The following is a 72,089-nucleotide window of genomic DNA, read 5'->3' as shown; positions in this document are numbered from 1 at the left end:
GAGATCTGAGCCTGAGCCAGAGGAGAGAGCATGAGAAGATCAGAAGAGAAGCAGGTGAGTCAAAGCCTGCGGGACAAAGTGGGCTATGGGGAGAGTTTTGTTGTATTTTCAGTGCCATGTAATGACATGTAATAGGTCCATAATAATCATCAAAACTTACTTCCAAGAAAGGATTTGGAATGTTTTCTGTTGAACTGAATTCACTGGTGGGAGTTATTATTTTGGGGGTGGTGGATTTTTATTTTAAAAGGAATCAAAACTTTTAATTAAAGGACTAAATTAACCATGGCAAAATGAAATGAATCAGCAGAACTCATGGAGACTGGAATAGGAGGACCCTATTATCTCTGAAATGATCTATCTGGGTAAAAAAGGTCTATGTTAGAAAATCATTTGGCACAGGGTTAAACTCAAACTGTGAAAAATGAATGAGCTTTAAAATATGATTAGGCTGTATTTACTGCTTACACCAGCACCCCAACTTGTTCAGAGGTCATTTGTCTGGAAACTTCAACTAGACTAATTACCACTGGGAATGAAGAAGTAAAGAAAATGGTTCTCAGCAGCTAAAACAAATGTCACAAAACCCACATATTAAGCTCATACTCCTCAAGTCATGTCCCAGAAATGCTCCCCCCGCCTCTCAAGAACACTTGATTCCAATCAGAAAAAAACATAATATGTACGTATTTATGTATGTGCGCATAAGTGTGTATGTATTTATACATACTTATTTACATGTATTTTATTATTTATATATCCCAGAATTCTAACAAGCCTGGTTATCTAGAAGCAGCCATCCCAGAGGTTTGAAAATCAGGTATTTTGACAGTGAACAATAATGACAGCTGACAGTCTTACAACAAGAAAGAAATCAAAGTATTAAAAAGTAGTGGCAGGAGTATGGAAGGTGTATCAACTGGGGCCATTTGGTGAGGGAAAGCTTCACGAGGCTCATAGCACCTGAGGAGGTCAGTGTTTGCACAGCTGTGCCTTAGTTATTTAATTTTCATAGTGAAAACCCTGATGCATGGAGGTTAACGCCAAGTCACTCTCTAGAGAGTCTGTTTCAGAGACTGGGAAAGAGTGAAAAACATTATAGAAGGGTTTCTTTCTGGAATGTTTATATAATAAAATCAGGAGCTTAAGTGGCAGGCTTCATTAATTCAACCAGCACATATGCAGGACTGCTTCCTATATGTTCCAGAAGCAGAAAGACAAAATCGCACCCTCACGGAGCTCACATAGCCAGATGAGATGAAACCACCAAGCATTGGATCTGAATGTATGTGGAATATACATTCCCAGCTGATGCTGAGCGGGCAGGAGGGACATCATTAAATTGCCTATATTTGCATCCTAAGGAGAAAGTTTGTACATGAGGCAAGATGCTCCTTAGTCATAACAACTAAGTGGCAAATGTCTCACCTGCTTATTCTGGTTTTATCCCCTCAAATGAAACTCTTTTAATTAGTAGAACCATGATGTCAAGCCTTATAATCTGTGTCTTTTTATAAACAACTTCATCTTATTTCCAGACTTTTTTGTAGTTTGTCTAGAATAAAAGTCACCTATTGGTCACTCTGTTTCGTTATGACAGCACCTAATTACTGAGAATGAGGCTTACATGAACAATTTTTTTAATGCACAATTTCTCTTCTATAAAAAATAACTTTCCACTTGTTCATCTTTACAGAAGTTGGAGACAGCGTTGCCCTGCAGCTGAGTCAGGACAGAGCCTAGTTGAGGACATGCTGCAGGATGGGCTGCCTGAGACCCTGATCATATTTCAGTCATTCAGGTTCTGGGGTTGACTTTCTTGCTATATCATTGCATTATTATTTAACATATATTATCATCATATGCCTGTATTATTATTTTTTAATATCTTTATTTCAGTTGACTCATTTTATAGCCAAAATTCATTTAGAAAGGACAATTTATATATCACAAATGGAAAGTTAGCATAAATTGTCATGAATAGAAGATCCTAAGAAAGTAAATACTCTGTTGCTTGCCATAGCCCCTGAACCAAATGCCTGCTTTCACTTTATTAGCAAAAGTTTTAAAAAACATACTAGCACTAAGTTAAGCCATTCTTGTTGATGGTTATAGGAAGGATAGAAAAGGGAATACATCTCTCTTTGCGATTCAATATTACTTAATTCAGGGGTCAGTGAACCACCTAAAACCATTTCAGTTGCCACTGATAAAACACTTAAGGAGTAGAGGAAGTTTTCAAAGAAACAATGTCTGTTTAGTGTACCAAGAAGGCTAGATATTCCATTGTTTTATGTGTCCCATTAGGCTCAGCACAGAGCTGGGATCAGGGCAAACACCCCATAATTGCCAACTTGATGTGTGCAACTACAGCTGCAACCCTGCCTCTGCCAGACATTCACAAATAGTTTCTTTTGGTTACAACAATTTGGGCACGGTAGGATGGCTGAACTCCTGGACAGTAAAATTACAGTGCTGGGTCTGTTGACAGTAAATCAATCACCAACATCTCTTTTGTGTTATAATGACATGAAAGTAGCAAGGTAGCATTTTTAAAGGGGATTAACTTTAGACCCATGTTCCAATAAACGCTTAGGAACTCACTAGTTTTAGACCTTGGCCAGGTTTTTTAATCTCTCTGGCTTTGTTTCCTAGTCTGTAATATGGGTCTGATAATACCTTTCCCATAGAGATGTTATCAGGATAAATTAAGTAGTATATATATGGTGGCTGTCACATAGTACGGTCACAATAATTTGGAGCTATTTTTTAGGATGCCAGACAGATACACTACAATAGCTCCAAGGTCTTATATAATAGCTGAGAAAGAAAAAATTGTATTTGGAGAATTAGGCAAAGTTCTGGGAGAATCTCCCCAGAAGAATGACATGGATGGATTAGTTGATGCTTTTAAACATAACAAGAGATTTAGACAAATGGGTGAAAATTTAGCAAGGAATTGGTGATGAACCCATAGAAAACTAAGCAAAGAACACACATGACAAAGCGTTTAAGATGGGGGAAGTAATCATAGTAGACAATATGCCTCTGAAGACACTTTACACAGTCTAATCATGTCAACAGTGAATATGGGTTTAAGTAGGACTGTGATATAACTGCATGGCTGGAATGCAATGGTGGTTAAAGAGAACTAGATGCTTTTAGGCTAGATAATGCTTAATGAAAAAAATCAAGAAAAAGGAAAATAATATAATCTGGAGATACAAAAATAAACTGAAGGTAAGATATCGAAAGTTAAGAAAGCAGAAAGGGTTGTCTTGGAGGAGTCGGAAATGGGACAGACTGAGGAGGGCAGAGGACTCCTCATTTCACAATGAGCCCAGCAGCAATAGTTGATCTAACTATGTGTCTAACTTGGTACAAACAAAATGCCAGATTTTTTTTTTATAATTATTTTGGGGTTTTCTGGTGGGGGGAGGTAATTAGGTTTGTTTGTTTGTTTGTTTGTAGTACTGGGGATTGAATCCAGGAGCTCATGTGTGCTAGGCATGCACTCACCACTAAGCTTTACCCTCTCCCGATCAAAATGCCAGATACTTTTAAAGGTACTGTTTTTCATCACAGTTTATCCAGAAGTCAAGGTCTAGGGAATGGTTGCATTTTAAAATGGCATATGATCCAATCAAGCAGCAAATAGAAATGCTTTTGGAGGTTTTTGCTGGCCTACTTTTTTTGATCAATGATATGATCTGTGTCCCTGTGTCTTTGACCAGAGTCCTTTCTCAGGTGAACATGACAACCTGGGCAAGCTCTGGATATTTAGAGTGTCTGTGTTGATCTCCCCAAAAGGGACTCAACACACTAAGAACTTTGAGAATCTAAGCACTGTCAGAAATGCATTCAAACATTCACAGCTTGTTCTGATCTGAAAAGGCAGCGAGCAGCAGAAACATCTATAGTTTCAAGGATTCATGTAAAGACATCACAGTTAATAAAGGGCAGGGAAACTGTTTACAAGCACTGTGCTTGGCACTTGGTGAAAGCACCATAAACATATGTTGAAGTAATGAATGAAAGAAAGAAATAGAGCAAGTTCTTTTTGGATAGCTGATAGGATGGTCTGCATATGCCAGAGTCAAACATTTGGTTACTTATTTCACTTCTCCTGTAAATCCAACAAGGCAAGAACTTAAAAGCCCAAAGGACATAATTAGAAACATTTTATGCACACACTTTCTATTTCCTATTCCATTTGGAATTAAACCTAAGCCTCTAAGATTTATAACCTACATACCTATTAGTACATTCTCTGGCTCTATGGATTAAGGAGTATCAATTATCTACTGTGTCCTAAATGTCCACCGACAGATGACTGGATAAAGAAGTTGTGGTTTATGTACACAACGGAAAACTACTCAGCCATAAAAAAGAATAAAATAATGCCATTTGCAGCAACATGGGTGGACCTGGAGATGGTCATTCTATGTAAAGTAAGCCAGAAAGAAAAAGAAAAATACCATATGATATCATTCATATGTGGAATCTAAAAAAGAAAAAAAGGGGACACTAATGAAGTCAACTACAAAACAGAAACACTCACACAGTAAACTACCTTATGGTTACTGAGGGGTAGGAAGGGATAAATTTTGGAGTTTGAGATTTGCAAACATTAATCACTATATATAAAAACAGATTAAAAACAAATTTCTTCTATATAGCACAGGGAACTATATTCAATATCTTGTAATAACCCCTAATGAAAAAGAGTATGAAAATGAATGTATGTATATATATATGCATGACTGGGACATTATGCTGTGCACCAGAAATTGACACACTGTAACTGACTATACTTCAATAAAGAAAAAAACATTCTCTGTAACACACCCAGTGTGGCAGTAAGTAGCACAACAGTTTTCAAAATGGCTTTCTTTATGGGGCACTCCAATTCCCTGAAAATACTCAAGACAGATGCCCTGAGTTCATCCTCATTCCTCTTCTCTGCTCAGCCAAGATGGCCCTGCTTTTATCTTTTTTTATATATGAGAATTACATCCAAAAGGACATTTCTACTACTTAAGAGTGTTTGAAACCACCGATGTAGAAATGTGCTCTTTTAGTAGACAGTATTCTACTTCTTGTTGCATATTTTCTGTAGAGATTGGAACAGATATGAAGTCTCACGACACAATGGACAGCATTTGAGCCAATTTAATTAGAATCACAAAGGACAAGGCCCCTCAGTTGACATATGGATTTTATTTACGTGTGTGTGCACGCACACACGCACACATGCACCTGATTAAGCATCCAGTGAGTAAAATACATCTTTATCTGTAAACAAATGTAACGTCTATCATAAATCCACATTTCCTTCTAAAAGCAGAAAATGTGATCAAATTTTCCCAGGTAGACAGTAAAATTATTGCTCAGTTATTTTAATTTCAAACTCAGGCAATTTTAAGGTTCTGTCCTTCTCTTTCTTCTCCCCTGAATGACATTTAAATTCCAAAGAGTGCTTGGCAGGTGTCTCTGTGTGTGTGTGTGTGTGTGTGGTCACCAGGTATTCTTTATTCTCTGCTGGCATCAGCTGCTATTTCAATTGTCTTGCATACCCTTTGGAAATTGGCCCTTATGCCCACTATTTTTGCTACTGCCTGAGGTTCTAACACGAGTTCAAGCTTCTCAGAGTACACTGGTGTTCTCAGCCATTTCCAAGCCCCCTGGGGCTGCACACTTTCAGCCATCACCATGTTACCGGAGGCCTGAGAGAAACTCAAAGAGGTATCTCATGCTTTCTCATGCCTTGGCTCATTTTATTTTATTCCTCTCGTCACTGTCCTGTGAAACACATACGCAAGGCTGCTGCCATCCTGAATTCTCCAATGAGAATCAGGCATTACTCCCCTCTCTCCAGATCTGTTATTTAGCCAGCATGCATCAGAATGATCATTTGGTTTGATTGGGCATCTCTTCTACTTGGCCAATCCTTGCACTATTTTGGTATTAAATGCTTAGAATGATGACTCTACATTCAAATCCCCCCATATGATAGACAACTCAGTCACCCCTTCTCTCTCCTAGACATTGGTCTGATGGGGACAGAAGCTGAAATCCCACGCCCATATTCCACTGTTACTTTTTCTTCAAGGTAAATTTCCCCCTAGCCTACATAACCTGTATCTCATCTCCAGGTAGGGCACCTGTGACTCCTCCTCCATTCACTTTCCATTCTATTATTTATAGCACAAACTTTATGCCTGACTTCCTTTGGGGCTTGGCCTCTTGCAGTTCAAAAGAAACTTGAATATCAATACCCTTAACTTTATAGATTACCTTCTTTGCAGTGATGTTTAAAATTTACTTTTAGAAATTCAAAAGCTGAGCACTGACTGCATAATTTCTTCTTATGTTCTTGCCAGAAAATTCCACATCTTCTTTGAAGCAATACTTGCTACTAACTGAATAGGCAAGGAGGTTGGGGAACCCTAGTTAACATCTCAAAATTTTATCCTGACACACCTGTAAGAGTGATGGGCCTGTCCAGTTCTTTCTTTTTTCAAACACAGTTGGCCAAGAAATTAAAGAGAAGCAACTGGCCATGGTTCCCTTCAAAGTCATGTTAATGGTAGAGCAGTCTGTAATGTAACCCAGGGTCATGAGCAAAGAGTTCTTGTATTATAATAGAGTCAAGTTAACAATAGAAGAATGGGTTTCTTATGTAGACTCAATGAATGGTTCTAGCAGAGAGTAATCCTAGGAGTTCTCTGTTGTTCTTTTGAACACTTAAAATGATTCCAAATAGAATCCCAGCACCCCTCACCCCGTATCCTGGTTTCACACACAACAATGGAACCTGGGCTCATCTTTCCTCAGAACCCAGCATCAAAAAAGACAGGAAAGAGAACACCTAAGATCTGCAAAAATGCAAGAGGCTGAGGAAATATATAAGACAAAGACAAAATTGGAGACTTGAGGATTCCAGAGTAAGAAGACAGAATGTTCCCAAAATAGACAGAAGGCTGGAACTTTGGGTAAAGAGTTGGAGTTTCAAAGAGGGTGGACTATACAAAGTAGAGAAGAAAAGTAAGGCTGGAGAAACAGAACTGAATCAAAGTGACAGCCTTTGAAGGTCTAGCGAGAATTCAAAAGGGACCCAAGCGAGCGTCTGTGTAATGAAGCCCATTCACTTCTGCAAGGCAAGCAGATAAGGTGGCTACACACACCTTTGTTTTACAATCTTCCACCACCCTCTGTATGTTTTGAATTTACCACCAGAAATTTGTATGTATTCTTGGTCTAGAGGCCAGTGGCCAAGGTGATTCCTTAAAGAGGAAAGAAAGAGTTTTCTTCTTCCAAGGACACTGGTAAGCGTCTTCATTGTGAAACTCAGGCCTATAGAGGACAATCCAAAGGAACGGGGAATCTGGAAACACTGTGCCCAGTACCCCGGTGCAACCTCCAAAGAGACCTAGAGACACACTCCTTGGGATTTCAATAAAGAGAATTTCCTATGGGCTATTGGTACATGCTTCTTTTTGTTTTACAGAAATTAAATCATATACTATAAGCTTTGCTTATTAATTCTATAGAAGAGACTGTGGCTAGACCTGCTTATGAAGAGCCACTAAATACACGTCAGGGGAAGGTTCCCACAACTCAGGTATAGAGCAAAGTAAATCCCAAAAGTGTGTCATAATAAGCATCTCTGGACTCAGAACCCAGACAAAGCTAGATGACAGGATTGCTAAGTTGCAGAATTATTACCTTACACCATCGAGTAAGTTATTTCTGGGCAATGAAATGGCCCAGAAAGAAGAAAAGCAAACACGCCTGACCACTCTTTGACCTGGGCCTCAGCTTGTCAGTGTTCTCACCTACTCAAGCTGCTGACTACCGCCTTGTCCCTGGAGGACAAAGAAGAGGAACACCAGAGGCTGTGCTTAGTCAGAAGCTTCCTTGTCAATATTGTTCTCATACCCTTTTGGTGCTAGACACAGCTTGTGAGCAAAACTCACTGGTGCCTGTGAATTCTATTTGTCATTTTTGAAACCAGTTACAGTCACCTCAAATCTGAGGCAAAGACACAGTAACCCTGGGCAAATTGCTTAATCTCTCTATGCCTCAGTTTCCTCATCTATAAAATGGACACTAAAAACAGCTTCATTATAAATTTTTTTGTGTGACAACATATGAAAAAATTTATTAGGGTACTTAGCCAAAGGGTGAAGACAGAGAAACTGCTTTGGTAGCTACTATTATTAATGTTGTTAACCTGTCATTTTCCACATGGAAATTGATATAATTCTATGTCAATAACTATTTATTGGCATACTTTTTAGTGATTGAATAGTTTTCCATTTTATGAGAATTCTATGGTTTGTTTAATCAAATATTGGGGATCATTAAGATTATGCTTATTTGTTTGGCTATTATCCTTTCAGGTAAAGTTAGCTCATTAAACTTACATATCCACATTCACTCCCTCCCAAAACCCCTTAAAAACTACAGGGAAGGGATTTTTTGAAGGCATAAACTCGTGGAGTGAAGACAACAGGAATAAAAGCAATAGCAATAAGATTATGGAAGCAGAAAAGCAAATAATTTAGCAGACCCAAGAAAACTGAATCTTACACCAGCAGCAGGGAAAGCTAAGAACAAACCCTTTCTACATCTCAGAATTCCCCTAAGGCTTGGGAACTGGTGGTAACAAACGGCTCTGGAAGTTGAGATGAAAAGAGATGCTAAAATACAATGGATTACTTGAAAGTCTGTTTCAGAAGCAACTATACCCCCAGATCCTCTCATCACTGCCAGGAAACCATGCATTTGCCACCCTAGCCAAAGACTGAAGGTGTCTTTCCTAGAGAGAGTAAAACAGGGATTCACCAGGACACAGGCATGGCTAAAGGTGAAGTTTTCATATGGAACTACGTGAGGCATCATGGGTGCTGAGCTCCCCAAGGTTTTCTTTCCTCTGCAGCCAACCCCTCTCCCCCATATTGGAGGTTGGGGCATCCTCTCCGTGGGACCAGACCAGCCTCAGAGGAAAGAGTTAAAGACTCTAATATCAGAGTTTTCTCACCTCAACTATCTGGCTAGACCATTCTATTACAAAGTTCACAGCTGTCAGCCCCCACTGAAATGATCACAACTTCCAACCATCCCTTCTTTGCCTTACTCTTAAATGAAGCCTGGCAATCAAAGATTGTAAGAGATCTGAGGAATGCCTTTGCTTTGACAGAGGGACCTGAAACAACAGGAAAAAACAACTTGTTGGGCTGCACAGCGGGAAGAAAACTTCAAAAAAGCAGAACAAAAAAACTGGCATGAATATTCTCAAAGACATGAGAACATCTTGTAATCCTGAGAGAACAATAAGGACAAACAAAAAGGAAATTTTGTAAAACAAAAAGGATCTCCTGGAAATTAACAATATGATGGCAAAAATGAAAATGAAGAACTCAGGGGAAGGGCTGGAATATAAATTAAGAAAGCTTTCCCAGAAACAATAGTAAAAAAAAATTGTAAATGACAGAGAAAAAATAATTTTTATCTATTATAGACAATGATTTGATAGAAATATTTGAAAGAAAGATTTTAAATTCTATAAGCCAGCAGATTTTGCAGCATGAGATAAAACCAGAAAAGAATTCAATTTCTGAAAGGTCTTTAAACTTTAAAATACAGAAAACAGGAAAAGTTTATTCCCAAGTACCAGAACACCTAGGCAGACAGCAAGTACTAGAACTCTTATTAGCAATCTTTCTAAATTAAACAAACTGTATCCCTAACACCTACAAAGTGAAAAATTTGTTACATGAGGCTTATTGGCAGTCATGATCTCAATGCACCTATTTTTGATGAGGGCTGAAAAGGCCTAAGCTAGAAATGAAGACCAGTGCAAAGAACAGCCTCTTTATGTAAATCTCTCCAGCTAATCTTTACAAACTCCAAAAAGGGTGAGGTCGGGTGAATGAACTCTCACCTCCTGTGGCTGCTTCTGTAACTACTCAGTTTCAGCAATGAGAAATTACTGACCAGCAGACTTAACTTGCTTTTCACTTTCATTCCTTATATTGCTAAGACTCACCTGGAATATTCTTGAGGTTCCCTATGCTATTCAGTGCTGAGAGTATTTTGACAAGATCAGCTATATACTAGCAAAATGAAGTGGAGAACTGAGACAATTAAGAAGAAACCCTAGACCTAATATTTCACTTTCCCTAAAATATACAGGGATTGAGAATAAAATGTTCTTAAAATTCTATGCTTTATTTTACTTCTAGTCTTATTAATCTGTGCCTTTGCCTTGCAGAGGGAGGCAGAAAGCTGCAATTGTCAGTTAAATCTAATCCCTGTATTTTAATAATCCTCCCTTGGTGCTCAGTACAATTACCTAGCATGCTCTGTGACACACCAATTCAACTGTAATCTTCGGGTGTAGGGCCATGGCATCAGTAGTGTTTAAAAGCTAATTAAATGACCCTAATATGCAACAAGAACTGACAACCGCTGATAATCAAATCTATAATGTGGGCTAAAAACATAAAAAACTCTTTGAAGCCCATGCTTTGGATTAGCTAGTTATATGTCTTTAAAAACTAGTAATTGCAAAGTATCTGCTTTCTTTGAGGCTATACGGATATAGTGTCCAAACAGGTGACCCTACTTCGCTAGTTTAAGTGGTTTCATATTTGGCACTTGTCTCTCTTCTCTGGTTTCCCAACACTTAGCTGTAATAAGGTAGGGGTTGAGGTAGGGAGTGAGGAGTGATAACATCCTTCTTGGAGTGCATGGCTGACTTGAAGCAAAATATCAATATAAGTAAGATATCTATTGGATTGCATGGTAATAATCCTTTATCAATATGTATGTTCAGGTATTACTGAAGCGTTATGCCATGCACCAGAAGTTGACACAACATTGTAAACTGACTATACTTAAATAAAAAATATATATACAAAAAGAAGAAAAAAATCCTATATCTAGTCCTGCATCTTTACAGGAAAGACTTTAAAACTTACTGTCAGGGCATTAAATTCGGGTCTTACGTTAATAAGCTCCGGAAACAAACATGGGCTCTTTTACAATTTGTGAGAGCAAATGATCACGTCAACCTAATGATTATCTTCCTAATTGGCTCCAGGGAAGTTATATATATATTTTTTTCTCTGAGTAATTACTCTGTATTTTTCCCCCAGGTTCAGTGGCATTTTCTCTAAAAAGATAATAATAGAGCTAGCCTAATCATGGAGAATAACCTCAGGCAGTCTACTTAAAATAAGAAAAAGAAGAAGAAAGAAATGAATAGACAGAGAAGATAAGAGGAGGAGGAGGAGGATGATGACAAAAACAAAAAAAGGAGGAGAAGGAAAAGGAGCAGTAGCAGCAGAAGCGGGTAGGAACCACTAGTTAAGGGCCATTCAGTGTTTCTTATGACCTCCAGGGCTATTTGTTAAAGTTTGCAGATTCCTAGACCCCACGCTCTCCCAGAATCAGAATGGAAGGAAGGATGCTTAGCAATTTGCATTTTAAACAAGCACCCCAGGTGAGCTTTATGCAAAATACACCATTTGAACATTATTGGCCTAAAATATGCTGAGTACTAATGCCATGGATGCTGTTCTATTGAACTCATTTATTTTTCGAGCTCCCAGTCTGGCTGAAGCAACAAAGGGTAATAATATTTTAAGATAATATAAACCCAGGAACATAGTGCTTCTAGGATTGATCTCAAACCATGGGCAGTTCCCTTCGAGGCAAAGCCAAGAAAATGACAACAGAAGACAGACTGACAATCATGACAACTAGCCTTTACTGAGCATTTATCATGTGCCAAGCCCTGTTTTAAATGATTTACACTACTGAGTCACCTTCAGTTCTTATAAATAATAGTCAGTATTATTTTCCCTATTCCACAGATGAGGAAGATGAAACTTCGGGTTAAGTAAATTGTGCTAAGTAACTGCCAGGAAAGGGCAGAAAGGACTCACACCCTCAACTGCTCTAACTATTAAACATCAAAATAATCCATGCAAATGGAGATAGAAGCACTGCAGGCCTGAGTTCTAGTTTTAGCTCTATCAGATTAATTATGCAAACTCTGGTGGCCAGAACTGCCTATGACTTAGGTCATTTGTCTGTGAAATGGGATTGGTGATACTGGTGTCATGAGAAGCTAACAGATATAATATATCCTTACTAAAAGTACAAAGTACCACATAAATGCCAGTTTTCATTATGCTCCTGTAATCATGGTGTCATGGGCCAGATCTAAACCTTCCCACATGAAGTTAGGAAATGGAAATGAAGTAGTTGTGTTACTGTCCAATCACATAGGTAGAATCATAGGCTGGTTCTAATATCAGGAAGACAAGGTGGAGAAGTTAAGTAAATTTTTTTTAAAAGGTATCTCCTTTGTTTCTCTGTGTGCTGTAAGATCTGACTGCCACTCCTGATACTGGCTGTAAGGCACACTGGCTCAAGCTTTCACATGATATATTTCTGTCATATTTAACATATCAAGTCAACACAGTACCTTACCTTTTCAAAGCACCATTTTTAGAGGGTATGTTTAGAGGAGCAAATTTCTAGGTCTTTCTCAGGCTTTTCCACAGGGTAAAATACATGACTACTGGTACTTCTGGGATCACAGCTTTCCAGTACATAATACAAGAAGAAAAAGAGGACCTCCTTTCCATCCTCCATATGAAAGTCCCAGAGCACAATTCTAGGTGGTAGACTTGGCCAATGTGTTCACCCTGGGCCAATCACTATAGCCAGGAAGTTTTGGCGTTGTGATTGGCCAGATGGAAGCCATGTGGCCAACCTGTACTTGAAAGTGGGAGGAGGGTGTTAGCTTTATGACTTGCAGCCACATTATTATTTCAGTGTCTTCAGTAAGAAAAGAGCAACTCCCCAAAGGAAGGGTGGAGTTGAGGTCCCCATAATAAAGGAAGAAAAGGTGTTTAGCATAATCACCATGCCTTTCAGCAGGCAGAAAGCAAGAAAAGAATAGGTACTGACAATCCATATTTTCCCATTCTGCGTATTATCTCTTTGTGGTTCATGCATTTAAGCATCACTCAATATTTAAAAGCAAGTATCATTGTTGAATTAGTTAATTTAGACAAAATAATATGAATACAGCTTGTAATAGATAGGGGTAAGGTTATAAAAACAAAGTAACTTCTATCTAACTTTTTACTTTGAAGTAATTTCAGATTTACAAAAAGATGCAAATAGAGTACATAGAACTCTTATATGCCCTTCACTTAACTTTCCCAAAGGTTTACATTTTATATATCTGTAGTATAATTAGCTAAACCAGGATACAAATATTGATACAATACTATTATCTATGCTGCAGACCTTCTTCAAATTTTCTCATGATTAGATTGGAGTTATGCAATTTTTAGTAAGAAATGATGTCATTGTCGTTGTCACTCCTTGTAGCAGGAGGTATAGCTATCCCTATGTCTAATCACTAGTGATGCTCTCTCTGATCACTTGGGTAGGTGGCATTGGCCAGGCTATTATCCACTATAAAGTTATTACTTGAGAAAGACTATTTCAATGTAAAAATAATTGTTGAAGTCATAATAAGAAGAACCACAGTGTATTAATAATATCCAAATTTATATTTTTTGAAGACAATGAAAATAATTTTACTTCCCTGGACACTTATATTTCTGACCATTATTTATTACTCCACATGTCAAGAAGATTGCTTCTCAGTCTCACTGACTGTATTTCTTGCTTTTCACATCTGGGATCAGGGTTGACCCACTCTTGTAACCACAATTAGAGACAATTATTTATTACCCGCATTTCCTTGCCTGTTTACAGCAGCTTCAATGCAATCCTTCAAGGATTACATCTGTTTAAACAATAAGCAGATCAATTCCAGCATTCACTGGAGGGAGATGAGAAGCAAAGAAAAAGTTAGGTTCAGTCCATTGTTGTTTATCCCTCAGTGGCCCTGCCAGAAAGCAAGCCAGAGGATGACCCATTCTACACCTGATGGTGGGGATGAAGAAGGGTCTTAAATTGCTTCCCACCCTAGCACAGATGACTCAGCTCTCAGCTGCACTAATATCTGGACTTCTGCACACCATGTGACAAGGTCTTTCTGCTATCCTTTTGAACAGTCACTGGCAAGGTAAATTTGTAACTAGTTCTAAATCATACTATTAAATAAATTAACTTGTAGGGAAGTTTCTGGTGACTTTATCTTCTCTCCTGTAGGTAGGTAGGTAGGTAGGTATGTATATATGTATGTATGTATGTATTTAAATCTTTTTAAATAACTTGAATGAAGATATCAATGGTAAAGTGACTACATCTGTATACAGCACAAAGCTAGGAGCAAATCAATGGATAATAAAATCAAGATTCCAAACATCCTGGAAAGCTGAAAAAAATTCCTTTTTCAATAGGGAAAAACATAATCATACACTTAGTCCCCTACCCTATACACACAGAGAACAAAAACACAAAAATCTGTGCAATGTGGAAGGATGGAAATGTGACTAAATAGTTGCACATGTGACTACAAATAGAGATGCTAATAAACTATTAATTTAATAAGAAAAAAAGTAAAGCTAACTCAGTTTTAGGCCACAGTGGCAGAAGGATAGATTCCAAGAAGAGGTGAAATTCTTGCTCTAAACAACAGAGGTTTGGCTAACTATCCTACATTTAATTCTGGGTGCCATATTTTTAAAAGCATGTTAAAAAGATCCTGTTCAGGCGAGAGTAACCAGGATGGAAAAATCATTAAAAAGATTGGGGATGATGAACCTAGAGTAGAAAAAAGTTAGACAAGACATAATAATCTGTCTTCAAAGTCAGAAGAGCTGTCATACACAGAAGAGATTGAGACTTACTAGTGTGGTGTTATAGGGCAAAATCAGCATGACTGGAGGCAGGTAATGAAGGGAAATTTATGTCATTAAGAGGGAGAACTGTGTTACCATTTGAGCCAACCCAAACCAAAGAATGGGATGTTTGGGGAGACCCTGAATTATCTAACCACTTAATAGGCATATTCCTGAGGAGTGTCATGAATTTAGGGAGGTGTTAACTAGATCAATGCTTCTCAAACTTTAATCGCATGTGAATCAACATGGACTCATCAGAAAGGCTACCAATTCAGAATCAGGAGTCTGGGGTAAAGGCTGAGAGACCTGAATTTCTAACAAGCTCCAAAGTGATGCCTATCATGTGGTATGTGGACCACACTTTGAGAAGCAAAGAACCAGATAATTAGTAAGGTCACTTTTCAATACTAAGAGTCTGTAATTTTTAAAGAAAAAAATACACCTTAAGAACAGAGAAAGCAGTTATATACTGTGTTTTCCAAATGAAAATGGCAGCGTTTGAGAGCACAGAGGAAGCAGGCGCACTGCCTGGAAACAGAAGAAGCCATATTCCAGAACTTACTCAGTAAATGAATATTTTAAAAGAACCTGTTCTGAAGAAAGAAAAATTGTTAATAAATACTTGTATATGATTACATTTAATTATCCACTTTCAGTAGAAGTGACCAATCATGTTCAATAATTGGAATGAATAGCACTTATTTCTTCAATTTCAATAATTCAATTCTATTTTAAATTCAAGACTTTAAGTGTTTGTCTAGTTCATTCAGCAAAAGTCCTTCATAACTATTCACCCACTCCAGAGCCTTTCAGTGCACAGGCTTTGCTTTGTCACTCCCTTAACTCCCTTTCTATAGATTAGAGCTTCCCAACTGGTAGAATCATAGATGGCCCTCAAGATACTTGGTCCTCTCATTCTTTTGGAAGGCCAAGCAAATAGCTTGATGCTGGGCTCCTGGGAAGAGCCCCAGCCAGACTGGCAACTAGCCAATCATGATTAGTGAGTAACACCTAGCACTCATTGGTCTGGCCTTGAGGTAGTGAGCTCAACCAAGTGTCTATCATCTTGATATCTACATCAGCAACTTGCTGCGAGCATTTTCCTTTTCATCATAGGAGAAGGATCTATGGATCTGATGGAGAAGTTCATGTCCTAAGTGCTTAATTAGCATAGCATGCCCACTAAAATTTGGCCATGGGAGGATAGAAAATGGGAAAGAAAGAGGCTTTTGGCAGGTGTATCTTTACGTGATGACCCCAGTATCATTCTTCTCATACAGTGAATACTTTTATCTATTTGCGGCAAAGTAGGTGCATAGTAACATCTCTAAAAGGCATGTGTATTTTTCAATTTAGAATTTCAACATGATTTTTATTATACTTGATATATAAAAATTTAGGTAAATTCTAAACCTATAGCCTCCTTTTATGAAATTCCAATGGTAAATTTGGCGAGGAACTAAAAGGAAGAGTTGCTATATTTAAAGTCAAAAGTCACAAATTTTTTAATGGTTGTAAAAGTTGTTTCAAAATTTTTATCCTCTGTTCAAATAAAATTTTTCATTGATAGAGCTATCAAGAATTTGAAAATACTAAAATTAAAATGTTTTGCTTAGAAATGGTATATAGACTTCCATGCATAAAACCTGAGATAAAAAGTTATATTAATGGAAGTATATTCATAATTCTCAATTTAATGTTACCTATATTTAATTTTAACATATTGCCCCAAATAATAGTATTATATTTTCTTGTCAAAATTGTATCGTATAAAGAAAATGTAATGAATCTCTCTACCATATCCCATATGGATATTCCCAAATTTCTTCCAGTTTACCCCAGTGTGTCATACAAAAATAACAATAGGTAGATTTTCATCTATAATATGTTCTGTTACCAAATATCTTCTAGTATAATTACATACTAATTACATATTTATCTTATTATATAGTTACTGTTACCCAAAGGAAACAGGTAAGTCTACATAGTAACTAGAAAATGTTAAACCTAAAATATTTTCTCACTCCTTCTCCCATGCTTCTGGAAAATACTGCAATATTATTCTGGAGGGCTAGCAACACTCCTTTTCTTGACCTGAATGGTTATACAGTGTTCACTTTGTGATGAATCATTGAGGACGTGGTTTTGTGCACTTTAATGTACATCTTTTATTTCATAGTAACAAAGGTTTAAATTTTTTATTTTCTAAGACTACAGAGATATTGTGATCTATAGATCTCTGAACATAGTCTTCCTGTTCATAGTACCCTTGCTTTGCTTACTCTCCAAGAAGACTTAATGATTAACTGTATTACTCGGCAGTTGGGAGCAGTTATGAAAGGAGTGACACTCACTTGATAATTTAGAATAGAAACACAGTTCTCTATTTCTGAATTATCCTGTTTTCTATATAAGTTAATCAGATGAATCAAATGCTATCAAAGCTGACTTAAGGGTGATAACTGGCTCTTCAAATTCATGTTATAAAATACAACACTGTTGGGCCTGGAGGTTATTACTATGACCTAATATAGCAGGATAGGGGTAGTCCTTGATATAACAAATTAAGATGGATTTTACATCTATTTTCACCCTTAGCTTTGGCAAATATTCATTTCTTCTGCATCCCCAAAATCGTGGCAAGTAAAATTCTTCGGATAAAATTAAGGCAATTTCAGAATAAATTACCAATATACATATTGTTTGGATGGGAATATTATCTTTTTACTGTGATAATTTAGTTTGCCTTATTAAATATATTTTATTTATATTTATATATAAATATATATCAACCAAATGTTAATCCAGGTGTATGGTTAATGAGACACTGGCCTCATTGCTAACATTCTGTCAAACTGATTTACTTGAACAATATAAGAAAGGGCAAACACATTCCTGCCCTTATCTACCATTATTAAACATTTGCCACCAGTTTCTTTTGCTTTGTGAACACACAGTTAACATCTATCTGCTGTGAAAATGAAACACCCTATGAGCCTGAGGCCATAACTCAGGCTGAAGTACAAAAGGAAAAGAAGACAGCTCAACCAGCCATCAACACTCACACATGTGAATTTTCAGAGCCAACAGAAGAACAATCAATCTGAGCCCATTCTACAGCATCTCATGTGAGAGTTACTCATAGACTTAACTGCATCACATGGCTTATTAATGTCAGCTTTTGTTTTTGTTAGGAAGCTTTATGTTTAAAGAAATTATCAGTATACTTCACATTTCTGCAAACATGGAGACAAATGAAGAATTAACACAATTTAGCCTCATCCTGCACCAAACCTCCATCTCATTTGCTTCCTGTAAAGAGTTACCTCTTGCTTCCTTTTTCCACAAGCTCATGCTTTGTTCCCACTCATATCCCTGTTCTTTCTTTTCTAGAATAGGCTGCGCCCCCCGGCGGTTGGGAGCTTTAGGAAAACAAAAACAAATCCTTCACAGGCAAGACATTTAATTCCCTACAATTTTGCTTTTGGGCTGAGTCCATCGCGTTCCCGCGAGCTCGGTCTCAAGTAGTTACGATTATAACCTAACCATACTTCTCCCCTGCGGTCAATTTCCTATTTCACTATTTAAAAGAGGGTAAAAGGGTAAAGACACCAGTCAAAATAGAAATAGTTTGGTTGGGGCCAGCTGCAGAAGGGCAGCAGTCCTTGTAGCTCGGAAGGGCAGCTCCAGCGTATGACGCTGTCCATACCTCGGTGCTGAATACTACACACGCTGTCATTTCCCGCCAGGTTGAACCAACCCCTCAGGATCAGAATAGGATCAGCCACAGCACGCTAAACCCCTTTCTCTTTTCTGGGGCTGGGGCGGGGGGAGTGGGGAGAAGATAATATAGACGTCTGCTGATTCTCTTACCATGGGAAAATATTCTTCTACAAAAATAAATTGTGCATTTTATGGGAAAATAATGGCATAACTTCAGCTCCTCACCAAAGCGAAGCGCTCTACTGAAGAAAGAATTGAAAGTTCAGAATAAATGAAACCTGCTCTTTCTTTCCCTGAGTCAACACAACAGCATTTGGGGTACCTACACTCCCTGATGATAAAGCAAATAATTTTGTCTTTAAAAAATCATGTAAATAAAAAAATGAAAAATAAGTCACGTGATTAATCTTTTTTCTGATAAGTACAATAAAGGGATGACAGTGGGATAGAATCTGGGATAGAATTCTACATATTGTTTTACTGAGACTGAGAAACAGAAGAGAGAAGGAAGTAAACTTGTTAACAAAGGTGATTTAAATGGTCTAAAATGCGTTTTTAAAAGTATTGCTTTAACATCGTCTTCCAGATGTGTTCATTTCCCCAAGCAATTTAGATCAAAATCTGGGCAACAGAAGCTTCCCTTCTTCCCTCTGCCCTCCTAGCCTCTGTCCAATTTGAAAGACTTAAAAACCCTGTTCTTCATTGCAGGTGTTGATATCCACAGGGGTCGTTATAAGATTGGTCTCCCTCCCTCTACACATGAGATAATGAAGTAAAGATAAAGAAAACGGACCGAAGGGAAGGAAAGTGTGTTGCACTCCCAATCTTTGATTCTTGGTAGTTACATTCAAATGGGGCACTTCTCTTTGAAAAGTGAATATGTTTCCCACGGCTACAGAATTTACAGTCAGACAGGGAGCCGACTTAACCGATCCCAGCAAACGTTTCCTTCCTTTTCTTAATCCCTCGCTGCTTATTTTAGCCGCTTCTCTACCCCGCCGGGAATACCATCCAGATCTTAGTCCAGGTAGATCTGACGTCAAGAGATGGCTTTCGTCGATTTGACGTGTAAACACTCATTTCCATTCCGACTCGGAAGGGCTGGGGCTCCACTCAGCCGGGAGACCGAAGCGCTGCACTAAGCGCTCGTTGCTTCCCAGCCTCTCCTGCGCGTCTCTATCTCGTCGCAGAGCAAGCGAGAGCGAGAAGTGGTCCAGAGCCCAAAGGAGGAAGGGGCTTTTCTATATTGCTCCTTGTCCCCCTCTCCTTCCCACTTGTGTGCGAGGCAGTGTAAGAGCCATGGAGCGAAGAGCCTGGACTCTGCAGTGCACTGCTTTTGCTCTCTTTTGCTCTTGGTGTGCATTGAACAGTGTAAAAGCGAAGAGGCAGTTTGTGAATGAATGGGCGGCAGAGATCCCCGGCGGACCGGAGGCAGCCTCGGCAATAGCCGAGGAGCTGGGCTATGACCTCTTGGGTCAGGTAAGAGTTTGCATTTTCAAAAAACTTTCTGGGGCTCAAGGGGACGGCGGGACTGGAGCATGATCTCCCAAGTGGGAGTCCCAGGCTGCACTCTCCTGAGCGCAGGGGCAAAGAGCAGGAGCTTCTCCAGCTCTCGCCCCTGGCACGCTTGGAGAGAGAAAGCTTACATTATTTATTGTTTGGGCAGGGCGCAGCCAGGCAGAACCAAGCCTCTGCAGCTGGGTAAGCTTCTTTTGCTGTTTTCCGCTCTGGAAATGAAATCTGTTCCCGCGCGATTTGGAAGAAAAATCCCTCCACGCTTGTTCTCGGGACTTGAGATGCACGCAGGCTCTTACCAACCAAGCGCCTACGGGCGCTCTGTCCCCTGGGACTCAGCAGGTCTGCGTCAGTAGCCGACTGTTTCCTTCTTTTCAATATGGCAGCATCAGATCCAAGTCCTGATGCAAGGGGCCAAGCAGGCTTGGAGATGCCCGCCGGCAGCTTTTACAGATAACGCCCAGAGTGCTGGGAGAGCGCCAGTGGTTGAGACTCGTGACCGGGGAACTGGGGGGCCGCGGAATGGCCTGGGGAGCTAGTGGGAGAAGAGGTCGGTGAAAAACATGGGACCACCTTTCTGCGCCTCTACTGGGAGCTCTGGATTCTCACAGGGAACTTGCAAAGTCCGAGCTCAACAACTTTGCTAGGTCAGTCCCCCTGATGGGTCAAGCTGCCAAAGTGACTGTGGGGAAAGGATTTTTTTCTTTATTGTTTCTCAGCCAAATGCATAATAGCTTCCCAGGGGTTTCAGCTTGCGAAGGAAACTGTTGCCCATCCAAGTGCGGACTGGGTTAATAGCTAGCGGGGGTGGGGTGGGGTGGGGGATGGGCGACGTTAAGGAAATGAAGGGGGCTTAGTTGTGCGACTCCAGCTGTACCCCAGGGGGTGTGAGTTCTAATCTAAGCTTTCCTTTCCCTTGGGTCTGAATCAAGCTCTCGTCCTTTGCCTTGTAAATTGTTGTGCATCGAAACAGGGGAGGAGGGAGTTGTAAAACATTTTGGCGCGTTTTTTCTAGAGGTGATGACAGAGATGCAGCTGAAGTCATGGATGAGTAATCCGCGTGGGAGTTGGCCATTCCATAGATCGACTCTGCTGGGGAATGTGCCTTTCCTTGCCAGAAGCTTCATTCTCCAACTTTATAAGCCAAACTGTCTGAAATGCCCAGCAGGAAAGTCAGTACACATATTGACTTCTCTTCTCTGTGTCCCAGTAGCAGACCAAGACTTTTGCTTTTGCCCTAATCCTTGTTTTGTGCCAGACTTGGTGTTAGGGGATGAGGAATAATAGGGGGAAAAGAAACTTTCAAGAAATTAAGAATCTAGAGTCTGGTTTAGAAATAAATGATTGCGAATTGCATGTAATTGGTGTAGTAACAGAAGCTGTTCCAGGGTTCTCAATACTTGTTGATTGAAAGATTGAAGATGGAAGGGAAATGGGGAGGGATGAAAGACGACAGCCCAAGGAGGAAACATCTGCACAGGGTTTAGGAAGAAGAGTCAAAGGTTGCAATGGGGAACATGTTGAGTTTGAAGAAGTCACTCCAGGCATAGAAAACAGCTTGTGGGAAACCAGGGAGACACAAAAAAAGTGGCTTAGTGATAAGTCTGGAAACTGCAAGGAATTGTTGGGACCTAAAGAGAGAGTGAGCAGTGGGTGGAATTGTACTGATGGGTACTGTGGGCATTATGGAAATCTTGAGTGCCCTATAAGGAGGAAAAAAACTGAGAACTTCATCATTTGGACAGCTAAATAGTATTGATAACTGTGTCGTAGAAGGAGACTGGAGGAGAGAGCAAAAAATAAATCCCTCTTCCTTTTCTCACCTATTAGCCCCAGACATACATCCAAACCTGGACCATTTATTATAGGCACTGCTTTTCAAAACCACAAATCCCAGTAAATAAATAAATAACAACAAATCAGTAGTCTTAGTAGGATCTTCACAGAAGGGATGGATGGCATAATCACAAGAGGCTTTAGAAAATACTGGGAACAGACTCACAGACAGAATACAGATGTGTGGTTGCCAGTGGGGAGGGGGGTGGGAAGGGATAAACTGGGAGTTCGAGATTTGCAGATAACTGACTGGTATACATAAAATAGATAAACAAGTTTATACTGTGTAGCACAGGGAAATATATTTAATATCTTGTAGTAGCTCATGGTAAAAAAGAATGCGAGAGTGAATATATGTATGTTCATGTATGGTTGAGGAATTGTGCTGTACACCAGGAGTTGACACAACATTGTAAACTGACTGTAACTCAATAAAAAAAACACTGGGAAAACCCATCTGTATTTACATATGATTTGCATATGTATATTTTCAGGTAAAATGGCATTACTAACAAATGTTTTTAAAATAATAATCGTTTGGAAAAGACTGCATGTGCTTTCCTGGTTCTGCCTATTTCTCCCTTTGTTTACATTTAGCATCACTATCCTGAGCTCCTTAAGGCCTCAAGATAAAGCTGGGATTAGGGGGATGACCAGAAGCAAAACCAGTTGGCAGCACAAACAGAGCAAAGCATTGGTGATCTTTTCTTATGGCTACTGTTCTCTTTCTCCAACTCCATCTATGACTCATAGCAGATTCACTCCCCGAAGTTCAGGCTTGGAGTAGGGCCTAAGTATCTCTAAAAATTCTCTAGGTGATGAGAACCACCAATTTAAAGAATGTAATTCTTCTGAAATAATCCACTGTCAATTGTTTGTCTCTTAATTAAAAAAGAATAGAGCATCTAGAGAATTTAGTAGGTTCAAATTCAGTATTATTTTGAATAAAGGGAAACTAGCTTAAAAGAACAACGAACATCGTTCCAAATGGACCAAATGTATTGATAGTCACCCAGAGAACTTTACCCACTCTAAGGTGAAACACCTGTCCTAAATGTGGCATCCTGGTTCTTTCCTCAAAGCCTTGAACTATTGGAAAGTCAAATGGTCACGACTAGTAGCTTATAACAATTATCACTATGGATTCAATGGCTATATTTTATAACAACAATGAATTGTTTTAGCTGACACTGCCCATATATAATACCAAAGAGTTTGCTTGCTTTTTAAAAAAATTATTCTTTGCCAAGATAAATTTGACAAAATGAGTATTTTTTATAAATGTCTATCTGCAAAATAATGTCACCTAGAAAAACAAATGTAGTTCCTCTGAACGATGTGAAAGAGAAGCATCACCAGGCCCCGATAATGCTGTCAGCCCAAGTGATAATATCTTGAGACTCATCTCACTCAACTCTCTAAGAATAGAGATGGAAGGCTTCTATTAGCGTCTTCCTCGTCAAGAAAAAAGTTAACTTCAAGTACAAGAAATGGGCTTAACAAAAGTTGCTTGTCTCTAAGTTAGCTGGGTATCAATCTAACCCAAATATACTTATTTTAGGAAAAGGATTTTTATTTTACTTTTCTTTTATAGATTGGATCACTTGAAAATCACTACTTATTCAAACATAAAAACCATCCTCGGAGGTCTCGAAGGAGTGCCTTTCATATCACTAAGAGATTATCTGATGATGATCGTGTAAGTGTTGTGCATTTGTCTTCAAACTAGTAACCTGCCTTACCTGCTTTCTTTATGATTGCCAACAAGGGTAAAAGCACTTTGCAAATATGCTTCTTTTTTGGTTGTGTTCACATTTATCTGTAGTGTTTTTTAATTATTTCCACAGGGTTATAATTGTACATAATAATAACTAGATTGGATTGAATTGGTTGACTAAATTTTACATGTATAAATACATAATACATGTAAAATATATATTATATATCTAAAATACTAACTTACAAATCCAGTCTAAGAGCATGAAAGTGAATACTGAGAATCAAGTGGCAGCACCAATAAAATGTTTGACAATACAGTCTATCAACAATCTTTTACTATAATGCCTATTATGCACTAAGCACTTTGATATCTCATATGGTGATGCCAAAGAAATATAATATATAAGCCCTGCTTTTAATAATATTTCAGTGTAACTGAAAAAAATCACTCTGTCACTCCTACTTGATTTGGTTATACAGATATAACTAGTGTTTTTGAGGGAGCTTTAAATCCATGTCTTCATGAGGCAAATGTTTTCTTCCAGAAGTATTGTATTGTTTGATCCAAAGCATTTGATCTTTTTTATCCCGGTGTGTATACATATTCAATGATTAGGCAACAGCAGGAAATGTCTAGAATAAATCTAGGTAAAGTGTGGGGCCATTCATGTATATTTAATGTACCTATTGATTTTTGTAGTCTGTTTTCAAGGTCAGCTAACATATCAGTAGAAATTTTGACATGAAATAGAAATTTGAAGTACTGGAATTTGCATATACAACGTTGCCTTTTCTCAAAAATGTGCCATACTAGTGGAAATTTGTCCTGGCTGGCCTGATATCTGTATACATGATTTCTGTTGTCTAGAACACTCTAGAGAATTATGATAACTTTATGGAAAGTAAAACACACGCTGTCACCTTTCCAAAAAGAAAAGTATAAGTGACAGAAAGGTGTTTAGAACAGTTGAAAGTACATGGAATTCATGAACCCTGTAAAATAATTTGCTATCTTATTTGTTATGCAACTGATAAAATTTAGAGAAGAAGAAGAAAAAGACAAATTATGAGGTTAAGGAATGATTGGGCCTGGGTTACCAGTGTTGAAACATGAAAGAAGCAACCACCTCCACACCAAGAATACTGTATCAGAACTATGGACAGTGACCCACAGCTCACATACAGCCATTACTGGCTTTTATTCAAGTTACTGGCTAGATGTGGAAAACCAAAGACCCTGAACATTAAATGTTTCTTGCCCAGTGAAATCTTCCCTTCGCTGTCCCAAGGCAGGTGGCTAATTTTATGTGGGCTCTGGAAGTGGGGTAACTTGCAGCACTCTGGCTAGGCTTACTCCTTGGGCAAAAAACAAGAGAGATATTTCCTTGTCTGCCTAAAAGCATGTCTGACATTAATGCACAAGAAAGTCAAACTGACCTCCCTTCTCATTTTCATAGTAGAAAATTGGACAGAGTGGAGCAGACCTAGCTGTAATTATTACTCAAAGTCTTTCACTAAAATGAACAGATGGCTCAGTTCTACTCTTTAGGTATTTCCTTAATAATTGACTGGGGGTGGGAAATCTCAAAGCATAATGAGAAAGAGCTAAGAATTTACTCTAGAGCATAACTTCATAAGAAAGGAGTCTGTATATTCCTATGAAAAGTTATCCCCAGAATAATTTTATTTCAGGAAAATCCTAGAACCCACTGAAACTTGCAGTAGAAAGTTGGCTAGATGATTTTTAATGCCCTTTTCAAATCAAAAGGGTTATATACAATTAAGTACATGATACCTATTATATACATACTAGAAGGACATCACCAGTTTGCTCTGTTCCATCTGGTCTGCTCTTATAGAGATTAATATGGGATTTGGAGTTAATGATATTAATCACAACACTATTTCCAACAATTGGATGTTTATCTGATCAGATGGCAGAGTGCCTCTTCTTATATTCCATTTTTTAAAAATCACTTTTGATTCTCATTTTATTGCTCTTTTTTGATAAGGGTATTATTCTTTCAAATCAGCCCTCTGAAATGCAGCAGTAAGCTACCTTTACAAGTCAGTTAATAAAAGCTCCAACTGTTAGTGACTCTCTCCCTCAAAGATTAGTACTTGTTCCCTAGCAGCCAGCTCCCAAAGACCAACTCGGATGACAGGCAGTATATTCCAAGCATTGAGGTATTTTAAGCCAAAACAATTAAGCTTGAAAATACAAGCACTTTAAAAATAAATTATAGTGACTAATTTCTGGCTCTCAAGTCCCTCCCAGTGTTTATAATAGGCTTGCAGTATATTTTCTCATTGAAAATTCAGGGCAGCCATAGTGGATGGTTTTATCCTTTAGTTGCAAATTATTTTTCAGTTTTTATTTTTGGATCTGACTCATTAGTATTCTCACATTAACGGTATCCTATCACACACTGGACTATCACCATGTGTACCAAAGAGAGGATATGTTTTGGGTAGGAAACAGTCATGTTGCACAGCAAAATAGGAGCATGGTATTATTTCATAATGAATACAACCACAAGGCAGTCCCTCATCCTCTCAGGGCCTCAAGTATAATTGGATTATACTATAAATGTGGGGAAGGTAATTTCTGTATTGTCAGATCTCTTTGCATAATACACGAAACTAAATTAATGGTAAGTGTGCACCGTCAGTAGTGCTCATTCATCACCCTGGATCTGTTCCTCTTATTAAATACTCTTAAGCAGGTGGTTGAAGCAGTGGAGCCAGAATTTTGAATTTGCAAAGACACTGCACCTTTCCTGTCTTTTGTTACATTTGCAAATTCTATTTTGTGTGTAAAGAAAGAGAAATTAAGCTTTAAGAGCACCATAACAGCAATCACTGGAATCTCTTAGCTTCTTAACTTATTCCATGAAAATAGACAAGTTTTCAGCTACAGAATCCTGGAACCTCAATATAAAAATGATTATTATGGTCCATTTGCTGATGAAAGCAGGCTGAACTTTTACTTCCACCATAATCACAATGTAAATAATTTGAGGGAATCATCACTTCACTGACTGCTTCTCCTCCCCCTATTAGAGTAAAGGTACACTTACTCCATTACAGGAAATGTTTATCTCCCCAGCAGGCAATCCCTTCATCTCACTGAGCTACCAGTTTGATCTGTAGTCAAACGAAAACACTGTGGAGCTGCCTGAACTCTGATGGAGAGGGTACTACAACTAGTTAGAGGAAAGATGGTTACACCAGAGGTAGCTATTTGACTGTTGGTTTTCTTGCTATGAAACTCCTTGTAGGTGATATGGGCTGAACAACAGTATGAAAAAGAGAGAAGTAAACGTTCAGTTCCAAGAGACTCAGCACTAAATCTCTTCAATGATCCAATGTGGAATCAGCAGTGGTACTTGGTAAGTACCTACAGAAGGACCACGTGGGACTTGTGCACAATAGATTTTTTTTTTAATGATGGATAATTCAGCAGAGGGTTATGTCACCTGGAGATTAGGTTTGATAAGACCTTCCATTGTCTGGATTTTCTGTTTTATTAGGTAAGAATGTCTGAAATACAGCTCTTTAGCTACTGTGAAAGGAAAGATTATTGCCTTTTTGTCTTCTTAAGTTTATCTGGAATAAGTACAAAAGAATCATGTCTTCCAAGTTAGGAATTCCAAAATAGTACTCATGGGAAAAATCACATTTGCTCAAAGTTACTCTTGAGAACACTTTAAATCACCCAAAGAGTACAGTGAACATGATTCAGTACAGCCCTGAGAGGCAATTTTAACATGCTTACAGGTAAGAATTTCTGAACTAGGCTAAAGGAAGGAACACAAGGAAAGACACAAGGCATCTCTTCACAGATTTCTATACTTGAGAGCCACTCTACCTTTAAGATAGTTCCAGATTCCTACTGGAATGTGGGCATTGAGTGGAAAAATTGTAAGCGCTCCTGCTTGCCTGTAGAGTGCTCTTCCTCCTGTTTTAATATGAAGGCTCTGTCATAGTAATACATGTTAAAAGGTATGTTTATTTGTTGAGGATATTATAAAAGATAAATTTTCATGATAACCGTAAGCCAAGGCTTAGACATCCTTGTTGCAAAATGGATGGGAAAGGAGATCAATTCCTCTTAGAACTCTCTTAACCTAAGCAGGACTTGCTCATTGCAGTGCAAGAGACCCATTAGCTAAGATTGGTGCATTTACCATGTGCCAAATCCTATTCTAAATGTTTGACATGAATTGACTCATTGAGATCTCACACAACATTTTGTTGTAGATACAGTAAATATGCCCATTTATCAGATGAAGAAACAGAGACGTTGTTAAGTTGAATCGCTTGCCAAGATCACATGGTTACTAGTGGTGGGGCCATAATTCATGGCCATACTCTTAACCACCACACTCTATGAATTTTCTTGTGACTGACAGAGAGAACTTCTTCTCTGGCTTTGGCCAACATGTTGTGTGTAGTTCAAGCCTCCTGCAATTCAGCTACATGTTGGCCCAGTAAATTCTGGGTTTGTCCTACATCTTCCTGAGGGGTATCAGCCACTGGGCAATGCATTCACTGATACTTTTGATTGTTGTCATTTGCAAATTTCTTATTGACCTCCTTCACTAAAAGCCTGGCACTCTTCCAGTGCATCTCTCTTACATGCTTGGGGATTTTACTCATATCTGTGTTCCAGCTCTTCTTCCCTAGAAAACTGTAACTATCAGAAAAGTTATCTGAAAAAAAATCCCAAATCTCCTCTCACAGATGCTTACTCCCTAAATTACTCATATTTGGAAACAGGCAGTTAAATTGCAAGTCTTGGTGAGGCCACAGCCTACTGGGCATTCCATGTTTTGCCTTTACTTTTAGAAAAGTTACAGAAACATCCATGTATAACTGTGAACCAGACAACATAGTAGGTTCAGTATGGCATGGAGGCTCGGGATTTGAGGGGAGATGGAAACATGGGACATCAAATAAAGCTTTGGTAAATGAAAAGCGAGAGCGTGTAATTATAAATGAAAGCAACTTAGGGACAAACTTCTTCTCCAAAGCCACATAGGTCAAAGAGAAGGGGCACAGGGTGATTCATCCTTTAGAGTGATTTTCCATTGGAACAGTTGGAAAAACAACAGCACTCTGATGATTCACTTGGTCCTACCCTCAAGTTTTTTTTTTTTTTTTACTTCACCTAATTGCCTTCTTCTAAAGAGTAGAGTGACCCCGGGAAAAAGAAAGACGGGTATCCAGACTGGAGCTTCAGTTCTCATTTTGTAGCAAGCAGATCATGATTTTATCAATGCTTCCTTGTTTTTCTTTACCAGCAAGATACTAGGATGACTGCAGCCCTGCCCAAGCTGGATCTCCATGTGATACCTGTTTGGCAAAAAGGCATCACAGGCAAAGGAGTTGTTATCACTGTACTGGATGATGGCTTGGAATGGAATCACACAGATATCTATGCCAATTATGTGAGTCTGAGTCCTCCTGTGAGTGTAACTTATGGAACTGTCTACACAGACACAGTTAGGGCTTTCCTTCCCTCAAACAGGAGGCTACTCTGATGTCAGCCCTGGGAATGGTGGACCGACCTTTGTCACTGTCCTCACCCTCCTGCCAGGGCACACAAACTTTCTTTTGTTTCACTGGGCATTGAAAGAATTCAGTGGAGCCAAGGACTATACAAAAACCTGTGTGTTGGGATTGGGGGAGAACTTACTAAGTTATTAAAAGCCATTCAAATTCTATGTCACTCAGTATTGGGGGATATTAAAGCAATCAAATCAAACCTGATGCCTTAGATCATTTTCATAGTCTTTCTCCTCATAGTCCTTATGGGTCAATATCTCTCACATTATGAAGTTATGTGAATATGATTTCTTCCATGGAAATCAAAGCATACACCACAAAGCACAAAAAAAAGTCAAACCAAGAAAAGCCATTAGAAATGGGAACTAAGTAAACAAAAGTTAGCTACTTAATTGTTTATGAAGTTCTTCATAATATTTTAGGTCTTTAGATGAGTGTTTAGTCTTGAAAATTGCCCTTTGGCTTTCTATCAACCTTTCCACTAACCAACATTCCCAGCTAAAGAGTAAAGGAAAAGGGAAGGAAAAGAAGAGATGAAAAATATTAGTAGAAAGTAGCAATTATTGAAAGATATGGAAAATACAGAGAAGGAGTAGTAGTGGTGATACAATTCCTACGTGGAAGATGTTTAAGAGTGGCAATCTGGTTGGAAAAGGGGATAGGACCTGGAAGCTGGTCTTGAATTTCAAGCACACCCTCTTTAATTAAATTATATGTTTATTTTAGAGTAACAGGGGAGGCTGAAGGAGATCACTGTTGACCTGAGCCCCACCCCAGAGCCAGTCTTTCCATCTATTTTCTTAAGAGAGATGAGTGTCCAAGTGTCACTAACTAGCTCTCTGGCTTAGTTATTAAGTCATTCATCTTCTCTGGGACTGTTTTCTCATTTGAAAAATGAGGTGGCTGAACTAAGTAAACTCTGGTTCTTTCTGGTTCTAGCATCCTATGAGCTTCTGTGAGCTGTACCTTTGGTAACATTCACTGAGAATTGGACCCTGGATCATTTTTTTATGTACATTGTCTCTGCCTGGTTTATGGGTATAATAAATAATTAGCAACTGGGCCAGAAACTCTGAAATGCTTACTTTTGAGCCATCAGCCAGGATGGCAACGGGATAGGGGTAGAAAGCTTGGAAACTGCTGCTTTTTAATGATGCTACAGTGTTATTTTTGTTCTCTCTTTAGGATCCAGAGGCTAGCTATGATTTTAATGATAATGACCATGATCCATTTCCCCGATATGATCCCACAAATGAGAACAAGTGAGTAAATGTGAATGTGGGAGGGCGGGGGAGCGATAAGTGCTTTAAAATGCTTTTATCTTATTTGAGAAAATTACACTATAAACATGATCCACATTTTAGTACTCAGAAAATGTTCATGTACACCATCCATACCACAATATTTTGTTGCTTTTAAAACAGAAACAAAAGCTTCTATTTGTACATTCCCTTTGGCTTACAGAACTGTATTTGAATTCATCTTTCTTAAATTATGAAATGCTCCCCTCAAATGTTACTGAATAGTTACATAGCTTTAGGAAAAATGTTTGAGACATAAAGAATAAAAACCTTGAGCCCATGTACCCTGTTCCCAATTCCTCTCTGAATCTTTCACTATTAGTGACGTGCTTGAGGTTACTCATGAAAAGAAACATAGATGACCAAGATAACAAATCCACATGACTTGCTCTGGTGGCCACAATCATGTTCACCAGCTCTCTCTGGAAGAGCGTGATCAGACCCCAGAGAAAAGAAATGTACCCTGAGGCCTGGCTCTCAGATCCAACACAAGTCTCCAGGGCATTAGGCTAGGCAGTAGCCTGGTCCAGAGCTCGTACTGGGTATGCTAAAGCTGAAGGGAAGAGAACAAGGGTATCTTCTGACCCCTAAACTAACTCTCCATGGCAGCCACAGGGTCATGAGGAAGGCCAAGGGCCAGACTTGCTAAAGTAAGAGGCCAAATAAAGATACGGAGGCAAGAGGTATTTTAACCTTTATTTCCTAGCCCCTAAGAAACTTCACCCTCTAGGCACATGGCCTCAAGTGTCCATGCCCGTGTGAGAACTCATCTTTGTGCACAATGATGTCTCTTGCAGACTTTAAGGAGACATTCCTACTTTCCTCTTCATTTGCTCCACCCAAAAGAGACTTGCACCAAAGTAGATGAAAGCCAAGGAAAAATTAGTGCTTGCTGCTCTGAGTGGGGATGGAAAGAGCAAGCAATGAAAAGCTCTTTGTGGATGCCACATCAAGTGCTTCCCTTTTCTTTTCTCCTCTTTTGGACTATTACCCAAACTGGGTCCATCAAGCTCTCTCCTCACTCTTTCTTTCCCCCTCTCCAATTCTCTCCCTTTCTTCCTTATTGTCTCAGAATTCCCATGTGGCTGGTGCAATAACACTGACCTAAAATTGTTACTTTGGATTGTCCCCCTCCAGAAGGCCAATAAAACCCTGGAAGATAGACTGTCATTCATGGACTTAGCCTCAACTTCTGGGTGTATATTTCTTCCTTGGCGAGAAGGGGAGGCTTGGGGAGGGTCCCAGGATACTGCTTCTTTCAGTACCATTTACTTCTTCTGGAGTTTATTTGTTAAAGGGGTTAACAGCAAACACCCTTAGACGTTAGAACATTCCATTAACAATACAAAAGAAACTGTGAAGGGTCACCCTTGAAGCAAAGTGGGATGGCTCTGGAACTTAGAGCAGGGCCAACAGACAAGTGTTCAGCCATATTTCTGAGTTAGAGCAGTGCAGGACCAGGAGGAACATCTGTACTTTAAGAGCACAACCTTGTAATGTCAGCTTGGCAGCAGCAATGACTTTGCTGATTACCAGTGGGGAGGGTGACATTGAAGAGATCACTTATCTCACTGTGCCTCTATTTTTCATTTTGTCCCCTAAAATGGTGACAAGGCCCCTGTTCCCTACCCTCCTAAAAGGAAATTCCTTAGGAAATGGGCAATAGGATCTTGGAAAAAAGCGGCACCCTTCTTAGAATGAAGTAAAAATGACAACCCATTCCACTCCGTTGGTCAAGACTAAGAGGGAAATCCCCCAGCCACATGGGTGCAGCTGGAGAGACTTAGCTGGAGGTGTCAGCCTCCTTCCAAAGCAGCCCCGGGTCTGGCCTAAGATGCAGTGTGGGGTGATAACTTGCATCGTAGACGCAGGATAGGTGAACACCTGGTGAAATGATATTCTGTAAAGTTTCTGTACTCAGGATAAAAGTACTCCCTCTTCCCTCCTCCCAAAAAAGAGACTCTCAACTCACAGTACTTATAATAGCCCCATTTGCCTCAACTCATGGAATTCCAAGGCCTCCAGGAAGCGGCCCATATAATTGTACGTATTTTGCGCCTGCAAACTCTGAGCTTCTAGAGCGTAGCAGACCACGGACCTGCCACATTGCACAGAGGTAGTGTGACCACAGCCAAACACTTAAGAGCACAGACTTTGCAGCTAGATTTAGATCAAATCTTAGATCTGCCACTTAATAGCTGAGTGATCTTCAGCAAATTATTTACTCTCTTTGTGACTTAGTTTTTACTGTCTACTAAAAAGGAATAATAATAGTAATTATTTCAGTGGGTCATTATGGGGGTTAAATATGTTTATATACGTAATTGGCTTGGATAGTGCCTGGTACATGGACAGAGCTAAGTGTTTGCTATGACGATGATGATGATGATGATGATAATGATGACAATGACCCTAATGATGATGATGATCAGGGATTCTCATTTAGCAACCATGGTAGACCTCCTTTCACTGAGAAATAAGCATGACAAGAATAATACCACCCAATGAGAGCAGAAGCAGAGACAAATCAATTTTCTGAACCAATTCAGAATCTGCTATTTGAAAATTACACAATAAGCAACTCTCTCTCTCTGGGTCCTCTTCACTATCAACCAGAAAGGTAGCAGCTCTATAATTTATCAAAAGGTATAATAAAAAACAGTTACCCTTCCAGCATGTTGTCAGAAACAAATCCCTTACGTTTAGAAAATGAATGGCCCTATTTTGTCTTGGCCTTCATAGCAGATAGAGACCTATTATCTCCCAATTCCCAGGGTATTATCTCTCCAAACTATCTGTGTTGCTGCTGTTCTTTATTACCATGTAAATAAGGTTAATAAAAGCTGCATTTGATTTCTCCTCTGCAAATCAAAAGAGGAATCGCTAAGCAAAAACATCTTAACAGTGCAGGTAGCTCTTACTATTAAGCTGGCATGAATTTGTATTCAGCATTTCAACACCAATTACAGATTATTTTTCCAGTTATATAACATGTATGGCAAGGATATTTTAACTAATACAATAGTAGTCTTGAAACTATCTTGTGGAATAATTTTTTAAAAATTGATTTGTTTAAATGCCAGTTACGACCATTGTTCTAAAACAACCAAGGGCTCTTTTATCTCAGAGCCTGATTGAAGGAAAGAAAGCTGCAGGTCTATAAAGGATGACACAGAACCACTTTGATAAAATCTTCTCTTTTTCTCAAGGTGTGGAGGTGGGAAGAGGAGGAAAAGATATCAACCCCTATTTGTCCCATGATCCTGCACCTTTCAAGAAAATAGCTCTCAGTATGTAAGGAAAGGTTAATAATATGTAGTGTCACATTGCATCATTTTTAGGACAGAGGTACAATGCTGGGGATATTAGCCAACAGGCTGATTCTTTTGGCTCTGCCTGGAGACTTTGCTATCTGGGGCCTTGTCTCCCATCCTGTGTTAATGGAAATACAGGGGGTGGTGTGACATCTGGAAGCACAATTCCAGGATGGCAATTGAATTTTTCCTTTAACAAAGGCAAAGAGGACTAACTTATCAAAGAAGCATAAAATTTCTTCTATGTGTTCAACATGCACACATTTCTTAGGGAATCTGTGTGTTGGTCAGGACAGCTTCAGTTGCAAATGAAAGACTTCTAACTAAAAGATTAAGTAAAATGGGGATTTAGAAAAAATTCACCCAAGGGATGTTCTACCTTCAGGCATTGCAAGATCCAGGAACTCAAATAATATACCGTCAGGACTAGTTACTCTGTCTCCATCTCCTCATACTGCTCACCTCCACTTAGCTTCATTCTCAATAGAATCTTGCTTGGGTGCCAGATCCACATGGCTCACATAGAACTTAAAGATTCTGGAGAAGGAATGTAATTTTCTTCCCGAGAATCTGCCTCAATTCTTGAAAGCTGTCTGGGAGGACAAGCCTCATGATAGAGAATCACAAGGAGTGAGCAAGGGCCACGTCCCAAAAGGGAAAAAACGCTAGAAAGACCAAAAAGAAATGGATGTCTACTACATCAAGGAAGACCTTGGATTAAAGATAATCACACTGTTCTGACTTGGGACTCCTATCCAGTATTAACATAAAGGAGGAACACTATTTAGTGGAAGGAAACCAGGAAATCAACCAGTCAATTTAGGATTTTTATATTTCGTGTTGGGCTAAATTAATAGATGTCTAGTACAGTGGTGTCTAAAAGCATCTGGCTGAAAGAGTTGCTCAGAGCTAATCCTTCCTCTTTCATCCTCTATGTCAGCATATCTGATCAACGGCTCCTTCAATGCACCAACAGCCTACACACTGTCCCCAGGGGCTTCCACAGTGCAATGAAGTCATGAAATAAACAAATATACATTAATGTTCTCTTGACTTACTGACCCTCCTGCGGTCAGGGAGGAGAGGGAAAAAGACAATCACTATACCTAGAATTGAAGAATTGATGCTTTAATGGTGGACTTTGGTCCACATATCTAAATAGATAGATTGCCACCCCCCCACCCCCCGCCAAATACTCCAAAATCCTAAATTACCCTCTTTATCTGATTGCAAAACCAGTCTTGTTCAGGCTTCTAGTCCCAATCAGAGTTGCAGGAGCACCCTGGTTTTCCAATTAGCCTGTACTGTCTTGTTAATAACTCAAAATCCTCTCACTACCAGAAAACCTTTGGATGTTTTTTAGTTTGGTATATGGCTAGAGGAGGAGAGGAGGGCTTGAGAGGGGACTCTGTTCTCCAAATCCCACTAGGACTGGTCCAGAATAACCTAATTCAAGGGAGTCACTAGTGAGGGGTAAATGAGGAGTCACTTTAACACCAAAAAGTACATGCAAAAGGCATTTCTTTGAGATGGTTTCTGAAAGTGTCAGAGCTGCTTGTAAGTATGGATAGCTAACACTTCCTGCCTTCTTACAATATACCAGCCACAGTTCTAAGTGTTCTACATACAACATTTCATGTCATGCCACAATTCTTTGAGGACCAGCAATTTACCCAAGATCACACCACTAGTTAGCAGTAGAAGCTCTAATCTGACCTCACAAACTTGGGATCCAGTACTTGTGACCTACATTTCATTTAATACTGATGGTTTCATCTAAATCCAGCCACAAAGCTGACAAAAAGTTAATATATCTTTGTGTCATGGATTTATATGCAAAACCAATATTTGTCCTCATGTGTTTTTTTAAATCCCGTTTTCTAATCCTCAGACATGGGACCAGATGTGCAGGAGAAATTGCCATGCAAGCAAATAATCACAAGTGCGGGGTCGGAGTCGCATACAGCTCCAAAGTTGGAGGTAAAGTGGACAGCTCTTTCTGTGGTTTGGCAGTTGAATCTGAGTGTTGCATTACCTGGTGCAAATGGGGTAATACAAGACCTGGGTCCCCTGGGTGGGGGGACTTTTCAACAACCAGAGGAAGAAATTGAACCATGCAAAATTTGCCGCCCGACTCAAATACGATTTGCAAGCAAATCAATGGGTCTGGATTCTTAGAAAATGATAGCTGAATACAGCCCATACATCTTGTTGAGGGGAAAAAATGGAAATGTTGAATAGCTTTTGAAGCAAATCTAATTTTCTCTGTGTTCTGATTTAGAAGGCTTTGTTATTGAGTGCTTGCTAAGAGAACAGAAGGAAGAGGTAAATTTAGGCAAAGACTTCCCCTGCCTTTCAATTCTGGAGTCCTTCATTTCATCACTGAGAACAGTTTATTTAACAAAAATAAAAGGAATACATACTTGTTATAGTAAGAAGCCAAAGGTTATCTGGGATAACAAGAATTTAGAATCTCTGGTTGTTGCAGTCAGTGTCTTTATGGGTAAGCAGATGGTAAGTTCCAGCAGGGCGATTTAATAAAGGAACTATTTACAAAAGTTAAAGGAAACCAAAGAGGGGCTAACTAATGTAAGCAGATGTTACCACCCTCAGGACTAATGGAGCAAGAGGAGGAAGTTGGAGAGAGAAGCTGTGGTCATAAGAGACAGCCATTGGACAGGAGCTGTGGCCTTGAGTGCACAGTGGAGCTGCTTCTAGGCAGGGAGGATCCAGGAATGAGTACCTCTCTCTCCCCTCATCCCCCACCTCCCTCCTGCTGCTTTCTTCAGTTGGCTGAAACCAACAGGAAGACAAGAGAGGCCACAGCTGCCATCCACATTCCTGGGAAGAAGGGTGCAGAGTGGATCTGCAGGGGCTCACAGAGAATAAAATTTATTTATTTCTCTCCTCTTACGCCCATCCAACCTTAGGCTTTCATGGTTACACTATAAACACTGCATTTAGCTTTTTTTTCTAAAACTACAACAAAAAAAGATCAATTGTAGAACATGGCAGTGACAGTGAAACTCCTTTAAGCCCTATGTAAGAACAACTTGAATTTGGTTCTGTATTCCTTTTCAGAGATCAAATAAACATACACCCCGGCATATGTAATTCATCTCTCACTGACATAGCATGCTTCTAGATTTTAAGTGTCATTCCTGATTCCTTTGATACCAGCATCATAAAAGTGCCATGTTAATTTAAAGAAAATGAAGGCAGCAGCAGAAATTACATAATCACCTAGAAAAAGAATGCATTTTTTTAAGTCATGACAAACTAAGTAGCTACAGTTTGCAAGAGAATCATCTGATCCCTTCATTTTACAAAGGAGGAATCAGAAGCAAGGTTCTCAAGGATATTAAAATACACCTACTATGTGTCCATCATTTACCTTACAACACATTATCCTAGAAGTTAACAGGATGGATTTGACTGCCAGCTTTCTGGGATTCAAGTCCCAGCTTCCCAGTTTCAAGCTATGTGGCCCTAGGCAAGTCACTGTCCCTCTCTGGCCTCAGTCTCTCTCTACCTATAAAATGGGGAGAATTACAGCAGCCACCTCAAATGGCTGTCATAAGGATAGATGAGTCCATACATTTAAGGCCTGTAGAACGGTAGCTGCATACAGTATATCCTCAATGCACATGAGCTGTTATCACCCCCATTTTACAGCGGAAGAAACTGAGGCACACAGAGGTTAAGTGGCTTGCCCATGATCACAAAGCTAGTAAAGGGCAGAGCAGGGATTTTTTTTTTCCCAAATGCATTTTAAACCATTTTTTAAAATAAATATGACTTCTACTAGTTCAACTACACGTTCTTTTACCTATGTTCCCTAGTAAATAATGGTGTGAAAATCTAAGGCTGTACACTCCACTGTATTATTAGCCTGGAGCCAGGAATAACCAGGTAGCTGCCTGTATTTGTCTAAATTGCTTTTGCCTTCCCGGCCCTTAAATACATGAGTCTGATGATGGGTGACAGCCTGTTGGAAAGCACAAAGAACTACCGCATCTGCCTTCTCCTGATGAAAAATGATTCCCCCTCAGGAGTGAAATCCATGGCAATGATTTCATCCTTGAGATTATTTAGAAGAAAAGGAAGCATGTTCCTTGAAAATGTTTCTTAGCAAACACATAAAAGAATGGCCTCTGGGTTATTTTTAATCAGTGTTCATAAACAAGAGTTCTTTCCCTATTTGTTAGTTGCCTATTGTGGGTAGATCTTTTCAAGCTGCACGGCCCGTACAGAGTGGTTTGTATGGCACTGGCTGGGCTGCAGCCGTTCGTGGTATAGTCGTGGGCAGACATGTTGAGAGACAGCTGTCTGATGCCTCTTTCTGAAAGCTACCCTGTCATTTTCAGGTTATTAGGGAAGCAGAGGGAGGGGAGACAGTTTGTAATCAACAACAAGCATGGCCACTGCACAGCACACATAGTTATCTTTAAAGGGCAGATAAGAAAGCTATTGGAGGCAGTGGCTTGCGTCCTCCTGCTGTGAAGTTAGCAGCTGGGTCACAGGCATTTGGGACATTAACGATTAGCCTGTTTGACTCTTTCGAGAGTCCTCTAAAAAATGAACATTAAGAGCACTGTGCTACTCTATGTGTACACACTGACATCAACTTACATATTTGTCTGTTTGGCTGTTCAGGCATAAGAATGCTGGATGGCATTGTGACTGATGCTATTGAAGCCAGTTCAATTGGATTTAATCCTGGACATGTGGATATTTACAGTGCGAGCTGGGGCCCTAATGATGATGGGAAGACTGTGGAAGGGCCTGGCCGACTAGCCCAGAAGGCTTTTGAATACGGTGTCAAACAGGTGAGATGCTTAATACAGACCTACCTGAAATGAAATCTGACTATTTGAATTGGAGGAGAAGGGAAGAACACTTAGTTTAGATGGAAAGAAACTGTTGTGAATTTCCTGCTGTTGTTTATGACTGGAAGTGCATTTAGAGAGCCAAATCATTCTTCAGTGGGATGGAAGTTAAGGGTCAAGAGAGTTTTCCCCCTTGGGTCTGACATTCAACAGATATTCATTATTCTTAGAATCCTTTCTTAAAAAGTACTCTGGATATACCTTTTCTCATTTTAGTGCTGCTTTTGGATTTCTACACGAAGTAAACTACTACCCAGACCTCTTTCACGTGCTCTGAAAATGCATCCTTAAATAGAGCAATGCCCCTGCCCCCTGCACGTTCCTGCTGAACACTTGTGCCTTGGTTGTGTTGCTGTGTCATTTGGGTTTAGTGTATTCCTGCCAGGATTCTAAGGCCCCTTTCTGCAAAGGATGAAACAAAAGTAGAAACTTTGCAGAGCACAAATTGAAAAATCATAGAAAGAGTAGCCTTGACGAGTTCCATTCAATCGAAGAGTCCCTTTTAATGCAGCTGCAAAGCAGATCTGAATAATGCCTGATTTTGTCATTCTATCAGTCAGTCAGAAGATTCAAGCAGAAAGGGAGGAAGTCCAAAGATTCAAGAGTAGTGACAAAAGCCAAGGGAAGAGTGAAAAAAATATGGGTGAGTGCTAAAGGCCAGATTATGAATCCACATAATAAAGAAAAGAAAGAAATGTACTCACTCAGCACCATCCCAGAGAAGGCCCAGATGAAGGAGGACCAGTAGAGCCAAGCTTGTAATGTGCAGTTTCACAAGAGTTCCAGCATGGACACTGGAGGACCTGGAGTTGAAACAGGCTCCAAATTACTGGCTCTGTGAACTTCATGCATGTATTTGTTGGGGATTTTACTGGCACGTGACAGTGTCCCCAATAGATGATAACAGATGTGATACATTCTGGCTTTTCCTTTAGGGAAGACAAGGAAAGGGCTCTATCTTCGTCTGGGCTTCTGGGAATGGGGGGCGTCAGGGAGATAACTGTGACTGTGACGGATACACGGACAGCATCTACACCATCTCCATCAGCAGTGCCTCACAGCAAGGCCTATCCCCGTGGTATGCTGAGAAGTGCTCCTCCACCCTGGCCACCTCCTACAGCAGCGGGGATTACACCGACCAGCGAATCGTATGTTGCTTTTGTCTAACTCTCTCTGCTTAGGTAGGAGAGCACGGCTTGCCTTCAAAAGGATCCTTTGGTCACCCTGATTTGCTTAAGCTTGGTATCTCAGTTGGGGAGACCCACACTTTACTCACTTGAAAGGTGGGTGTATACTGGGAAGTTTTCTTTCTCAGGGATAACGAGGCTTCTGCCAAGATGCTGTTGGCTCTCTGTCAGTTTTACACTCAGCCCTGAGAAGCCACCCACGTGTCATTATATATGGCCGAGACTCCAAATGTCTACACAGTTTGTGTGATGCCTCCCTGAAAACAGCCTTAAAGGAGATTTTGGGGTTGCAGGGGCTTTAACTCCCTTGTACTTGTTGATCCTTTAATAGCAGGGAAAATGTCTGACTTGCCCTTTAGCAGATGATAAAAATACAGAGCATATACCAGCTATGTCTCCTAAGAATGGACGACCTGAAGGAAAATAACAGTCAAAATTTCCCCTGAGGTGAACTTCTCAGCATCCAAATAAGCAGCTTAGGAAGGTTATATGCTCTGAGAGCATCTCCAGCCCACGCTTGGCTGTGCCTTCACTTCCATGAGTCAGATTGCCAAGGGCAATTATTGGATTTCCCTTCAAGGGCATGATGATGAAGGGCTATTTGGGGGCTTTGAGAACAAAGAGATGCACTTCTCATTTAAAAATGTAAAGCCTCAAATTTAACTCCTGACACACAAAGAACCAACTAGCTAAAGTATGGTGATCCTGATCTCAATAAAATAACAGGTCATGATCCCATTAGACTGTGGGTAAACCCCCTAATAATTAGTCCTGGAAATGTGTGTCACATTCATATTAATGGTATATAAATGACCAGAACTACGATCTTCATACCGGATCACTATTCTGGAATGCAGCTTAGTCTAATTCAGACAGTAAAACTGGTCTCACTTAAAAGCCCTCACCTCCCTCCCATGCCCACATCTTCAATTACTCAAATAGACAGTGACATCCTATCCAGGGGTTCTTGATGATGGGCATAACTGACAGCCTTTGGAAGGGGAGTATAACACATGTGCCCCACTTCTATTCATAGCCCTTGCTTCTTGATGTCCATGTGGGTGTCCAGAGTGGCTTTTCAGAAGATGGCCTATTGTGTATGTCAGAGTCACCAGTTCATGGACTGTCCCTGATATGAGGCACTCTGCTCTGAAGTAGGAGGAAAAGTTTCCATCTTTGTAAAGATCCCTCCTTAGGTAAATCAGCCAGAGAAGAGACAGCTGGTGGATTCTATTTGAGACAGTTGCAATAATATAGCCTTTGTTTTACGCAAACTTCTTCCTGGGCACAGTCATCTCTGGGGGCTTACTTGCGTCAGCAGGTAAAAAGGGCAAGCTTGCTTCCGCAGCCCTCTGAGGAACAGAGCCACCATAACGAGATATTCAGTGACTCCAAGTGGGAAGCCAAAGGAGGTGATAATAAAACAAATTATTTTTTTACACCTCCCTCCCACACATTGAAATCTCTAGCTAAAATCTACAGTGCGAGAGCCTTGGAGGGGTGTCTTGTTAGTAATCCTTTGGCTCAACTACTTGTTCAACCAGCAGCACCATGGTTCTTAAGGGCAGACTAATTGGAAGTCTTCTTGGTTTCCTCCCTTCGTCTCAGCAACCTCTTCATTAAGCTAAAATTAGCCTGGGTGACTCCTTATGTGCAATACCAGTGTGTGAAAAGCTTTCACAGACAGGATCTCATTTCAGCCTCAGATTATGAGTCAAGAAACACCAACCTCATTTGACAGATGGGGAAACCAGTGACTTGCACCTGGGACACATCTACTGAGTGGCAGGTTTAGAATTTGAGCCCACATCTAAGTCTACCATGCTTCCATTTGCAAAACTCAACATTTTCATCAAAGTGCAAAGGTGACATTAACTCATGGCTGTAAGATTACATCAACAGTGAGTGCAAACTACACACTAAACCAATTTTGTGCAAGTAGTTCAAGTGGCCAAAATCAGGATGGCTTTACATCCTTGTGCTGAAGAGGCAGTCAAATGTCAATCTGAAGGCAAAAGGGAATTGCACACAAGGCAGAATTTCTAAATATGCCAGGCCAAACACAATAGACCTGATGATTAATGGGCCAGCATGATTCACAGTGATTTTGAAACAGTCCCTTTTTACAGACAGCATTTCGTTGGGGAAATCTCAGTAGAGAAAATATTCATAGTGGGAGTACTTCATCCCCAGAAAAGGCATCCTGATGCCAGAATTATAGACAAGTTGCATATAGAGGAGAGTGAGCTGAAATATCAGCAGATGGCAAACATCCGCCTGTGGTTTGGAGGAGGAAGTAGGGAATCGAATCAGCTGGGCTTCCTGATCATAGCAGATGCAGCTCTCCGTAGGGCTAACCCCCGGGGACAGGATCACACTCCTCACATGTTCTCCCACGTTTCTTTCCTTCCCGATGCCACACAGACGAGCGCTGACCTGCACAATGACTGCACCGAGACCCACACGGGCACCTCGGCCTCTGCACCCCTGGCTGCTGGCATCTTCGCCCTGGCCCTGGAAGCAAAGTAAGGCCCACAAAGCTTCTAATCACCTGTACTAAGGCTGCCTCTCCCTCTTCTTTCAATGCATTTATTATTTTCTGAATACATGGTTACAGTAGAAAACTACAAAAAATAATAAAAATAAGCTCCCTGTTAACATTTCAATCTAAATTTCACACACACACTTATATTACAAAATTAGGATCTTAATTTCACACACTATTTTGTAATTTTTTAAAGCCACCTGTATTAAGAGCACATTCTCACATCTAAATCAATGTTCCTTGACCTTTAAAAACTCATGCTCTCCTCCCAATCCTCCTCTTCCCCCTCAGCTGCAAGGCCTCCTCACTTCTGTTTATTTCCACCAAGAAAGACTTTGTCCAGATAATTTCCTGTGGGTAGTGTTAGGAATAAAAAGCTTATAAAACATCCTTTTTTTTAAAAAAAATAAAGATTATATAAGCTCAGTCCTAGAGCTGATATAACAAGAAAATTAAAAACAGAACTTTTACCTTTTTGTAGTATATCATAATATAAATGCAAATTTCATTAAAGTCATCTAATCATGCTTGGATCAACACCCTTGTCCATAGATATTAGTTATCATCTTTGATAATTTTCTTAAGATCAACACCTACAACTGGAATTCTGGGGTCAAAGGGCATGATGTTTTAATGATTTTGATACACACTGTCAAATTACTGTCTAAAAAGACTGCACCATTTTATATTCCCAGCAGCAGTATATGTGTGAAAGTGCCAGTTTCCTAAACCCTTATCAAAGCAATTTTTATTATCTTTTAAAATGTTTGCTACTTTAATAGATGAAAATGCTATCTCATCTTTATATGCTTTTATTTCATTACTAATGAAGCTCAGTGTTTTATATTCTTTCACCATTTATCATCTGTGATCGCTTGTTTATAACCTTGATTTTGTTTTATGGCCTTACTTAGAAAAGCTATTAATGCTAGGTTTGGTTAGTTTGACATTTACCTTTTAATTTTATTTTATGTTATGTTTAACATAATGAAGTTAATAGATATACAGGTGTATTTGTCAGCCTCTTTCTTAAGGCTTTTCTCCTTTTCTATGCTCAGAAAAATCTTTACAACACCAAATCATATAAGCACTATTTATTATGGCTCCTTTACCATATTTATGTTTTAAATCCCCCTTGGAATATATTTTAATTTATGTTATTAAAAAGGGATTTAGCAATATTTTTTCCTCGTAATAGTTATCCAATAGTCCAATACTCAATACAATGTAAAACAAACAAAAAAAAAGCCTAAATGTCTCATACTGTATATCCACAGCTTTTTTCTTTTTCTTTCTTTCTTTCTTTCTTTCTTTCTTTCTTTCTTTCTTTCTCTCTTTCTTTCTTTCTTTCTTTCTCTCTTTCTCTCTTTCTCTCTTTCTTTCTTTCTCTCTTTCTTTCTTTCTCTCTTTCTTTCTTTCTTTCTTTCTTTTAGTGGAGGTACTGGGAATTGAACCCAGGACCTTGTTCATGCTAAGCACGCACTCTACTACTGAGCTATACCCTCCCCTCACAGCTTTTGATTCATCCTTATTTCTGCTTTCTGATGCTGTGTGGTGAGAAATCTTTAAATGTCAAGTCAGGTGCTATGGCTGCATGATATAGGAAGTGTTTAAACTTGTAAATTACTATAATCCTTCCCTATAAGGAGGTTATCCTAGAAGAACATCCATATTCTCTAGAGAGAGGACAAAGCAGTCCCCTCATGACACGTCCAGTAGATGAGGTTCAAAGGAGCAGAACAGGAGCACATCTTGACCTGTGCCATAGCTGGAAAAGCCCTGCAGCTCTTGAGGAGAACCCAGCATCGCTCCAGGAGCCCAGGGGCACCTGTGGAGTAATGGTTTGTTTCCTAGTATCTCAGCTCTGAGATGGCCACTGTGGCTTAGCAAGGCAGGCCTAGCAAGGCTCATACCAAGAGTCTACCTACTTGGAGGGGCTGGAAAGCTATCTGATAAGGGAACAGCAAATCCAAGTGTCCAATCGGAAACAGAGGGAAATCTGAAGCTCTTGGGCCCAATAGAAAAGCTTTCAGAACCTGAGTTCAGTTGTAACAGGAAGGGGATGGACAGAGTCTATGAACACAAGCTAAGACTGGCATCAGCAGACCCAAACCAAACTTGATGAAAAATTTGCAGTGAAAAGTGCAAGGCACATTTGGCTTCAAGTTCTAGGCATATCACTAGCTACGTGACCTTAGGCAAATTAATCTCCACCTGAGGACTCAATTTATCATCTAAAAAGGAGGGGTCAGATCAGATCATCTTTTTCAAACCTCTTTCCTTTATAAGATTCTCCAATTTGAAATGGAAGGTGTCAGCATATATAGATCATCTAACATGAATTGCTGATCGTGGTGGTAAGAGGTCCAGGGTAGAAGAAATAAAGTCCTGTAAAGGCAAATGGTTACACAGGTGGTGAAATAAGATCATGATATTTATTTTAGGATGTAAGTTTTAGCTCCAGGGAGCTTTTAAAAGAAAACCATCCTTAAAATTTTGCCTCTCTACCCAACATCTATCAGATGCATGTAAATATAACTGGCCAGGCCTAGCCCATCCTTGTCTAGTGACCAGCATGGTAAGAACACCCAACCCATCTGGCTGAACAGATGTAATGTTAGTTTGACTAAGAACTGAAATTCTAAAATTATGATCTCTGATTTCTAAAATTCCAAACCTTCTTTTCCTATCTAAGGAGAAAAACGATCTAAGAATGATCTAGCCTAAATAATCTCTGTTAATTCTAATGGACTACTTATAAAGAGGGGGCTCCATGGACTGTTACAAAGTACATGGATGAGTTTCCAGGGGCCCATGAGCTTCTCTGAAACACGATTCAGAAATTTTTGAGAGCATGTATATGGCATTTTTGGGGGAATGGTTTGTAGATTCCATCAGATTGTCACATGGCTCACAATTTAAGAGACATTAGGAGTCTATGATCTCTCTGGTACATATAATAAGAATTTAATTCCTTTCATTTGATCCAATCATCAGCACAATGAACATAACCTATCTCAATATTTTAACTTCCTGCCGAAGTACATAGAGATTATTGAGACATCTGTTCTCAGATGGACAATTTTCTTAACTCTCTTCAATTATCTATACGAGGATGATTATTTCAGAAAGTCTGATTGACAGAATTTCTAGAAAAGTCCCTAGACAACCAAGATTGGGAGAATCATTTAACCATGGAGAACAACTATGGAGACTGAAGAACTGGGCTAAACTTATCAAGAATGATAACATTCAGTATTTATCAGGCTCTTACTATGGGCCAGACACTGTGCTAACCTCTTCATATATAACCTAACTCTAATCTTTACAATACTCTGGTGACAAAGAAATTATTAGCTGTATTTCACTAAGGAAGAAACTGAGGCTTAGAGAGGTTGAGAAATGTAACCAAGATCCCACAGAGATTCAAATTTTGGTCTCCCTGACCCCAAAGCCTGTGCTATCAGCAGTTATGCAACCCCATCTCCTGTAGTACTGTGACGGCGGGGAAATTTCATCCCCTCAAAGAAACAGGGGTTAAGAAGACTGAGGCTGATAGAGAAACGTCTTAACTCTGGTGTTTATGGGTTCTGACTAAATGGATCCTGTGATGCAGACTACTTATTATGCTGCATTAAATATGATGTATCTGGGACTCTGGGGAATGAGAACAGGAAAGGGAAGGAGAAAGAATGGTTTCTGGCTCAATCGTATAGTGGAATACTTTTCTTCCCTAGAAGAGTGTTTCTCAAGCACCCACATACATAATAATTTAGGTTATTCAGTATGCAGATTCCCAGATTCAATTGCCAACAACTCAGATTCAGAATTTTCTGGTATTTGGTCCAGGAATCTTCATTTTTTAGTAAGTATTCCAGTTCATTTTAATGGTGGTAGTTACCTTACCCCAAATTTGATAAACAGCTGCTATGAAGGGTTACTTTACAACTGTGTTTTCCCGCAACCTCACTGGGCTGTGATTGTGAAGACGCCCAGTAGGGTACTTAATAGGCATATCCTGGAAATACACAAACTCAACACACACACTAAGAAACACAAGACTTCCTTGGATAAATGCCTGTGGTACCATTATACTTAAGAAAGATGGCAGACTGTAACCTGTCTTTTGAGGGGAGAGCAAAGAATCAGAGTAATTTTTAATAAAGAACAAAAAGTCAAACATTGAATCCCTTCACACTTTTGGAGGTATTAAACAAATCAATGAGCCAATCTTGTTTTCATTAAAGGCTGGAGGACGGGAAACAGACTCTCAGTTTTGCATGAAACATTTGGATAGATCTTATCAAAAACATTCTTGACTCAGTGGATTGTGAAATGTTGGAAAGTCTCCAGGTTAGAAAATCTTCAGCATCTAGGTCTACCTAGTTGTGATTAGAGGCTAAACCAGGTAGCCTCTAAGATTTTTTCACTTTAGAATCTTGTCTCCAGATTTCTTTACCTACACTCTACTAATTAGAAGCAATGCTTAATTTCAATGTTTAATTCCAAGTCCCTTATTTTCTATAAACATATCCTTGATTAGCAACCCAATGCGGTTTTTAAAAATGTAATTATTGTGGATGCCGTTGAGAATTGAGATGCTAATTAACAGAGGAAGGCTGTCAGGCATGAGATGCAGTATTGTTAGAGGCTCCTTTTCATTTATGAAACGCAATCACCCAAATGAAAAATAACTGTTAGGAAAATAGGCTTAATCTTCCTAATTGCATAACAATGAAGCCTCTCTGAATATTTTGCAAAGAACAGGTAAAAGAAAATAAGAAAACAATAAAACCCACAGCTAAATATAAAATAAATGTTCTGCTAAGAAATACAGAAAACCAGTGCTTTGTGTTTGATAACCATCATTATCAAGACTGTGGCTATGCCTCCTTGGTACACGTCCTCATCCCAACCTCCATACACATGCCTGTTCACACTATAGTCCACAGGGGAGACTGGTGTGTTGCCCTTTGATCACCTTGATAAGAGGCTTTTACCTAAACCTCCCTTTAAAAGACTGGAAGGAAGCAAGAATTTCCTGAAGTACTTTATAGGGCAGAATTAGTTTCTACATTAAGAAAATAGCCATTTCTGCTCAGCTAGTTAATTATCCCTCATTGTGGGATGGCTAATGTGGAAATAAGATCCATAATGAAGTATTGATGATAATGGGTAGACTGGAGGTCTGAATAATAAGGAATTCTGAAGATGGTCAAACCCAACCCTCTCTCTCGTCTTATAGATGAGTCCGCTCAGGCCCAGGGAGATGACGTGGCTTGCTTAAGGTCACACAGGTCTTTGGTAGTAGAATATAATTTAATGTGCCTTTTATTAGCCCTTATTCTGACCCCATGATTTAAAATGATTTCTAATTGTCTTCATAAGTTTTACGTTTATATTCTTTCTTCCAACTCCTATTATTTTTAGCTGTAATGTGAAACTGGCTAGACAGTTTTTCAAATATAAATATAAAACTATGGCCTACCCTCAGAGATTCTGATTCCGTAGGTTTAGGGTGAGACTCAAGAATTTTTATTATTGACAAGTGTACCAGGTAATGATGATGCCAGCAGTTCTGAATTCATGAGAATCCCTGAACTGGAGTCCTTCTAAGGCCTCTTTATGAGTCACTCTCTGGGGTTAAGTGTTAGGTTTGTCAGGAGCTCAGCTGAGAGCGTACTGAGCTGCCAGGTGTCAGAGGAGGTTTAAAGCAACACACCACAAATGAAGGAATTAAGCACTTCATCACTTACTGTGATGGAATAAGCCAGAGTCTAAAACCAGAGACAACACTGACTCTCCCTGTTCCAGTTGAGGTGTACCAGTTGAGGGTCAGGGGAAAGCATAGACATGGGGGTCGTCTCATGGTTGAGGGAGCCCAACAAAAGGCTCTGGTAGTTTTATGGGCTCCGGGGTAGGGTAGGAGGAAGGGGAAGGCTCAGAGTGGAGAAGTACTGGGAACTGAGTCAGAGTGGGGAGAAGTAGCTTCAAGGCTTCCCCCTCCTCCCCACATAAAGAGGCCTTGGCAGAGGCGCCTGAACAAGACCTTTGCCCAAGGCCTCAGATAAGACCTAGGAATGAAGGCACAGGGCCTAGGAATGTAAATATGGGAAAAGCTTGCCTGGCAAGAAGGGCCTGAGACCTTGACGGCAACTCCCTTCAGAGATGGTGATGCACAAGCTGTGCACCCAGGCTGGGGTGCCGAGGGCCGCTACCCTGGGAGGCCCAGCAGAGAGAGCCTTTGTAATGCCTGTGATGAGGACTGGGGTTTTTTTGGTTTGTTTGTTTGTTAGTTTTTATTGAAGTATAGTCAGTTCCAATGTGTCCATTTCTGGCGTACAGCATAATGTTCTAGTCATATATATATATACACATATACTCATTTTCATATTCTCTTTCATTAAAAATTATAAGATAATACAGTTCCCTGTGCTATACAGAAGAAATTTGTTTTTTTCTATTTTTATATATAGTAGTTAATATTTGCATATCTCAAACTCCCAAATTTATTCCTTCCCACCTTCTTCCCCCCTGGTAACCATAAGATTGTTTACTATGTCTGTGAATCTGTTTCTGTTTTGTAAGATGAGTTTTGTAGTGTCTTGGGACTGGGTTTTTAACCAGGACCCAGACTCCTCAGTGTTTAGGAATGTACACTGCCTCTTTTTTATCACCAGGGGATTGTTAAACCAGCACATTATGGGCTCTGCGGAGAAAATAACAAATTGAGCTAGATTCCCCTGATGATTGTTTCACAACCCAGTGTTAAGACAGAAACCCTGAAGACTGAATGCTTAGGCATTTATTTACTAAATAATGCCTGATGGGCTCGATAGAAACAAAGCTAAGGAAAAGCTTGAGATCCTAAAAGACTCTAATGACTAATAGCAATACGTTTTAAGATTGTATTTAAGGCTAGTTAACACACACATTCGATCATCCAACCAACTAATATTTACTCAGCATATCCCCATGCCTGGCATTATTCTGAGTGCTTGGGATACATCAGAGAATAAGAGTGATTAAAAAGCTCAGCCCTTCTCACAGCTGATTCTAGCAGGAGAGACAGACATTAGTAATACACACAAGAAATGAGTTGCTCATAGAAGGTGATAAACACTGTAAAAGGGGAAAAGTATAATCGGATAAAAGAGCTTGGGAGTATTTGGGGAGAGTTGAAATTTTCAAATAGATCAGGGAACGACTGAACTTCATTCTAACAGACCCAACAATCCCATGCATCTCCGATTTATCTTGATATTACTGCTAAATTATTTTACCAAAACTTCTGATCATACCATTTCCTTGCTCAGAAATCCTCAATGGTTCCCCTTTGCCCAAAGGATAAAGTGTCCTGGCAATCAAGATCCTCACCACCTGGCTCAGTACCTCTCTCCTCTCTTCCGTGCTCCAGGAAACCAGACTATTCCGTGTCATCCTGACTTTCCCCCTCAGAGGTTTTGCTCCATTGCCTCATACCCTGTCTTCTCTCTCTACTTCTTGACATTTTACCCACCCTTTAAAGTTCAGCTCAAATATTTCCTCCTAGATCTTTCCATCCCCAAATAATTCTTTCTCCTCTAAAGTTCTACAATACATTATGCTACGAATACAGTATTCAACAGATACATTATAGTTACTAAAAGACTTAGTTCTTTTACTGGATTGTAAGCTTCTTAAAGACACAAGTGACCTTAAATATGCCCAAACTATTCAGCATAGTGCCTTGTAAGAATGATCTCAAGTAGCTAAGAGCTTCTTGACACTTTGGCTTGATAAAGAAAAGAGACAAAAAGTATTTATGAGTAAGTAGCCAGCCTGTGTCTAAATCTGAGTCTTACTAAGAAAGAAGTCAAGACCTCACCAAGGCTGTTAATGGACAGCAGAAGACTGGAGGACCCAACAGAAGCACTGTCATTTTTAATTTGTGCTCCTGGTAAATGTAGGTAATTAGAAATCAGGGACCAAGTCCTACATTTCTACAATGCTGAAGACCAAATTTTACTCATAGTAAGATCTTAACCTATGTGATATGAGGAGAAGTTTTAAGGACTGTACTTTAAATTCTGAATGAAAGACATACCAACAGTAATACAAACTAGAATTACACAAGCATGCTTACAAAAGGCACTTCATCATCTCTGAAAGATGCTTGTTTTTAGTACTTGTTTTTGCAAGGAATCTTCATTTTGCCCTTGAAAGATTCTCTGGGTCCCTTCCTCTCCAGTCCAAACCTCACCTGGCGAGATATGCAGCACTTGGTTGTCTGGACCTCTGAGTATGACCCACTGGCCAATAACCCTGGCTGGAAAAAGAATGGAGCAGGCTTGATGGTGAATAGTCGATTTGGATTCGGGTTGCTAAATGCCAAAGCTCTGGTGGATTTAGCTGATCCCAGAACCTGGAACAGTGTGCCTGGGAAGAAAGAGTGTGTTGTAAAGGACAATGACTTTGAGCCCAGGTAAGTGTCTCCAGGAATTTTAAACAAATGTGTGCTCGTAGCATATTTGACGATGGTTTTTGTCACTCCGCCTAATTTTTCTCACCTACCTGTCTGAAGTAGATGGAGATGGCATTTGCCATTGCTCCTTGTACATCTATGGGGGAATCACAGAGATCAAAGATCTGTAAATCATGTTAGCATAGTTGTACTTTCCTTTTGTAGCCTGCCTACCACATAGCAGTAAGTTAAGGTGCACCACTGTTTTACATACTACTAAGTAAAATCATTGCCAATTAAACTATTATCAATCATTGGTTTTAAGATTCATCCCAAATTCAAAGATGTTAAAATCTTTAAAAAAAATGCATCTTAGAACTGATGAAAGGCAGTACTTGCCAACCAGTATTACCCAGAACCTACTTACAAAAGAACCTTACTTCATGCCACTGTGCTATGTGATTTGTGACTTTAACTCCATGAAGGATCTTTTATCATATAGCTTTTACATCGACTATAGCTGGCCCACTATATCTGACTACAGAAGCTGAATCTGGTATGAGATATACACATATATACATACACACACACACACACACATATATATATATATATACACATACACACACACATACACACACACACATATATGTATATACACACCTCATTATCTTCTTTATCCATTTATCTGTTGATGGACACAAGTTTCTTCCATATCTTAGCAACTACAAATAATGCTGCTATGAATACTGGGGTGCATGTATTTTTTCAAATTAGTGTTTTTGTTTTTATCAATACCATATTATTTTGATTGCCGTAGCATTGTACAGCATTTTGAAATTAGGAGATGTGATGCGTCCAGCTGTGATCTTCTTTCTCAGGACTGATGCAGCTATTTGTAGTCCTTTGTGGTTCCATATAAACTGTAAAGTTTTTTTTCTATTTCTTCTATTTCTGTAAAATTATCATTTTCTTATGCATTGAAATTAACTTATAATTAATGCTGAATTGGGATCTACTTGTAACAGGAAGACACAACAAACCTTGCTAAGTATCTACTCAAGAGTGTTGTGTACATATTCCCATAAAATTCAAGGAAGAAAAGATACACTTTGTTCAGTGATGATTATTCAATGTATTTAGAGCCCTGAAAGCTAACGGAGAAGTTATCATTGAAATTCCAACAAGAGCTTGTGAAGGACAAGAAAATGCTATCAAGTCACTGGAACATGTGCAATTTGAAGCAACAATTGAATATTCCCGCAGAGGAGACCTTCATGTCACCCTCACTTCTGCTGCTGGTAAATTATTAAAAAAAAAAAAAAATTTCAAGAATTTCTTCTAAACTATGTTTAAAATTTTAAGTGTAAATTAAATGATTTCAAATCAATGATTGATTTTTGCTTATATATAGCCCTAAGTCTTCCAATGGATATTTTCACGTCTTAAGATGTATGCTTATTTGTCTTTTTTTTTTGACATCAGATTTCTGCCCTGCTCACTCCAACTGATCATTAGATCAGCACAGAATGATGTCTATCCAAATAATAACAATTAATAAACCCTTCTACAGTTATGCATTTTTAAGCTGTGTTCATTTTCTGGGTCACTGATCTACCATTCATTTCTTTCAGATAACAAGTTAGTGAAAGTTACTCTAATAATTAAGTTGACAGATATATCAGACACATCCAAGGAATCAATTGAAAAACTGAGAATTCTGATCCATGAGAGTTGAGAAGACTGAAACATTTCCACAATGATATGATTAAAGCCATGTATGATACGATATATTGACATCTGCCCTTTCTTGAGAGGGTACTAAGTCAGATAAGACCATGGATGGGAAAGAGCTTATGAAACATAAACCACAGTCCCACCAAGAGAAGCTATCCTAATCCTTTTTCATGTTTTAGTAGGATTCAGGTGACTAAATTCAATTCCTATAGGTGATACATGAGAAGAGATGAGCTATCTCTATAATGTCCTTCCAGGATATGAACTTCCTAGAGGTTTGGAGTAGGCTCCGTTAGTTTTGGAATTATGCTTTCTTGATATCTTGGAATTGGCCTGAAGTATTGGTGGAACGGCCCTTTAGTTCATTTGATACTTTCTCTTAGAAAGAAGTATAATTTATTGACCTATAGAGAGCTTGGATTTGAAAATTTAGAGTTACTCTAACTAGCAGTTTTTATATGACAAATGAATACTAAATTAATATGGTTTTATTTTATCATGCCTATGCTGGATTATAGACTCAGGAACCTATTAAATTTTCAAAATTTCTTCTTAAAATTTCAAAATGATAGTTCCATTAAAATGTTTGTTAGGCCTTTGTCTTTTCTAATATAGTTCATGAACATATATTCTTTAATGTAGTTCATAAACAATTCTCTGAGTTCTTATTCAAACAAACATTAATCAATATATTCATCGATTATGTATTTTTCTACAATATTTACTGAGAACTTATTATATGCCAGGCAGTGTGCTAAGTACTGTGAATAAAAATGTCTTTTTTTCTTGGGAATATCTTCATGTTGCTATTATACTCAAAGGGAAAATTAAGAGGGCTAATCTCTCCCAGCATTCATTTTCAGTTATTAGATGCTAGAGTGCGTCCTACTATCAGAGCTGTGAGGACATTAACTAACTTGTGTTTGTTGCATGAAAATAGGAACCAGCACTGTACTGTTGGCTGAGAGAGAGCGGGATACATCTTCTAATGGCTTTAAGAATTGGGACTTCATGTCTGTTCACACGTGGGGAGAGAATCCCATAGGCACTTGGACTTTGCGAATTACAGACATGGTAAGTATGAATGAAAGGCTACCGGAACACAAGCTCACTTTTAAACACTTTGAAGCACTTTCACACTTGGTGTCTTCATTAAGGGCCCAAAAGGAACTTTGATCACTCCTTATAGAGGTAAGGAGAAGAGTTAGTGTTTCAACCTTTGCCCATTTGGCTATAGAGATAATAATTTTTTTTTAAATTAGGCACCACCCATATAAGAAGGAAGAAAAGATATTCTAATACCCAATGTGATGGACCATGGGACAAATCCCAGTGTCCCCAGGTCAGAGCACAGCGAGCCACACCTATTCAGCCACCACAATCAGCTTTATTCACAAACATGGTTAAACGCTACACCATCTTTGCTATCACACTCTGCTGGGGTCATATGAAGGAACTCTTACAAATATTTACCACAGTGGCTATTTAGAAGTAGCTTACTTGTTAGACAAGAGAGCTTATTTAATACAACTTTTTTGTTTTGTTTCAGTTATGAAACAAAAGCATTTCTCAACTCTCTTTCTGTTTGCTAACACTCTCATATTTTTGTACAGTTGTAACACACAGTCTCAACAATAAAGCAAGAAGTGTCTGATTAAAAAGCCAAATACAGTTGAATTCTTTATTTTTATATCAATTCTCCAGCATTTTCTACAGGTTAAGCATATAAATGAATGGTGTTTTGGATCCAAGCTCTCTCAAGATAACAGTGTTTTAAGTATCTAAGTGGCATCAGATTTAACATCTAGATAACTTTTAAAAAAATAAATGATTTTAAATTCCTGAAGCTGTCAATTAAAACAATATGAATTTTATAGTCATTGTCACTTTTTTTTCTCTGAGAATAGCTTTCGTCTAAAGATTGCTAAAATTGTGACTTAGCAATGGAAGTTGTAAAAATTCTTGCTCTCATAGGGAGAACAAGAAAATGTTCTCAATTTGTGGTTCTACTCCAGAACTTGGCTTCTATTCTTTAACTCAATTTCACCATAAGGAAACTAAGAAAATCTATTTACCGAGATGGGACTGTTTTATATCACGTTTGCAAACTCTGACTCTATAGTTGTAGATTTTTTTTTTTAGAATTTTAGACTTCAGCGTATTATTTTTAACATAATTGTTGAATCTGTGAAAATTATTCTCTTATCATAAATAGACAGTTTTTAAGGATTGCTTAATGCTGAAGGCTATTTATAATACTCCAGACTTTTCTTTTCCCAATGGAATGTTTCTACAAGTTGATAATTGGTCAATATAATTCTCTTTATAGGAGGTACAGTCAACTTTTTAAGAACACATCCAGTACAGAAAAAAGTTCATGTAGAGAGTTCTCCTTTTTTTTTAAACTAAATGAAGCAATGAATCAATTTTTAAATCCTTGAACCTGTCAACTGTCAATTTTCATAACAAGAGTGAGGCCAGTGATTTATGTCTTTGTACACAGAGTTCTACATATGAAGTGCACAGAATCTTAAAATTAGATTTTAACTACAAAATCTCTTTTACATGTTTTGAAGGTGTTTGTTTTATATTACGCAGAACACATACTGAAATTACATATGCTTATTCATTAGTCTGGAAGAATGCAAAATGAAGGAAGAATCGTGAACTGGAAGTTGATTCTGCATGGGACCTCTTCTCAGCCAGAACACATGAAACAGCCCCGGGTGTACACATCCTACAACACTGTTCAGAATGACCGAAGAGGGGTGGAGAAGGTGGTGGATTCAGGGGAGGTCTGTGTGGCTCTGTTCTTCCTGGCACGTTCTTTTTTAAACTGCAGGGGACACTATAGTGGGTAAAGCTGCCTCTAACTTTTAGGCAGGAAGTGAGTCAACTATGGGTTGGGAGGAAAGGGAGTCAGAGGATTCAACTGTTCATTTTCTGTAGGAAAGTGTTTTATTCATTTTGCCCTTCTACCCAAAATTTAGAAACTAAAATGAATGAATTCAAAATTATTAAACTAACATAAATTTTCCCCACTTACAACACTATCAAATTTTAAAGAGAACTGTCTTTTTCTTTGATCACACACACCTAAAATTTGTGTTGCACTTAGTTTTTAAGCCGGTTTTACATTGTCTCATTTAACTAATAATCCTTGTAACCTAGAAAGGAGAGACCTTAGTATGTCCGTTTTGCAGAAAGAGGGTCAAGGCTCTAATGACCAAATCACGCAGGTTCCTCTTTACTAATTCCTTAACTGACACTTCTTGGTAACTCCAAGGGGAGCTATAAAATCATAGTTTCTCTCAGAAAATTGCAGAGGATAGCTAAAGTTAGTCAGTTACATTCCAGGGCCTCAGCCTACTGATGCTGCTGGCTTCTCTCTTATCAGATGGTGGGTGGAAAACACATTTTCTTTATCTTTGTATCCCCCCTGCTTCTAGCACAGCACCTCAGATGTAGTATGTAGGTTATCAGAATTTCCAGAATGACCTTCCTCAAATAGGGCTGGCTTTTTAAAGGGGTTTTGGAAAGTAACAGAGACATTATTCAAGAAACTTATAAACTAGCTCATATTCGGGCCCCATTTATATTCTATGAAACAGCTCTCCCCTGGGACCCCAGCCTGGAGGGCCTTCTGTCACAGTCCTGGAGGCAGGTCTATCTTGTGAGCACTTCCAGGCATCATCTCATTCCACCTTCAAAAACCACCAGAAATGGAGGGATTCTTATTGCTATTTCACAGGTGAAGCTTGGGGAGATTAAAAAGATGCCAAGGGTACATCAGTCAATGAGGAAATGAGGACTGAAACCTGAGACAGTGTGACTCCCAGCCTTGTGCTCTCTCTGCCCCACAAACTGCCTTTCGAGGGCCAGGCAGTGGGTGGGCACTGCAGCTGGCTCACCTGGTCTGAAATAACGAGCCTTCTCCCCTTTGTCGGTGGCTTTCTGTTTCAGGAGCAGCCCACACAAGAGAACCTGGATGAGAACCCTCTGACATCCAAAAGCCCCAGCGGTGGCAATGTGGGGGGCAGAAGGGCTGAACTGGCAGAGGGACCCCCTTCCGAGGCCATGCTGCGACTCCTACAAAGCGCTTTCAGCAAAAACTTCCCCCCAAAGCAATCACCAAAGAAGTCTCCAAGTGCGCAGCTCAACATCCCTTATGAAAATTTCTACAAAGCCCTGGAAAAGCTGAACAAGCCTTCCCAGCTTAAAGACTCTGAGGACAGTCTGTATAACGACTATGTCGATGTTTTCTATAACACGAAACCTTACAAGCACAGGGACGACCGGCTGCTGCAAGCTCTGGTGGACATTCTGCGGGAGGACAGTTAAAACGAGTGTGTGGTCCTAAGTTGGAAATATTCACGCTTCTTCCTTCCCCTTAGATTCTGCCTGTGTCTGAAGTGGTTGTTTTGTCACCGATTCTTATGTCTATAATATCTTACATGGTACTTTTTCTTTTTCTCCCCAAAATGGATATTTGAAAGCTATGAGCTCAAGGAGTAACTCCAACTTCCTGAATTGATTATAGCTCCCAAAACATGTCTTCCCTGCCTGCACAAGTCAAATGTTTTGTTCTTTCTGGAACCAGAGTTCACACCTGGTCCTCGAGAATGACTCCTTGGACCCTCTCATTTCATTTCTCAAAAGAAAAGGAATAACCTGGGCAGTGGATTAATTTGAAAAAGTAATCTGCAAAAAAATGAGAGGAAGGAAGACTGTTCTCATAGCTTATCCCCCATCTTTGCCATGTGGTTCTTCAAATTTTGATGCCAAAGAAGGGTTTGGAAAGTCTCTATGAAAGAGTTCACAAGCAGACTCATGCCCTGGGCTTTTCTACGCCCAAGTACTGCTCATTTAGGAAGTGGCCACTAGGTTATTTTGCAGAGAGGCTGGGTTATTTAGATCCTGAAACAGGCCTCAATGCCTGCATTATCTGGTTTGAGCAGTTTTAGAACATTCTTCTGCACTTAGTGTGCCATGGACCTCAAGGTGACTGTGACTTGTGCTGTGACCTATGCTGTGACCTCCGGCCTTCCTTTCCCCCCAGTACCTTCTCCTTTCTCAGCCACAAATCAAATACTGAGGGAGCTACTTATACCACTTTCCTAGAACAAACATACACTTGGGACTTGGCAAATTCCTAGTCATAATTTTTTTAATGGTTATAATATGAAGCCACTTATAACATGGAGAACCAGTGTAATCAAAGGAAAATATTCATAGTAGGGAGAGCCAATGTAGGGTTTTCTTGTGTTTTTAACTATATTCATCAGAACAGGTTTTTCTGGATTTTTCAAACGGAGTGTTCATTCCTTGGCACTGAAGGCCCTTCTCCAATCTTACAGATGATAGTGTCCAAATTCTCACCAAATTGCTTGTAAGCTTAACTCAGAGGACAGAAGCTGGCTACCCATAAGCAGCATATGTCCCTCAGGTAGATTTTGTTCAGCATCTTAAATGTTTTAAAAGTGTGAGTAATTATTGAAAATATCATAGTTCACTTAAAACCTGATTCTTAGAACCATCTTCACTCATGGCAACAGTTGGCTGGAGGTGAGTAGTAGCTGCCCAAATATACCTGAACACCATGTCCCTGTGGTAGCCTGTTCCATGCTGCTTACAGTGGCCACCTTAGGGGTCAGCATTCTAGGCATTTGATTTTCCCCACTCCTGCACTAAACGAACACGTACAAAGTGTTAAGCGCATTAGGAAAAACATATCCCCGGCTTCTTTCAGGCAGGATCTCTAAGATAATCAAAAGTTACAAGAATTTGTCATGATCAAATTAATTCATAGGAAAAAAATGGTATTTCAGATGCCTGAAAATACCTTTGAAATCTTGTTTGACTTACGTGTTTAATCAATGTTCATTTATACTAGTTCATTAATTGCCAACCCCCTAGCTCCCCACTCTATATGCTCACAAAGGTTTCCATCACCTGCAGTCCTGGCATTCTCCCACAGAATTTGCTGTCTGCAATTCTTCCACAAAGTTTGAACTTCAAGAGGCCACACATGCACAAGACCAGGAAAAGGACTACACTGAACTACATCAGGAAGAGAACACGAGGGTCTGTTACTCGCTCTAGTTTAAAGTGTATTTGGTAAGACAAATTTTCACCCCCTAGCCTACCATTTGAATTTGTGCAGAATGAGGGCATTTCCAGAATAATACCCATGATGCTTTGAGGATGTTTCCCCCAAAGAACTGCAGTATCACTGCGTCCTTGGAAATATCACATATTGTTTGATACACAGTGTTGGACAGAATTTTGAAATTTGTAGCACATCATAAAGTAGTAAATAGAGCTGAAAATGACCAGAGAGTTACAAAAAATTTCAACTTAAAAAAAAAAAAAAAGAGCTAAGGTCCAGCGAGCCCAATAAAAATTAATAAATGAAAATTTAGCCTTTCCTCATTCTTAATCTAGTACAAATTGTATGATGCTTTCTTTTTCATTTTTCTAACAGTATCTTTTCCTGGTTAAAACCCCAACCAGCTCATTGGATTGTAGCCAAAGGTTCACTCTAGAGAAGCTTTAAATAAAGTCATGTTTGAATGTTTCCAACCTGGAATATATTGTTCAGACATAAAATATTTTTGTCAGTCTTTCTTAGTGCCTGTGTGGATTTTTGTGAAAATGTAAAAGAAGAAACTTATATGGTATTTCCCTTGGAATTTTAAACTATATTTTCTTTACAGGTATTTATAATGTTTTACCAAATGCTTTTATCAAGCAGAATTTTAAAAGGCATAATAAATTATATTAAAAACCAAAATTTTCCTGAGAATAAGAAAGTTTCATCCAATAAAATATTTTTGAAAGGCATGTTCCTCTGCCAGTAAAAAAAAAAAAAGTATAATATGTATGTGTTGTGATGTGAAAAGTGGTATTTGTCTAATAGCCTAATACAATGTGTATACAGCTAAGTTTAACATGTGTGGTCTTAGCATTTTTAAGGGAACACACACATTATACACTTGATGTATTGATCAGAATATGTAAAATATGCTTATAAATCAAAAGAATAAATGGTTTCTAAGTCAAAAAAAAAAAAAGCTCATGTGTCCAACAAAAACAAGATCTCCTCTTACTTATTGTATTTACCAAATGAACAGTAAAAAAAGAAAAGTTGAAGGTTTACATTAGGAAATTAAATGGGCTTTCCTAAAAGTAATTTAAGAATCTAATTAAACAGGTATAATTCATTTTCCTTTATAGCCCAATCTTTCACTTTTTTTGACAACATACAAACTGTATGATTGAGCCTCACCTGAAGTGTTAAGGAAAACAAACAGACAAACACAAACTACAGGGACTTACTACAGGTGAGAAGTCATTTGCAATAGTTCACTAATCATGACCTTGTTATATTATAGGCCAGATTTCAGCAGCTAAGCATTAAATCCTTCCCAGAGGGTCCCTCATCAGAAGCCCTCAATTCCTAACCCTGATCCCCTGTTCTCAGGCCTACTTTTCTCTCCTGCTTCAAACCCCCATCCCTGGAATTTCCACCCACCATTTCAGAATCAGATGTCCTTCTATCCAAGAGGGCTGGTTTCCCCCCAGACTCCATTCCCTCCTCCCAAGTCATAAATATTCAGTCAAACTAAAGTGATTTTTCAAGAATTACAGAAGGATTGTTCAACTAGCTTTTGTCCTCCACCTCCAGCCATCTTCAAAGTCTTCCCACTGGGAGGGTTGAAGATATGTCTTTCTTTTCTTTTGTATGACCATTTGATAACTATTGGATTAACCATGTGCAGGCTGTGAGTACAAATACAAATATACACAAGGATAGACATTAATTCTTAAATATAAATTTAAACTCATAGGAGGAAGAGTAGTGTTTTCTTAACTGCCTCTTAATTTTGGAAGGCTATAGCACTAGTACACACGATGATGACAGTGATTCACTCCACTCTCTCTGCCCCAGTGGACAGAGTGTACTTTCCTGACTGTGTGATTTGCTTTGGTCAAGGAAATATTAAGGGACATGATGCAATCAAGGGCCATAAATATGCTTGCACAGTTTGGTTTGGCTCTTGCTTTTCAGTGATCAGTGCTGTGAGGAGTATGCTCCATGGAGCTACTGAGCCTTCAGCCTGTTTCCAGAACAAATGTATATGGAACAGATTCAAATTCTGGAACCAAACCCAGCCAACTCACAGCAGGAAACAGAGCTGTCCAGATGAGTGCAGACTAAATAAGCTGAATTTGTCACCTTGTCACCTTGGCAAGTTGAATTGAGAATAAATGCTGGTATAAGCAACTGAATGTTGGGGTAGTTGGTGACACAGCCTCCATATGTCAACAAAACTGAAAAATAAAGTAAAAATTCCATTTGTTCACTCCCCTACCAATACCATCCCTTTCCAATCATGCCTTCTTGAGCCTAAAGTACAAAAAGAAGAGCCAATATTAAAATACACACTTCTTGGTGCTGATCTCATACATAAATAAAGATCCTGCCCAAACTTTGAAATTTTCATTTTTAAAGGTCTGTCTAAGCTAGCTTAGTTCCTCTTGGAAGCAGAGCCTCAGATAATGAGTGACTGTGTACAGGTAGCTATTTAGGAGGTAATAGCAGAGAGCAAAACTACTAACACATAACCACAAGTAGCATCAGGTAACACTGATCAGCACAAGACTTCCCAAAGACTAGAATGGATGTTTCCGCTGATAATGGCATTGACAGAAGGTAACTCGAAGTAGACACCTATGCTCCCCTCCCTTCCTGATCCATACCCCATCCAATGCTTTCATAGTCTATTAGCTTCTCTCAGAAGCTCGACGCAACCCCAGGGTTAAGGAAAGAAAACTTGACTGGCTGAGATCAAGCTCACATCCTTTATCAGAAAGGCAACTTTTAAGAGAAACAAAGTTCTATTACACAAAATGAAATAACTTTTGCTATGTTGGGTTTTAACTTGCAATTTGTATAATTTGTGTTGCCTGTATATTGCTACATATAGATATTATGTAAGCATTACTCTATCATCAATGCATAGACAGAGAGATGACTACAGTAGTTATGTGCCCAACATTCTCAAGTCATGTGCAAGGCTCACTTTCGTGGTTTATATACTGAGCTTCTAACATATGTCCTAATCCAATTAGCCTGGAACCTCACAATTTCATTCTCATCCACGCGCACATACCCTCCACCTCTAGAGAAGCCCATATTGTAGGTATCTGCATTGAATACTTTCCTGGGGAAGGGGCCACAAGCTCAAAAACGGTTTCTTGTTCTCAGAAGAAGGTAGGGGGAAATATTCTCAGGCATGGCACTATATGATTGTCATAAATGTCTCCTTCCACTGTCAGTTCCTTTATTCCTGTCCCTAGCAGCCCCAGTAGTAGCTGATTTATAAATCTAGATGACGTTTTGATGTGAGGAGAGTAGCTTTTACACCTGGTTCTGCCTTAAATGCTTCACAATTATTTTTTACATCATTGTTATCAAAGGGCAGAAAAAAGTCTGAAAATGTAAAAGCAACATAAGGTGGCTCTTGGGTCAGCTGTAAGTGAATTTGAATTCTGGCTCTTCCATATCCTAGCTGTGTGCTTCTGAGTAGATTACTTCACCTCTCTGAGCCTATTTCATCATCCATGACAATGAAGTCTAGCTTATAGATTTGCTGTTAGGATTAAATGAGATAATGAAGATAAACAACTTAGTATGGTTCCTGTACCTAACAACTGTTAAATAAATGTTAGTTTTTATTAGTGATACTGTTGCTTTTATTATTACTGTGGTGCTGTGAAAAGAAAACGGAATTTAAAGCCAAATAGATTTGAATTTGCAGCTCTTATCTACAAATTCAATGAAGGAAAAGGTATTAGAATCATTGAAGAAGATGGAAATATTCTAAGTTGTCACTGGACAAAATGATGTTGCCTTGGGAACTGTCATTCCAACGTGAATCTTCTTCTCCTAAAGCCACACTGGAAACCATTTAATTGTAGCCAATGAAGACTGGACTGCAATGAGAAGGGAGTGTCAAAAGTGACAGCTGAGACTCCAGGAACAGTCACCCAAGGCCAAGGAAAGCCAGAGGTGACAAGTGAAGAAAAATGAGATGATGAAAAAAAGAAATCATTGAATTTTACATCTACTCACTTAATTGTGTGTGCGCGTACGTGCAATGAGCTGGAGTACCCGTTTCCAAACGCAAACACTTCTTAAAGCATTGAGAAATGTTGATATTAATAATGAAAAACAATGGGTCCTTAACAATATTTGTAGCACAGAGCATTCTTTGAATTCTCATGAGAACTGTGGGGGGAAAAAGGAGATAATAATATGAGTGTCCTTATTTTGTAGATTAGAAAATGGAGGCAGAGAGAGGTAATGTGGTTTGTTCAAGGTCACATAGGTAACAAGTAGTAGGGTTGAGCTTTTAACCTGATAGCAGTTCCAGACCTTAGGCTATGCCTTGAATTAGCAAGGCAAAAAGGTGACATAACATTCTAGAAAATATTCATAGTATGGGACTCAAATAGGTACTGATACTATCAGTCCTTTTCTGCTATTGGAATTAATAGAAAGAGCTTTTATTAAGTGAACATTTGCTACATGTTAAGCACATAGGTTCCGTATTTTCACAATGATGAGACAGTAATTCATGAGAATAAATCTATTATTTCTAGTGATTACATTATGCTGCAAAGGAAGTGTTTTTACAGATACGGAGAATGGGGTTCCGAGAGGTTGAGTCACTTGCCCAAGTTCATACAGCCAGTGGGTAGACCAATTTTAAAATTTTTAAATTTTAAATTTTTAAATTTAAAAACTGGCCTACTGACCCCATCTTTCACTGTGTTGCTCTTTTCAGTTGTACTTCCAAATTTTTCAAACTGATGCCTTAAGAGGCAATCTTATGCTTTCAGGAACAACTAGATTTTATACTGCTTCTTTACTTCAATTTAGGAAACGTCAATAAATTTCAAAGTGAGAGAGGCAGTTGTCCTTGTCACTGACCACTCCTTGACCTACCTTGAAATGAACCAAAGCTCTTCTCTGAGAGGAGCAACAGGCCAGCCCAACAGCTCAGGCATTCTTTGTATCAAGAATCAACTGCATAAGAATTTACATGCAGACCAGTCCAAGGGCTGCCAATCCTACTGAGAACGAGGATGCACTAGTCCAGACATGAACTCTGGGAGTTTTCTACTATGTTGGGCCATTTTATTCCCCTCTCCATTCCCTGGCCTTTCTGTCTTGATGCTAATGCACCTCCCCCTACCCCCACTCAAGTGTATTCTTCAGTATATTAATCAGTGGTGTGTGTGTGTGTTCAAGAAGAATTTCCTGGTCATGTACAGTTGTGAAACAGTAAATGAAAAACTGAATTTTCTGTATTTCTTTTTTGTGGGAGGTCTCAGAAGTCCTCTTAATACAGTGGTGTGCATTGTAACTCTTTAAGAGGGAGCTGCATTTCTTTGGACAGAATCCGTATTTCTTGGACAATCTTCCAGGACCAGTGTTCTCTCAGCTCACTTGGGGAGACACGATCTTCCAGCAAACCATCTCCAGTTAATACTCTCCCAGCGTGATTCTGGGTTCTATCAGAAGGAAGGCTTACAAGCACCACATGCCTGATTATTTCTGAGAGCTTATGCCTCCTCCTTGCCTCAGTACAAAACGCTGCAGCACCAGTCAGCTGACAGAAAACAGGTGCCAACTGTTGTCAACAAGGAACTGAGTCAGATCCCACCCACAGTGATCCCCGGAGAGGGCTGGAGCTCATCGTCATGAGGGGAGAAAACTGAGACATGGGAAAAAAGAGGAACCCACCCAGTCACTCACGTCCATAAAAGAGAGAGTGGTCACTGGCTGAATTTGTAGAGTACAGCTCAGTTTATCTGTTGTCCAAGCATGAATTACTATTTCAAAAGTATCCTGTAGGACAATAATCTTATTACTAGAGCATAGGTGTGGATTACCTTCTTGGCTCACAGATGATAATGTACTTGCCTAAATTATTTTCTTCCCACCACAATCAGAGAATCTCAGAATTGGAAGGGATCATCTATTTTTCTACCCAGCCTCCTATACTTCAGACAAGCTCTGGGAAGGATTCTGAGAAAAGTGTTGCCCCTCAATAAAAAAAAGATACAGAAAAGGAAGCCCTTTCTCTTCCTCGTCCAGACCTCACTGTGTCTGTAGGCAATGTCTCGGGGCCTTTGCTAGGCATCTTGGGACCTTCTTTCACACAGAAAATAAATTTCTGGAGGAGGTTCCCAATTCCATAAGCTTCAGGTCCCATAAAACCTGGGCTGGCCTCCTGCTCTTCTCCCTGATCTAAGCTACCAAGTATATGAGCTCTATCCCATCAGTATCTTTCAAATCTACTATTTTCTCCATCTCTAATCCACTACCTTGGTCCACACAGCCATCCCCTTTCAACAGAGTTCTCCCTTGTGTCCTTTCACACTGTGATGTTTCTAAATTGTGTATCTTATCACATCACTTTATTCTTTAAAACTCACTGGATTGAGGATAGGACCAAAATGCTTAACCTGGTTTCGAAGTCCTGGAAAATCCAGCCCTAACCTGTCTCTATAGCTTCATGTCATCTTAATGCCTGACTTATGATCTAGTTATACACACTGGCCTTCTTTCTTTTACTGCAATGCCCTAGGTTAGTCTTGGGGACACACTTATTCTGCAAGAAATATTCTTCTTCATTTATTTTCTAGTTAATTCTTCTCTGTTTGCCTTTCAGAGCTCAATTTAAAAATCCTTTGGGGAAGACTTTCTGACCGTTTTGTCAGACTAAGTCAGAACCCCTGATGTCTGCTCCCTTACAGTATTCATCACAAGGGCAATCACACACACAACGAATTTAGTATCTGTCCCCTTGGATGTCAGTTCCACTAACATCTCTCAAGTTAACTGATACATCCTCCAAGATTAGACCAGTGTCCTGTACAAGAAGGTGAATACTCAGTAAATACTTAGGAAATGTTTTGTTGAGAATTTGGTTTATCTGCAGGGTGGTGATATTCTTTGGTAATGAGACAGTAAGGAACCAGTTCATACTTTCCAAGAATCATAGATAGCTAGTGTTGGCACTGCCTTCCTAGAAACATAGCATAGGGACTGACTCTAAGCTGAGGTGGTTTCAATTCTGATTCTGTCACTTACTAGCTGGGTGACACTGAAAAACGAATCTTCCTAAGTTTTAGTTTCTGCATCTGTAAAATGATGAGAGTAATTATACTTACCTCATAGGCTGATTATTTGCTTTCTCATGCCTACTTTTCAAACATCTTCTATCTGTCAAACACTTTGATAGAGGCTAGAAATAGAGTAATGTGCTACCTGGACAAGGCCTTGGGCCCTTCCAACACTGTTTTTATTCATCTAAGCACAATGCCTGGTATATAACAGTTTAATATGTATTCGTTGAAGAATCTAATATAGTTCTTTATTTTCCCATGTATTTCAAGTACAGATGAGATAAAAGTGCTAATGAGTAAAAGCAGGGCAGAAGAGTCCTAGTCAATATACTTGGAGGACTCACTAGGTGGCAGGCAGAATGCTGAGCACGGGACACGGATTGTTTCACTTAATCTTCATTCACTGAGTTAGATCCACTTATTTTTACTCCCCATGTTATAGGAGGGGAAATAGAGCACCAACAGCTGAAGTCACTTGGTCAAGGTCACGTAGCTAGTAAGGGGTAAAGACGCATCTGAGCCCAGGGAACTTCACCATACTGACAGCACGCTTAAGTTTTATCAAACTCTAGCTGAGAATCTAGAGTCCCAGGGAGAGAGGAAATGAGGAGATCAAGTCAAAGCTCAGAAAAAGAAATACTGACATCAGAAAAGCAGCAGGAAAACATCTTTCGTTTCTTTCCCTGGCTGTTTTCATCCAATTGCTTTCCTTCTACTGTTTTTAGGTTCTAGATCAGGTAATAATAGAGTCAACCATGTCAGGCTCTATAGTTTTATTCAACTCTTTATTATGTCATCAGTAGAAGCACTGAATCCTAAGAATGCCATATAATTCTATGTATTTTGGTAAGAAAATGCACGTAAAACAGAATTGTAGTCTGATTATTCCTCATACTGATTTCAAAGTACCCTGATGAAATAACATAATAAAAGGCAGACAAAGAAACAAGCCGTATGTCAGAGGTATTAAGCACAAGGAAGCCACACAGAAAACTAGTATCTGAGATCAAAAAAGCGTATATGTGACGTGGAAAAGCAAACAGCTTCCCTAGGAGACCAAGAGCTGCATTCACCGTCTCCTGTCAGTAACCAAGATCCACAGTCTTCAGTGCACATGAACAAAGTGTCAAAGAGGCTCTTTAAAGCTTTGTTCTTCTTTTTGATGTCTCAATTATTTATGTGACTGTTATCAATCATTAGTCCACTTTTACATTCAAAACATGTCAACCCAATCTATTGCTGAATACATACATTCACTTGTTTGGAATGGCCCCGTGATATTTAAAAGCAGCATTCTCCAAGAATAATTTATTAAAGTAGCATTTAAAAAATTGTTTTGAATCAAGCCCCTTTTACACTTTTATTATTATTGAGGACTCCAAAGAACTTTTGTTGATGTGAGTTACATCTATTGGAACTGGCTTTAACTAAAAAATGTTTTAAAATCTATTAATCCCCAAATTACAATAAAGCCATTGCACATTAACAAATAACATATTCTTATGAAAATAACTACTTCCAAGACAAAAACTTAGTAAGAATAATGACATTGTTCTACATTTTTGAAAATATGCTTAATGTCTGGCTTAATAGAAGAAGCCTGGATTCTTTTATCTACTTCTGCATTCAGCCTGCTACAAAATTATGTTTTGGTTGAAGTATATAAAGAAAATGTAGCCTCACATAGATATAGATGAAAAAGGAAGAAAGGAAGGAGTATACTTGTGGATATTCTTCTGTGATGCTACATTAAGACTCAACAAGCAATTCCTTAAAGAGTAGATACAAAGTAGACTCTGAAACCCTATGAAGAAAATGTTTGCACTCTTAAACTGAGATCCATTGGTCTGTCTTGAATTTTAAATAGAACTTTAACCCACACATCATTTTGTAACATCACCCATTGTTATTTGGAAAATATTGATTCAATGAGTTATGCAGATATTCCAAATGTTGACACATTTCATCATACAGTATTTTGAAAAAACACATTAGCTAATATGATCACCAATCTTATAAAAGTCTTTTAAGTATTAAGAAGTTGTCAAGCTCATGATGCTACATACAAGTTTTTCAAAATTCTAATTTCCCCTGAAAGTTCAAATTTTATCATTGGCAGTAAATACTCTGTTATTTTCCTTGAAGTGACAGGCCCACTTTCTTCATTTTCAAGGAATTTCTGCCAAATATCCAATTCAGAATAACCATAGTTTGTCTACCAGTCATTTTTCAAGTAAAAATAGTACACCATTAAGAAGAAGAAAAAAAAAAAAAACAGAGAGTTCAACCTGCAACTCAAATAACTGCCCAAATGCTTTTCCTCAAGACAACCATGATAATTAGGTATACAGCAAAGTGTTTTACCAAGGGTATTCTTGTGTGACATCGGCTTTTTTCTTTTTTTTAATCCTGAGTGTGTGATGATGAACCATACGATGACTATGATATAGTTAGTGCCACTGCCTTGATTCTTGGTAAGTTTCCTTCATTGCTTTTGCACCATTAGTGCAAATGTTAACAAAATAAAAAAGGCCAATAACGTCAGAATCTTTACGAAAACAGTTTTGGTTTTGCAGACACCCCTGTCAAAGATTTGGGGACCTCCAGAATTCTGTGGACTAAACTTTGAAAAAGACTCCTAGGGCTTTCAGTGCTATGATAAATAGGAGTGGTAAAAGTGAGAACTCTATCTTATTCATGACCTTAGAGGAAAAGCTTTCAACCTTCCACCATTGAGTACCATTACCATGTTAGCTGTGGGTTTATCATATATGGCCTTTATGATGTTCAGGTACATTCCTTCTATATACAATTTGTTCAAAGTTCTTATCATGAAAGGATGCTGAATTTTGTAAAGTGCTTTTAATATATCTATTAGGTGATTATATAACTGTGATCTTTTGATCTTTCCATCTATTAATGTGACATTTCACATTTACTGGCTTGCATATGTTTAACCATCCTTGCATTCCAGGAATGAATTCCTACTTGATCACAGTGTAAGATCTTTTTAATGCATGGTTGAATTCTGTTTGCTAGTATTTTGTTGAAATACTAGCAGAGACAAAGCTGGCAACATCACACTTCCTGATTTCAAACTATAAGGCTATAGTTGTAAAAACAGTATGGTACTGGCATCAAAACATTCATGGAGACCAACAGAACAGAACTGAAAGCTCAGAAATAAGCCCACACATATACAGTCAACTAATATTTTACACCAGAATCAAAAACACTCAATGAGAAAAAGACTGTCTCTTCAATAAATGGTGCTGGAAAAGCTGGATATTCACATGTAAAAGAATGAAACTGGACTCCTCTTACACCATTCACAAAAATTAACTCAACATGGATTTAAAAACTTAAATGTAAGACTTAAAACCATAAAACTCCCAGAAGAAAACATAGGGGAAAATCTCCTTGATATTGGTCTTGGCAATTATTTTTTGGATATGACACCAAAAGCACAAGCAACAAAAGTAAAAATCTAGTGGGAATCCATCAAACTAAAAAGCTTCTGGACAGGAAAAGAAATGATCAACAAAATGAAAAGGCAACCTACGGGATGGGAGAAAACATTCACAAATCATGTATCTGATAAGAGGTTCATAATATATAAAAAACTCATACAACTCAATAGAAAACCAAAAACAAAACAACCAAATAATCCGCTTAAGAATTGAACAAAGTCACTGAACAGACATTTTTCCAAAGAAGATATACAAATGGCCAACAGGTCCATGATAAGGGGCTCAACTTCATTCATTACTAGGGAAATGCAAATCAATACCACTATGAGTTATCACCTCACATGTGTCAGAATGGCAATGGCTATTATTAGAAAGACAAGTGATAACAAGTGCTGGTGAGGATGTGGAGAAAAGGAAACCCTTGTGCATTGTTGGTAGGAATGTAAATTGAGCAACCACTATGGAAAACAGTATGGAGGTTCCTAAAACCAGCAATTCTAATTCTGGGTATACAGCTGAAGGAAATGAAATCACTACCTCAAAGAGATATCTGTACCCTCCCATTTATTGCAGCATTATTTAGAATAACCAAGACGTAGGAACAACCTAAGGGTCCACTGACAGAAGAATAGAGAAAAGGTGATTTTATATATGGAATGAGAGAGAGAGACTGAGAGAGATTTGTGTATAAATACATATACACACACTGGAATATTATTCACCCATAAAAAGGAAGGAAATTCTACCATTTGTGACAGTATGGATGAACTCTGAGGGGATTGTGCGAAGTGAAATAAGTTAGAGGCACGTGACTGGTAGTGGGGAATGGATAAAAATGGTACAGCATGGTGACTAAAGTGACATGGTGACTTTTATACTTGAAAGCTGCTAGCACAGTAGATCTTAAAAGTTCTCACTGCACATACACACACAAAAAAGATAATTAAGTGAAGTGATGGATGTGTTAACTAACCTTATTGTGGGAATCATTTCATAATACACACATCAAATAATCACGTTGTACACCTTAAACTTAAACATTGTATGTCAATTATATATCAATAAACCTGGAGTGAAAAAAAGCTAATAATAACTTATCCCAAATAATGATTTGGGACAATTTTTATTTCCTTCATACTCAAGATTTTTTCCATAGAGCCTTTCCTTGTATGGCTACAGGGAAAGTTAAAGGGGGAAAAATCTATATTTAATCAAAAAAACAACATCAAAATTTGTACACCTCTCAAATTTGTCATATTTGTTAATTCTATGGACACTTCAAATCTTCCATTTCCAAAGTCCTTCTCATTTATTTTCACTGAAGTTAAACCACTTCTCTGTTACCATGTTTTGTTTCTATTTATCTGATCGGGAGTCTTTAGCTGAAAATCACAGGATTAACTTCTAACTAACTTAAGCAAAATAGGATGTTTTAAAAGTGTATCAGGTACTTCGTCAGAATCTCAAGGAGAGCCAGAGAACTAGACTGTAAATTTTAAGTAGTGAGTAAATGCACAGGAACACCCATCCACCTGCAGAGAAACGTCCGAGCGAAAACACCCCTGCTGCCACCCTCCGTGGCTGGGCTGCCCCGAGCGTACCTGGGACTGAGTGCCGACACCACACCACTGCAAACTCAGAAGAATCAGAACCCCTCTGCCACCACACTTGCCAGGAAATGGATCCGTGTGGGACCACATTCTAGCATTGCTCCCTTCCTCATCCGTATCTTACGAGGGTCCATCCAAATGGGGTATCTAGGTCATGTGCTTTTGTACCTTAAGCAGCAAGGGATTCTGGTGCCATCTTTTGCATCCTATCTCAACAAGGCAGGACCCAAAACATGTATATTATTAAGACTTAAGAGAGTGTTTTTGAAAGATGTTAAGCAGCCAGAGTTGCCTACCATACTAATGGATCATTCAGAATGAAGTCGGTAATGCAGTGAGTCACAAAGAGGGCTTGGGACGGAGTTCTCGCTGTATAGCATCCCCACCTCCACCGTCTTGGAGAGTGGAAATCAGAAACTATTTCAGTCCACGATGCGTTCTATTACACCTTCTCTATGTCAAAATTCCAGAATAGATTAAATAGTCATGGGCATACAAAGGTTTTTATTTTTCCCTTCCCCAAATGTCCTTTTCTAAAGGACTGGCTTATTTTCTGGAAATGGATCTATGTTATATGGTTCTAAATATTTCCTGCTGTTTTCTCACTTGTCATAGCAGCCAAAATCAAATAAAGAAAAGGGGCGAACATTCTGAATAATTAAAAAAAAAACCCTGTATTTGGATTGGAAAACATATGGTTCAGGCAGACATTGCTTTGGTGCCACGGAAACTCATCTCTTCTCCACCAAGTATATTTGAATAGCTGGCAATTATCCAATTGTGAGTGGTGCAGAAGAGGTTCTCTACATAAGGTCCCCAGTCTTAATGTTTTTACACATGTTTTTGTATCAACTTCATATGCTAAATGGAATAGCAAATCCTACTGCCCACACTGAGAATAGGCAAAATATCAACTCCTTGCAGCAAAAACAACCAGTTCAAGAAGACTGCATGCAAGGCCAAAGTTTTCTGGAATCCCAGTCAATTTCTCAATCAGGCATCTTCTTACCACTCAAATAGGAAAATAATCTGCCATAGTGTTTCCTCCAGTGATTCAAAGAACAAGATTTTCCATTAATCCAATGACTCAGATTCCACCAATATAAAATCACATGCTCTGTGTCCAGCACAACCAGCCTCACTGAAGACAAAAATGCTCATGCCATGCCTTTGAGCATTA

General features: G+C 39.0%; 1 protein-coding gene across 1 annotated transcript; it reads left to right on the top strand.

Moving 5' to 3' along the window:
* Positions 1-19,655: 19,655 nt before the first annotated feature.
* PCSK1 (proprotein convertase subtilisin/kexin type 1) lies at positions 19,656-59,699 on the top strand. Its single transcript, XM_010993965.3, has 14 exons — positions 19,656-20,048; positions 23,515-23,619; positions 26,921-27,031; positions 28,946-29,092; positions 30,396-30,472; positions 35,717-35,805; positions 38,482-38,654; positions 39,650-39,862; positions 42,326-42,426; positions 50,677-50,910; positions 52,033-52,190; positions 53,567-53,700; positions 55,260-55,421; positions 56,590-59,699. Exons 1-14 carry the CDS (start codon positions 19,869-19,871, stop codon positions 56,965-56,967), a joined length of 2,262 nt encoding a protein of 753 aa, XP_010992267.3. The 5' UTR covers positions 19,656-19,868; the 3' UTR covers positions 56,968-59,699.
* Positions 59,700-72,089: the final 12,390 nt, after the last annotated feature.

The sequence above is a fragment of the Camelus dromedarius genome, chromosome 3, assembly GCF_036321535.1.
Source record: "Camelus dromedarius isolate mCamDro1 chromosome 3, mCamDro1.pat, whole genome shotgun sequence".
NCBI lineage: Eukaryota > Metazoa > Chordata > Mammalia > Artiodactyla > Camelidae > Camelus > Camelus dromedarius.
The sequence above is the reverse complement of the archived record's forward strand: the minus strand, read 5'-3'. Positions and strand labels throughout refer to the sequence as shown.

Bases quoted from the DNA above. Each gene is read 5' to 3' on its own strand.
- PCSK1 (XM_010993965.3), top strand. From the start codon at position 19,869: ATGGAGCGAAGAGCCTGGACTCTGCAGTGCACTGCTTTTGCTCTCTTT. The intron at 35,806-38,481 runs GTAAAGTGGACA...TTGGCTGTTCAG, and splicing joins ATACAGCTCCAAAGTTGGAG to GCATAAGAATGCTGGATGGC. The intron at 38,655-39,649 runs GTGAGATGCTTA...CTTTTCCTTTAG, and splicing joins TTGAATACGGTGTCAAACAG to GGAAGACAAGGAAAGGGCTC.